Consider the following 62,628-nt stretch of genomic DNA (forward strand, 5'->3'; position numbering starts at 1 on the left):
CTTTAACTGACACATGCAGTCAAATGATAAGGGAGAAAAATGCAACAAGAATCATCACTCTTAATACATTTGAAAGCTCTGTATAAGATTGGATTGTTTTGTCAATAAAATATCTCTAATTTATATCTCCTTCATCTGAGCGGGTCTTAAAGATCGTTGGATAATCTTAAAATACACTTTCCATTTCCACGAGGCAAAGCCCTTACAAGCCATGATTTTGTAATTTGGCCTGTTAGCATTCAGAGCAGATTTGCTCACTCTTCTGCTTTTAAAAATGAATGCACTGATTTAAATATGCAGAGTCAGTCAGTGAGCAGGGGAAAGGTGAAATATTAATGCCTACATGCTGTTACAGTACGATGAGGGATAAATAAACAAACGACCAACAACTTGTACTAAAAGAATATAGTTTTATTAAGCATCATAGCCTTCACATACACCACACCACAATCCACCAGTGTTCAACCAAACCCCAACAGCAGTTCATTCTTTTACAATCCATGAGTTAAGAAACTGATCAACTTACATAGAAGGAAACCTATTTAGCTCTGGCGGGGGGAATACACCATTTCTCTGATCACTAATGAAACATGAAAAGGAGAATTAAGTCAAAAGGTTAGATGATGATACTGGTGTGGAAGTATGAGTGGAAAAAACAACACTAAAGTAAATCTCAAAATTGATTACTGGCTGACGGCTAAAGTCTTAATCGGGAGTGATTGAGGATGTTGCTTTCAGCTACAAAAGAAGTGACTTTCATCAAAGCTTTTTTATTTTTTCTCAGATATTTGACTAATGCAGAAAACAGCAACAGAGAACAATATTGTGTGAATACACTATTTCAGAGTGGGTAGATAACTTCCTGTTTTTTTGTCTTTTATTAAATGCAACAGAGGTCACAAAAGAATCAAGGTCAGAACAAACGTGTTACTAACAGTTAACACCTTTTATGGGCCATCACTGATATTAGCCATTCGTTAGTTTGCAAATGGGTACTTGTAAAGATGGAGGAAAAAGGACAACATGCATAATAATTACACACCTGTGAAACTGTGAACCATGCAGAAGGTTTTATTGAAGCGGTAATACTACAGCTCTACGTCTGATTCAAGAAACCCAGTCGAGTTGATTTTGAGAGCCATTTCTTGAAATGTTACTTACAGCTTAATGACTGAAATGACACGGAGCTCGTCTGAACTGATGAACAGAGTTGCTTCAATATGACCCGAACCCAAAGTGGTGACCTAGGCGGATGTGTTGCATTCTGTTTTTCTCGTTATACGTTTGGTTTTCATTAAGCAGTTACTGGACAACACAAACTTGATGACAGTACTGTGGCGACGTGGCGCCGAGTAGCGCATCAAACTATAAGAACTAAAATATTTCCAAATTAAAGCTTCTTTAGCTTTAATATTCTAACGAAAAGGAAAAGTATCATTGTCATTAACATGTAGAAATCTTGGTGATGAACAACTCCGTAAACTAGCAGTGTGTCGTGTATCTCATGTTTACTGAGAGGGATCCGAATTTCATCTCTTTTCTTTATCTGACAGGAAAAAGGTACATTGACTGTAGGCTTTCCAGATATCCTAACCCTGTTCCATCATTCATCCTTCACCCTCTCTAGAAAAATAGGCTTATTCTTCTTTTTTTAAGACAGCGGCCTCCAGACCTTCATCTCTATGGCAGCCGCTGTCTACATTTAGTGCATTTAAGTGAGGATTAGAATTGCACGTCTTGGAGTCACTGCTTAAGGCACTTTCAGGTTGGATGAGAGCCCTGCGTTCCTCTTTATCTCCATTCAGCTGGTCCGGCTCTTTGTCCTCCACGCCGTTCTCCGTGGCTGAGTCGTCGCACGGCGCCGCAAAGGATTTCCTCTCCTCTGGCTTGGCCTTCTTTCTCTCCTTCACTGCATCATGTCCAGATGTATGAGCAGGCTTATGAGCAGGCTTGCTCTGTTGCAAAGGACAGACAAAAAAGGATTTTAAACGCATGCCAATGACAGTTAGACTGTGAGTGGTTCTGCTTATAGACGTGTGCAACACGGAGGAAATACAGATGTGGGCTGAAACTCCTGTAACTAACAAAAAGACTGGAGAGTAATCGAGGAGTTAATTAGCAGTGAAATAAAAGGGTTTTAAACAGCACAAAGACGTGCTGAGGGGCTGTTTAGTTCCCACTCATCCAGTGCTGAATGCTCAAACAATGGTTATGTATTCTGTTGTTGCACTGTAATTAAACAGAGAAAGGAGCAACAGCTGTATTTGGATCTTTGTGAAGCACATACAGTCTATGTTGAGGCATAACCACCACTGATGTGATTATCCCACATTCCTAAAAAAGGGATATCAGAGGTTGTCTTTCCAGTTCTTGAGAAATTTACATTTCACCTATAGGTCCATAGGCCCTTTGACTAGATCCATTATAGAGGACCTGTTTGCTCATTTTAGGTTCATACTTGTATTTTGGGTTTCTACGAAAACATGTTTACATGCCTCATTGGTCAAAAAACACTATTTTCCTTACACTGCCTGTGCTTGTGCACCTGTATTTCCCCTCTGTCTGAGATGATGATGGATTTAACTCCCATCTCTTTAATCCCCTCCTGAAAAAGCCCAGTCTGCTTGGATTGGTCGGTGATTCAAGCTCTTCTACATCTTGCCAACTCTGTGTAGTCACTGCAGCCAAGGAACGACTGTAACAGAGAACAGCATCTCTTTCACTCTGAAAAATCACCAATAAAAGCCTCTAAACACAATCCCACATGTTCCAGCAGCAATATGATCCAAAATCCGGGGGAAATTATCAACATCAGCAACCAAGATTACAAGTTTCCCCTGATGTTAGCATGTAGCTACATGTATGCTAGCAATCCACTTGCAGCTGGAGTATGACTGTAATGAAAAACTTACTATTGTGAGAAATCACTAATAAAAGCTTCTAAACACAACTGGACATGTTCCAGCAGGAATACGATCTGAAATCAGTGAGAAATTTACAGCATCCTTGACGTTAACATGTAGCTTCATGTAGCAGTGTAGGCTTTGTAATGTAAGCACTTGCAGAAGCGTGCAAAGAGCACATGACGAAATCCAGCACACTATGATGTCATACTGTATAACCAGAATACTTTAGAAAAAACTGTTGTAAGTGGAGTGTTCAAAATGGTAGGATACTTGAGGTTTTTGCTCACACGGATGACTTTACATATCTCTACCTCATTATTTGAAACCTCTGATACCCTTAACATGACCATTCTTCGTTGTAACACTACATAAGACACAAATTATGGAGAACCATAATAGGTCCCCTTTAAATTTGAACATTCTAAGCTTAATATGATTAGGTGGTGAGATCATCTGCACACTACGCAATCCTCCAGGCCAGGAGGGCCTAAACATGTCTGCCCCTCAAACTCTTTTGCTTCAGCACAAAACTGTAGGTGAGACTGCTGTGAAATCTGAAATGGACATTGATGATTTACACAGGACCATTTCTTAACACCCTAACATCTCCTCTACAAATCCAACACCCAGATTCCCATGACATTTGCTGTGGATATTCCTGGTCTATAGTGCACCAGCTCCACATGTTTTCGCCAGGCCAACACTGAGAGGCTCAGAAGAGCTTCTACCCTCAGGCCAATACAATCCTGCCTCAGACTGCCTTCAAGTTACAAGGTGTTACTTTCATGTAAAACTGACCTGTGCACTCATTCAGACACATTAAACTGCCATCACATTTATGAATTAAATTGCCCGAAAGGAGCTTTATTTCAGGTGTATGGGAAATTCTGAAGGAAATGCTGCTGGTACACTGACACAAAGCTGAATCTGTCTTTGGAAATATGACATGCAACAAGAAGAGGACAACATTTTTAACCTTGGACCCAGCTCTCTGCTTAGCGAAAAAAATGATATGCATGAAGTAACAAGCTGCCAAACACTATTCTGCAATAGGGACACACAAACACAGAGGGTCAAAATGGAAAACGTACACTCCCAATCTGTCTGTAATTAACTGGAATTTAACGTAGATCATTATGAGTGCTTTGTGAAGGCCCATGTCTTCCATGTGAAGAGTGATGCATCACTCACTTACCAGGAATGCTACCTGACTCTTGAAGGCTCGAGGGTGGTACCTGCCTCCCCGACCAAACGTCCTGATGACGGGCGTGGAGATCACACCTCTGGGGCGACTACAGGAGAAATAAATAAGAAAAGGAATTAGGGATGCACAATAATATCAGCACATCATCTGTACTGGCAGATAAAGGCTTTAAAATGAAATACTGTAACTGTCCCGAAATGAACGTCTCTGCTGATATGACAGGCTGATAAGATGATGCTTTCCTTAGTTACTTCAAATTGGTGAAATCTGCCCTGCTTCTGGCTACTGTCAGGACTGTCTCAGGGAGAATATCATCCAAGCCTGTTAAAGTAGGATGACTATAACAGTTTCTTTGGAAAATGTTACATAAAAATAAATGTGGTATCTTTTACATGTAACCTAATCAGTTGTGGCACTTTTCTTACTTTGCCCAGTGAATGTGCACATTTCGAAAGCATTGTATCTTATGTCTGCATCTGCCAGTGGACCATCATGAGAAGAGTAGACATAATAATATGTTCCACTACAGGAAAGACTCAATGTTCTCTTAAGTTGTGTGGAAAAGATATGTGCATGTATCGTCGTTAGCCAAAATGAACCGGAAAAATCAGCATATCAGTAAAAATCCAATGTCATGCATCTTCTTTCTGTACTTACCCTCTATTAGGTCCCCCAACTGACACCACTTGAACAGGGAAGCCTCCTCTTCCTCTGCTGCGTCGAGTGCCAGCCCACTGACCCACCACAGTGCCGGCTATCTCCAGTTTCCCACCCTGTGACGAGATTCCTTGAAGGCAAAACAATGGTGTTAATCTGTGCAAGTGTATCCACAGTAATACACTTTTCTCTCATGAGTGGTGAACTGATGTAGCTCACATGTAGGTACCTGGTCTAGGACACAGCACAGGGAACACAAACTCTTCCACATGTGTCAGGTAGGGTTTAGTTTAAGAGCCGCTGCACTCACCAGCCATCCCTCTGTCTCTCCCCTGAGGTGGCATCATAGGGGGTGGGGGGTAGAAGGAGCCAGAGAGGGGGTAGAAAGGCATCCCGTGAGGAGGTGGAGGTGGTGGCGGGGGGAATGGAGGAGGATGAGGTGGCCGGGTGAAGTTGAGACCTTCCAGGATGCTCTGACGCATCTTCTCCACCTTAGCAACCAGCTCAGTCTGAAGAGAGAAATTGACTGTAAACAAACTGTTCACTCTGCTGGTTAACATTTCTACTTGTCAAAATTAACATTAACATTTGGATGACTTTACTTCTCAGATATTATGGCCATTCCTGGTGTCCACACCGAAAACCAAGTTGTATTTGTTTGTAAAATTAGAATCAACCTGCAGTGTTTCACTTTGGCAGGACAGGGCAGCATGTTTTATTTACTCTGAGACAGCTGTATTTAGCAAAATATCTTGCTTAGTGCAGCTTTAAGTTATTTTCATCTATAAATGCACAGCTGGCCATGTCAGGTATTGGTACTGTGGTATTGGTATTGTATTCCTGACTAAAATTCATGCTTATCTGTTAGACCGTGAGTGGACCGATAACTGTCCTTCACTTAAAAGCTGGAGTGTGGAACTTTTGTCTCCCCCCTCTGGCAACGAGAGTAATTACACAAACACTGTTGACTCGTGCTTACCATGTATAGCTGCAGGTGAACTCACCACATCTCCCCGCCCCCTGCAGCCCTCTTTTCACTTTAAACCTTTCTCTGAACTCAGACTCTCTTTTTTATCTGGGGTATCCACTCTAGAAAATTTCCTTGAATGCTTTTTAGGATTTATTGCCATGCTCTGAGCAGCTGCTCCTCACTAAGAAGGGGGTCTCTCCCCTGTTCCTGCCCAACCTTTGGGCAGGAACAGCTATGGCTGGTTGCCGTAAAATGCATCACCTCTCATGTGCCAGTGTGGGAAAGCCATCACAAGTCTGGTATACTGTGAAAGATGGAGAGATTTCCCTGACAGGAACAGGCTTTATCAGCATTGTTTGAACTTGTTTGGTAAGGGCTTGAATGTAGCAGACATTCATTTGAATGTAAATGTTCTGCACTCTAGCTTTACTATAGATTCAAATAAAGATTATATTTTCAGGTGAGTCAGTCACTTAGCAGCTACAGTGTTTAATTAAAGGAATACTTCACCCATAAAATGACCACTTGTAAATCTATTAGTCATGCCATTGTAACTTGAATTCCTGAAGAGCACTTATATTTTTCTAGCAAGCCTCAACAAAAAACTGCAGTTTGTTTTATTGATTGACTGCGAGACCAAGTTTAACAGCAAAACTATATCAAAACATCTGTTTACAAACCCTGACATAGCTCGTGCAGTAAAATCCATGTCTCATTTATTCAGCTTTATGCTGAAGTGCCCAAGTTCACTTTGGGTTCTGTTTTAAATACTAACGTGTTTAGAAAAATGCATGTGTTTGGGAAGTACTGAGCATACGACTGGATAAATGAGACTCGGATTAAACTGCACGAGTTGTGTGAGAGTTTGTAAACTGAACTTTGATATAGTTTTGCTGTTTTAATTGTGGTCTCCAATCAATCAATGCAACAATCAAATAATACGCCCGCAGATTTCCGTGGAGGCATGCGAGAAAAGCAAAGTTGTTTTTTTTTTTCACGAATTCAAGGTAACACGACATGACTAACTGATTTCCAAATATTTTGTGGGTAAAGTACCCCTTTAACGTTGGTCCAGTATCAGTAAAGTGTTTTTCCTATTTGGTTAAAAGCACTGGAAACTCAAACTCATGAATTTGTAAAAAGTACGAATGTATTTGTAATAAGTGTTAATTATGTATGTTGTTTTGCTATCAGCTCACAGACTGCTGTAAACTACTTCTACATGTTATTATCTTTTTTAAGTTTTAAGCCTGTTTGGTTACAGATGTGAAAAACTGCTCGTCTCCTCTGAAGTGTGACTGACAGGCATCAGTCTAATTAGAGATGACAGGAAGTGACTTCTCCACTTCTGTGAAGTGTGGACAGTGCACAGCTATTGAAGGTCAAATGTATGTTTGGAGGATTTTTCACAATAAAACTTCCACAAGTGACAAAATTTGTGTGTGGCATGAATTTCAAGCAGAACTGGATACAAAACAAACTTGTTGACCTTGTTGCTCTACATATGTTTGTTACATACGCTAACAGCTTGTTGCATCAGTAACTCAGCACTCTCTCTTGCTCTGGGTAATATAGATCTTGCTTTAGATTTTTTTTTGAGTTGTTAAGTGATCTGTTGGGATTACTGACAGGCAGTCAGTGCTCAGTACAAATAAACTTTTTTATTTAGTTTCTTGGGTTGAACTTGGCGAAGCTGCTCTGAAGCGGTCTCATTTATGGTTGATGAGGACTATCCCGGTCTAACATACAGCTGATGGCCATGTGTTGCCATAGCATATCATTGATTTTATCTGCATCTATCTGAAGCGTCCACACTCTCTTTGAGTCTAGACTTGTGACAAAAATCTGAATAGCTGGTTTTCTGTAACTTAAACTTCTTGGCACGTCACATCATTTATTCTTCATAAAGATAAAGATATGGAAGGAACGCACTTCTAAATCAAGTTTGCGGTCACTTTAACAGACTGCTGTGTTTTTACTGCGGGAGCGGCCCTGATGGACAAGGAAATGTTCTAGCACCATAATAGTTGTTTGATCAAATCAATATGGAATCAAGCCATTATTTACCTTGTGAAACTTCTCGTTGTTTTACTGGTCTAAGGAAGCTTCATGAGCTCTGAGACAACAGGAGTCCAGCAGAGAGAGTGAGGGGTAAACTAAATATATGTACAAGTACCGCTTGCTTCCAGTGCTGCAGTGTGTGTCCTCGAGGCCTAACTAATGTGCTGAATGTATTTCCTTCTTCAGAAAACATTTGGAATGTAATGAATTTGTAATGAATAATAACTGCATTATTTACATCATCAGCAGTCGTCTTCTTGCCCACCTGCTGGCACTTGTCTGTGTTTCTTGGCGCAGTACCTCCACTATTAAACAATCTGCAGGGATGTGTGTTGCCTCAAGTTCCATCTATTAAGTATCAATCAGCTGTAAAAAGTAATAATTTAAACAACAATTTCCAAGAGCCCAAGAGCTCTTTAACTCTTTAACCAACCAAGACATGAACTTTTACATTTGTCACTTTTCTGTCAACTGACGAGTCGATTAACCGGATATAAATCATGGACACATTTTAGGGTTAGGGGACTGAATAAATAAATTAAATCTCAGTACTGCAGTGTTAAATATCTCTGTGCAAACTAAAACTGCATATATGATTAGTGTGAAAACTAAGGGCTCATTTATGCTCAGTGTTAGGTAGGGAGACAGAGAAGGATGGAACCTTCCGTCTGTACTCTGCCTTCATATTGTCTGAATTTGTTTTCTGAAAGGTTACAGATACAGATGAATTACGGGGGCAGCGTAATGTAGTTTAAGCAAGATACGATAGTACGAGATGAAGAGGACATTTAAAAGATTGTGGAACAGAGCAAACAAGTAATAAAGTAGGTCACCGAGCCTCTACAACACTGCCTCTGTTTAAAGGTACAATATTACAACCTCCTCCAGCGTCGCCTTGTTTGTTGTTTTAAGAAACTTTTGACTCTGCCCTCTAGTGCCATCTATTGGCTGTATCTATACCATCATAAGTATGAAGGCAGTGATGTTTACAACGTTTGAAACAGATGTATCTATTTTTGAACATAAAGGGAGTTTAAATGAGCCTTAAGACGTGAAGGCCTCAGTTTGCTTCAGACAAACTACTTGTTGGATCGTCTGACAGCTTCGAAACCACCTCTGTGATGGTCGGGGTCCCATCACTGCACCCTTTGCTCAAGGTGTATGGCAATGCTTGAAATGCCCGTTTGTCTAGCCTGAGTATCAGACTGAAGCTCCCAGAACCTTCAGTCTGACATGGCTTCCACTGAAGGCGATTTACAAGGGGGAGGGAATTTGATTTTTCCCTAACCAATCAGTAGAGATCAACGACTCACCCAGAATCTGACGTCATTAGTATCCATGCCTCGGGGGTGCCGAAAACAAGCGAGCATTTCCTGTTTAAAATGTCTCCGTCATCGTGCACGCCCAGCTGCATCGCCGATAAATCCAGTTTAGCAGCTTCCTTAATTTGGTCCTCCACTAACTTGAGTAGTGGCGAAATACCTCGATAGCATTGTTAATGTGGTCTGTAGGATCTGTAGCGGTCGCCATTGTTGCTATCCTCACCAGTTTCCCACCGGTGTACAGCTTGACATCAGTGTGGCGCTGATTGGCTAATTGCTAGACCCCCGGCGATCATTGGTCCGTCCATCGTTTGGACGAGATAAATTGCAAATTCATTGAAGTATGCCAGACCAGAGATGCAAACCTACTCAGTTGAGTGAGCGGGGTCTATGGTCTGGAACCAGGCTACCGTTTGTCTATTCTTCACACAACTTCTGTCTCTTGTCACCCGCTCAAGTGCGAAAGTGACAGCAGGCTTTTTGAGCCATCTTTGAGTGCGTGTTCATTCAGAACAGGTAACCTTTTACCTGTAGACATGGCCAAAACCAGAGTGTCTACAGGTATGAGACACTTTAATATAATGCTTTTTAAGGCCCTTTCAACATCATTCTTAACCTAAGGTAAGAGTAATTTTTGGACTAATCATTTTTTCTAATTCAAGAAATGCAAGAAGGAGCAAAAGGTCTTGTGCAGGGGTAGATTTTATGTGGGAATATGGTTATTAGAGTGAGTCTTAGATCTACATTTTGCCAACAAGTAAGTGCAAATAAAATGGTTTAAAGATTTCTAACATTAGAAATGTGGACTTTGTCAGAGAAGAGCTTGACTCATTTTCACAAAAAGAAATTAAAAGATGGATAAATTAGATAAAATGTTTGTGGATATGAAGACCTCATAGGTTCAAAGTTAGGAAAGTTCAAAGCTAATATTTACAAAATTGAATTTAAGACATTTTGAGGACCTGCAGACTAACATGTTTTAAATCACACTGAGGCCTTGTAAGTGGAGCATGTTTTGCTGACTTGTGTGCGTGGTGTGGAAGAAGCTACCTGACCGTCACAGAGGTCAATGAGCTGGGCCTTCTCCCTGTTGGCCCTGATGAGTTTACTCTGAAGCAGCTTGCCATCAAAGTACATCCAGGGACAGCAGTGCTCCCAGGGAATAGGCTGTCCGCAAGCGTCGTTGGCAAACAGAGCCATGTCCACTCCGCTCATGAACAGAGCAGCAAGCTGGACTCCTCGAGGGTCCAGGTTGTCGATCTGTAGAAGAGAAACATCCAGACTCAGAAAATATCCAGACAAAAAGAAATAAAGACAGTATGTTCCCTCAACAGCCCCGCTGAGCATTCAGATTTATGGAGTGCAAAGCGACGCACAGAGCAAGCAAAAGCAGCCCATTCACTCCCGGCTGCCAAAATACAGCGGTACACAACCTAATCCAGCCAACACAAAAAGCCTGCACACACAACCTGCATGTTCTGGCACAGTGAGTAGCAGACAGGCCGACAGAGATACACACAGACAGACCACGAGGACCAAAGCTTGTGTGGATGGTTTACTGTAAGGCCAAATTAGAAGACAGCTCAGTCTGAGACATGGAGTCGAGAAACCATCCACACACTGACACAAGAACCCCTCTGAGTCACTCAAAGCTCTACAAAAATACATCTTTAGTGCAAAGCTACGGCTTCAAGAACAACATGCTCGTACAAAACAGTGTTTTGTCGAGGAGGTTGTTTAGTCTGCAGAATATGAGGAGTGTCGAGAGAAACACCACAACATGAATGCTTAAAGGATTCTCTCAATCAAAGTGACTTTTAGAGCTGTTAAACACATGAAGATCAAATAAGCGACTGACATGACAGCAGATTAAGATCAGGACATTGATGACGTGTGTGTGTGTTTCTAAGACACTCCTCATATCATAAACACTACACAATCACCTTCAGTTCCTGCAGCTGGTCAGGCTCATAAAGTTTAGGAGAAAGTGCTTGGGCTAGGAACGCGTCAAGTTCGTTACGACGCAAAATTCTTACTCCTGGCCAATGTAACATAAACCTGAAGCAAAACACAGAAGGTTAACAGTGTTACAAACACCAAGAACTGTCTGCAGAAATCCTCACTCCCTATCAGTTCACTTCACAGTGGACTTCTCACCTAAACAGTGAAACCTACAGACTTTATCTGTGTGGATTACAGCTGTGTACTCACCGCAGCACACAACAGAGCACCAAGAGGGGCGTGGGGACGCTGGCAGGGTTCAGCATGGCTGGAGTGTCAGAGCGCATGCAGGCCAGGAACGCTCTCATCCTCCGGTTCTTGTCCTCCACAGCCTTCCCCAGCCACAGCTTCTTCAGGTTGGGACAGGTCCACTCCCTGAAGGGCAGAGCCTCCACCAGCTCTGGAGTGTGGGGAGACTTGCCTTTGTAAGCGGCCCACTCTTTGACCATGACGTGTGTATCTGGGGGACAACATTTGGAAAAGATCAGGGTTTGTATTTATCAAGTGCCTAGAGACTGTGCTCAAAGTAGGGATGCCACAGTGATGAAATGTTCCTACTGGTTAGTTCTGACAACACCAGTGTTACCAGTTATACCAGAAATTTTACAAGAGAAGATCTTTGTCAATGATGCTTATTTTTATTGTTGGATCATTAGATTTTCCCCGTGCTTTAAACAAAATGGAGAAGGACCTACTGGTGTAGCATCACCTGGTTTTCTTTTTAATAAATTTGATGAAGCTTTTTTCATTTAGCTCAGCGGCGCCACGTTCCTCCTTTTCATCTAACTCTTCTCTCACAGGGTTCGCCTTCGGCCTGAGGATGACCACTTCTTCCACAATAATCCTCTTATTCTCCTCCGGGTCATGGGCCCTCAATTATCAATCTAACGTACAAACCAGCACAGATCCGAGCACAGAAATCATCTAACGAGTAACTAAGAGTTTGCGTTTGAGTCGTGAAACATTCTTACCTCGTCGATCACAGTGTAGGAACTATCAGATGTTTATAAGTGTGTCCACTTAAAATAATCGTCATTTAGTATCCCACCCCAACATATTCTCGGTTTAGCGGCCTTGCTCCAAGAGTTTACGACATAAATTAAAATACAAAATACAGTCGAGAAGAAAAATTTTCTCAGAGCTAGAGACGGAAACGCTGATGTTCCAGGTTCAGTTTAACCGACTGGCTCTATTTTGCAGTCTGAAAAGTGGCGTCAAAAGAAGGCAAGAAGAAACAGAAATCACTACTGCATTCAACAGCGTTGCAGTACACAGTCGAATTCCAGCTGAGGTTGGAATATTTAATCTATACATTCATGGTATGTACCGACCTATCACATACATTAGGAATATCATTTGGAATACTATAAGCCTATATTACATAATATTAATATTTTTATAATAGCCTATTCATACAAAAGCTAATAATTGACTCAGACCGAGGAGCATGTGGCCACGAATATCAGTCTGCTTCCATTTCGGGCCTAACAGGTGGCAGAGGAGACACAGACGCACCACCTGTGTCAAAGCCAGACACCAGAAAAAACAGAACCCATGGGCTACTTGCATTTATACAATTACACTTGGCAGAGTTTATGTGTTTCTTTTTGATCTAAACATGCTTTGGTTTTGTAAGTATTAAAAAAAAAAAAAGATAAATAAATAGATAAGAGCCGGACACCAGTTGTGTTCAGCCTTCGGTCAGCCTGAAGCCAGTCTAACAGAGCCTGGCAACTGGCAGCTGAGACAGAAAGCACGCGTCCATGTGGCAACTATACATTTTAAGTGACTAATATGTGGCTGCAAAAACTCAGATGTGAGTCAGAATATGGTCTGATAACAATTCTTCACCTCAGCCAGATTTACTAAGCTGCTCCACATGCTCACGCTGACTCAAACTTGCGTACACAAGCCGAAACCTGACATGAGATTTGATCATGACCTCCACTCACATCCACACTGATTAACGTCGTGCTTTGCGTGGAAGTGACTGTTTTCTGTCGTACATTTGTTTCATAGAAGAGGTCCTCAGTCACCCCAGCAGCACGGGTCCTTGAACGCTGCCTTGTCGAGGTCTAGGCTTGCTCCTGGCAGAGTTCTGTGCTGTGACTCTGCTGCTGTATGTGGCAGCCACTTTCAGTTAATAACTGTAGTGTCCATCATCCGACTAAACATTGATAACACGCTTAGTATTTTACAAATTCATTAATTTTTTCAATTTTAAGAACGTGGGTGCTGACACACAAAAATTAACTCAATGGGTTTTACTTCTATTAAAGAAAGCAAAATGATGATGGGGTTGGTGGACAAGTAATGCCCAAACACCCTGTAACACCAGTGACAATGACTACCACGACAAACCTAAAAGCGTTTCTACCTCTGAGTAGTGAAAGCTGTTTATTAAACTTCCTACATTTACTTTGAGTAAGAAGGATTTCTCTTCGCAAAGTGAGACGTGGATGTTTTGTGACACGCTCAGCTGCAAAGTTGAACTGATGATGATGTGCTTGGACTGTTAAACAGCGGTAACATTTAAAATGCAGAATATTAAAACGGCAACAAAATGCCCATTAATCAATCAGCTGATCAACATGAAATTAATTGGAAACTAGTGTGACAGTGAATTAATCATCATATTTTAAGCTAAGATAAAAACTTTCTCTGGCTCCAGCTTCACAAATGTGAGGGTATGCTGCTTGATGTTGGGTTACATCAGTGTAAACTGAATATCTTGGAGTTATGGACTGTTAGTCAGATAAAACAAGACATTTTTATTTGTCATTTTGGGCTCTTGGAAATTATAATGGACATTTTGCACTATTTTGTGGCATGTCATAGACAGAATGATTAATCACCTCATAAACAATAAAATTAGCAGAATAAGTGGTAATGAAAATAATCATTTAGTTGCAGACCTGATTTTAATGCATATGCTTTGTGTGCATGCTGTCAGTAAATAATCTAGGCAATCTTGTGAAAAAACATGATGCCAACAATAATAAATAGCTAAAATCTCATAATGCTATTTACTAATAAGCCACTGACATTAGGCTCTGAGTAAACTCTAAATGTTATGTATGTATCTTAAACAATACATGTACATGTATGTGTCGCTTTAGAAATAGCGATTTGACTTGGCTGGGTGACATATCCTCATCAGCCCTGGTTAATCAAGTTGTTTTACAATGTCTAACATGTATTAGCACTGCATCTTACAGGTCTTGTATAGTACTATTATATTGTGTGATTAAATATTGCTCATGTTAACTCATGACATTTTAAACATGGGGGAAAAAAACTTAATGTCACCCAGAGTTGAGACATTCAGTCTTAAATATAGCTCTGCAATGGATAATATTTTTCCATGATTGAATGATCAGCCAACCACATGGCTTGCTTATTTTACCTGATATCTTAAGTTAAGAAAGTTTATAAACTGGTCCTAAAAGTAGGACCCAAAATGCATCGCAGAGAATTTTTGGCTGGTAGGACTTTCTACTCTGAGACACTTGTTAAACACAGGTGTAAAAACCTCAGCACAGGATGTGATACAGTGACATAAAGGTGCTTTCTGACTCACATTCAGGGAGGCAGTTCTTCCTCATGGCGAGTCTCTCAGCCTTCTTCCTGGCCTCAGCCAGGCTGAAGAGCACTCCGTAAACATATTGACGGATAGGCCGAAACAGCTGCACTGCTGAAGGCAGGTCTTTGTTAGCTTCATCTTCAATGGTGACAGACAGCTTAATCTCTCCCTGCAAAGATACACTGTTACCTAAATGCTGCACAACGCCACAAATAGATACTTCAGATTCCACTCACTAATATGGTGTCTGTGTGAGCCGAGCATCACTTCTGGCTACACATGTGAGTACTTGTGCTTTCTGAAGGTGTATTTTTTCTTTAGCTTTGTGCAAACACAAATAAAAATAAAAGCTACGAGGATCTCTAATCCAAACATAATCAGGATGAGTCTGACCTTGGTGAGAGCATGGTAGATGTAGGGGTACATAAGGCCCTTCTTGTGTCTGTGCTCGGCCACCCGCAGGACCTCGGGGGCCACGGCAGGGAGGGGTGGGATGGTGATGTCCATGTGGTTCCTCGTCGGCATGGAGAGCAGGGAAGGGATTTGGACATTCAGACTCCCAGCAGGGGTCACACAGAGGTCAGCCTGAGGACAGACAGGGCACAGCGCTTTCACTTTAGTCACCTGGTGAGATTTCCAATCAGGTCTCAAGTGTTCCTCAAGCCTCACCCACTTTTGTTTGGTCCCCCAGGTCTCCCTCTGGTGTGTTTTCAGAATGTGGAGTCTCTCCGTTTCCGTCCCATCCTTCCTTATGGTCACTAACATGACTAAAGAAACAGCACATATGGGATTCAGTTGTAGCAGAGTGGAGCCAAACATTGATCACCTTTGACTGGCAGTGGTCCATATAATAAAAGGGAACTTAATGTGTTCATACAGGAAAATAAAAATGTTTACTGCTAGCACAGTGTCACTTTCTTGTATCAACAGGCAACAGCAGTTTGACAGCCTTTGAGAGCACGCCAACTCCTCTTTCATTTGATCATCACTGCCAGACCAGAAGCAGCATTCAGGCAGGTTTTCTGTATAAACCTACCTTTGTCTACAATCTAAAAAGACAAAGATGGACAGCAACACAAAACACATTCAATGTTTATGACATCTTAAAGTGACACCCATTGTCCCAAATTAAATTATGGTGGTCATATCTTCATCCACAGGAGGCAGGGAAATGAAACATGAGCAGAAACAATACTCTTAACAGAAACTGCTGGACATGCTCATCAGCATCCAACCCACCAAGCTGACAACAGTCTACGTTTAGCTCTAAGAGGAACAGCGTTATGATTTCTACACAAATATGTAAAATTCAAACAGCCTATTACACATTTAAAATATCATGTGGCGCAAAATTTCCCATAAGTTTCCTTCCACAGGTGGATACAAATACTAATGTCATGTAATGCACCCTGCTGTGACTGTCTGATTGTCTCAAGCTGTCTCAGACTGATTTGTACCCATGATAATACCAGTTAGCTGATCAGGCTCGTCTGCTCTACTCTCTCGCCAACTTGACCACAATATTGTACTCGGTCAGACAAGCTGGATCAAATCCTTTCCTACTGTGCTCCTCAGTGGTCCAGAGGCAGCGTCTGATGTTTGTAAATGAAGCTAGCCATAACTAGCATCTCTATGCTCAAACCATCTGTAAATGCATTGAAGTGGCCCAAGATACACCTATGACTGTGCCAAATGTTCAAAATAAGGTGATACGAGTGTAACTACATATATGGAAATAAGATCAATTGCATTATATTCACAGAAAATATAAAACCGGTACACGCTACACATTCGATTAAGAAATCTCACTTAAGTGTGAGGGAAATTAGATTATTCTTTGATGTTGGGTTGCTGAAAAACCAACTCCTGACAATGAATGTCACTGTTGGACACTGCAGTCATGTGGAAGAGGCCCTCTGAGACAGCTAAGTCATAAATTCAGGCTAAATTTAGAGCAGAGCAATATGCAGCTTAGATGTGAAACACTTTATTTTACAAAAGGATGGTGTGTTGTGTTGCTGTGGGAACTTTCGTTGATAAATACAGTGTAATGTTGTGTTATATTAAGTTAATTGATATTTAATTTTGAACATTTTCCTATTGCATTGTTGAAACTGTATTCATCCACTACATGTGACATGAAACCCTTTTAGATGAGGAAAAGTGCACAAAACACTGAATTCAGAAAAACTGAAAATGAGAACACAGTCTAAATAACTGGCAAAGACCTCTCAAAACTGACCATGAACACATCACTACTTCAGCTGCCTCTTCTTTGTTCATCTTGAACGATTTATTGGTCCTGAAATTGGTAGACTCTGCTGCGCAGCTCATAAAAACTTAATTTTAATTTGATTCTTGTGCTTTGGCAGGAAGCATCATCTTGTAGAAGGGGTGCATGAATCACTGCTGCTCCGTATGATCATCTTAACACTAGGGGGCTACAGGTCACAGAGACACTGCTGTGAGGGACAGCTAGGCAGGTTTGAACAGAGCTCTGGATAAAGATGTTCATTTTTGTGGATACAAGGTATAAACCCCTGTTACAGATGCTTGTGTTTCTGGCAAGACAAATCTCCATTTACAAGTATCAGGAGGTGTCATGTGTTCAATTTAACCAAATGAGAGTTGAACTCTCCATGACCTCACATTTCTGCCGTAAGCTTCACATTCTTCTACAGAGCAGCAAAGCTTTCCTCCTGCACAATCACTGATACTTGCAGCACAGACACAGTGCCATCAAACCCTGAGAGCTGCTACATGTGAGACTTCATGTCAGTGTTTGTTAAAATAACAAACTTTGCGCGTCATGTGGAGATGTGTGTTCACAGGAACAATGGCTAAAATCAAGAACACAGAACATGTTTGCCAATAGAGACTAGATACAACGCTGCAGTACAATCATTGTGTGCTGCAAAGTTATTTTACCAAATATTAGCTGAGGACATTTGCTGCAAGAAGTACCCATTACCTCACAAGCACTTTAACAAGTTAAAATCTTGCTGAGTGCACTTTTTATAAAAGTGTCAACATTTCTGGTAACAATGTCAGGAAAAATACTTACAGGAAATGAGAACACAAAACTACACCACAATGTATAGCCACTTCCCAAAAAACACTTGAGCAGTAAGCTAACTTTCAGGAAAAGCAGGGACTATACAGTGTGTTGTCACTGATAAGGATGGCGATTACAAACAGGGTGAACCCGCTGTAATAAAGCAGATATATGGAGTGAAAGGATGGTAAAAGATCTGCACTGGTGATAAAATTGTCCCTGTACTGACAGTGTTCCTGGAAAAGACAACATATGACCTGTGGGATGGTGACCATGACAGACTGATGATCTCCGACAGCTAAGGATGAATGGAGACAGTAACAGAGAGGAAGTGTTGTGTTGAACTCACTTGGCAGTTGTGCCTGAGCTGTCTTCATTCTCCGAGGAGGAGGATGTGGAGGAGGCGTTGAAGAAAGCGGCCTCTGTGTGGTTGGGGCTGCCAGGCTGGCCCGGATTGATGGGAGAGGACCTCTCATACAGCGGTGTGTGCTTCCCTTCATGAGGAATGTTGCTGAAGCTGTTCTGCTCTGGGAGGCCTTTCTCCACCGAGTCCAGAGCCAGGCTGCGCTCCATCAGAGGCACCGGGTACGAGTGCTGGACCTGGAGACAGTCAAGAAAAAAAAATAACCATGTCATTCTCACAGAGCTGAAGCACCTGTAGTATTTCACTGTGCAGCACAGGGGATTTCACAGTCTTACCCCAGGTTTTACAGGCAGCGGCACCTGTGGAATGTTGAGCATTTTTGGAAACGGCATTGCAGCAGGTACTCCCATTAGTTTTGGTCTGACTGTGAAACAGATACACAAAAAAATGTCAGCATACAGAACAAAGAGAGGCTGGACCTGCTGCACAAGTTTTATTTTGTAGGACTCGATATAAAGTAGGTTGGCTGAGGAGTAATTTACACATTTTGTAGGTATCACAAACAGGTGCTCTTTAGATCCAAGGAACTTTGTGAACAGGAAAGGAGGGAGAGGTTAGACTTGGAGTGCGTTTTGTCAGAAGGAAGTGTGCATCTACTCATGAATAAGAGGCTCGTGCTTGGAACAGCATGAGATGTAAACATTAATGGCGTCCTCCGCTGCTGAGCTGTAACTTTAGCTAGCAGCAGATGTACACTTCCGTCTGGGCGGTGATACATTAGTGTAGAAGCTGTCAAATGCATCCCGTCAAATGCAACCAAACTGAGACCACCTGAAATAGTGGGCCTTGGTCGGCAGTCAAACAGTTTCTGATGTTGTTCATTTGTGGTGTGACAGCAAACACACCAACAACAAGATTATATGATCTGAAATACATGATTTTAGTGCGATTTCAAAAGCCAAACTAATAATAAATCCATCTGCGCATCTTGAAATCTGTCTGTAATCTTATAATCGATCTGTATTATATGTATATAACCTATTCATAATAATGATTTGGTAACCATGGTAACATGAAACCTGATTAACAGGTCAAAAGCTGTTAAACTGCTGCGCTTGTATCCAACTCTGTGCTCTCAGTTCATGAAGTCCATTACAAAGTGTGTGACAGTGATTTTACATTAACAAGCCCCGAATCATTACCTTCTCTGCCTGTTAGTCATTATTTGCAGTCTATTAATACTAAAAATGTTTACAATCACTCACTTCTTTATGAGCTCCTTGTGACGCCAAAGAACAACACACATCAAAAGCATAAAAGTGTTTGTTTAAACTTTGTTCAGTCAGCGGCATTTGACTTCCCCACGTGGGTCCTAATGATGCAGTATGATTACCAAAGCTATCCAGTCAACGAGTTACCTGTGAGTCTGCATAAATTTATGTTTACTTCTTTTGTTTTGTTCGTAAAAAGCCAGTTTGAACAGAAACAGGACTAAAACTCAAACACAGCAATGTATAATTTGTTCCTCTTGGTCAGGACTAAAAATTCTGCATTATCAGTCTGCATATATTTAGGGGAGTCCAGACATTTTTGTCACATTCACACATTTCCCTTGTCACTGCAGGAAAAGCACAGGTGTTCCTAATAATGTTAACAAAGCATCTGGCACTTTTGACCCACAATGCAGCCATGATTAAATAACTTACATCTGTGTTGGACAAGTGGGAAAGCTATATTTGCCGTAGCCTATTTGTATTGGCATAACTGGCAGTCTAAAGGCACATTAAGGTACTTTTTTTGAAGGAAGTGGAGCATTCTTTTCTCAAAACGGTCAGTCTTTATTTCTTATCGCTAACATTTATGTAACACATATACCAGCCAGGTCAGTGAAGACAAATCTGAGACCCTCCAGCGCCTCTATATAAAAACCAAAGCTGCTGACAAACACTACCAACAATATTCAACCTTAAGACCTTTTAGCATCATTACACACGCACCCACCTAACTGTGGAGGGAAGTGAGGGGGTTTGCTGGCCACTGAGTAGTACTCTACTGCCTTCTTGAAGCGGATGACTTTGTCATCAGTGCACGTCTAAAAGAAAAACATGAAATATGATGAATATACACAGAGCAGACATAGGATAGCTTAATTACTTGTCCATAGAGGAATATATAATGCATGATTATACCCTGAACGGTGGGATCAGGCACATTATCAGTTTTTCCTCTTTTCAGAGGAGCACTTTGTAAAGTTGTGTGTGGAGTCTGTGGCAATACATTTCTCACTTCCACTATTCACTAAAATAGCTGAGGGAGCAAAAATGCAGCTACTAAAAAAATTGAAAATGTCCTGATGCCGATAGAGGACTGCTGAATTTGTATTTTATACCAAACTGTATACATTATGAACTGAGGCCACCAAAGAAGGTATGGGTCATGAGAGTTTTGAAGTGTAATTTCATAAATTCACCACCACCACCACCACCATCATCATTTCATCGATGTCTTTACAAGATTAAGTGTCATGGCAGTACTTCAAAAAACACGTAAAATTTTAAACCTAAATTTAAATCCAACCTCGTATCATTTTATCTTTCCTTTCTTTCCCACTATGTACAATTATTCTGCAGCGCTGTAAATGTATGTGTATATATATATATATATATATGTGTGTGTGTGTGTGTGTGTGTGTGTATGTATGTATGTATGTATACACATATTCAGAGTTCTATTACAGCTCATCTCAGATGTGATGGGGTTCACTCACCTTGTTGAATCTAATACTTCAGCTGGATTCTGCTCAGTGCTTTGCACTGCTACCAACATGGTTTGAATGTGAATTTCATTCAACAAGAAGTATGTGATCAATCTGCATTACATCCACTGTCTCTCAAGAAGACTACAATAAGTGTAAATGCCACCCTGGCCCATCAGCACTGCTCTACCTTACATACTTGTGAATGCTTGAAGATGTCCTTAGCGATGGCCTCCAGGTCGGTGATGTCTGGGATGTTGCGGACGTAGTCAGCCACAGCCTTGATTACAACATCACAAGGTGGAAGCACAAGCTGGTGGGCACGCACCTAAAGAAGGATAACACACAGAGTTCACGACAGGTCAACCACTCAACTTTGAGGGGACAAATTCAAATAAAACTCTTGATGTCAGTGTGTCTCGCAACATCACAGTTTGGCCCAGCACACACACTGGTACATCATAAGTAAGTGAACAGAAAATACAGTAAATCTCTAGAGCAGTTCTGTGTTGACCTGACAGTTACATGTCACTGCTAGTTGAACAACATGAAAATATGTCACAGCTTTGATCAAAGCTAATAATCACAAAAACACATTATCCATGCATCTGAAACTTTTAGCAGACAGTTTTAGACCTGCCAATATCATCTACATCACACATTTATGAGCCTCTGAATAGGCATTTAAAACTGCGTTTAGCAAATTGGTCTAAAAATACTACAACACCCATGAGCCTTGGCCGATACTGCCCTGAAGAAGAAGCCATTTTGAGGCACGAACTAGACGGTAGTGAAATCAAAAACCTTTGGCATGGCTACTGAATGAATCCAAAAATGATCCAGAATTCAAAAGTGTATTCACTTAAACTGCAGATTGTGAAATCAGCTCTTTCAACAGCTTCACCTTTAGCTTCCACCACACAGTTTTAAGCTGAGCGAGTGGATGTTTCATGCCGTAATGCACTTTGGGAGTGAGAGTTAACTTTGTGTACCTTTGCTTTTTATCAGAGAAACATATCTTCTAATGTACTTGTTAATCTTAAATACTGTTGATTAAACTGTGAGAATTTTATGTTTATCCAAGTGCAGTGTAAGTACTCTAAGAGTCAAAAAAAATTAATGGGACTGTCACTTTTACCAGAACCAGCCCAAAATATGTCTTAACACTTAACAACTTGTATGTACCCTGAATGTACACAAGAAAACTCCACAAGACAGTTTTAAAGTGTAAGTGAAGATGTCTTTATCTTCAGTAATGTGACGCATTTCTGAAATAGATTTAAATCAAATCCCGAACATTTGAATGGACCACTCAAAAGTGGGCGTGGCTCAGTGAATACAGTGTGATGCAGAGGTGTAACTAATCTCCAGCTTCGGCTGTGGCAACTCAAATTTAGTCAGCACAACCCTCAGCACCAGGGGTCACAGCAGTACTGGGTCTAACCTGTGTAACAGCAGCAACAGAAAGTTTGCTGATCCAACAGAGAGTTGGAACGGTCTAGATGAGACACCCAACACTGCAATTGCATTGGCTGAATTTAAGTGGCAGAAATGTTATATTGTGTGTTTAATGTTGCACAGGAAGTAAAAAGAAGGGATTTTTATATAATATATTTATAAATGATAGTTTTTACAAATGTTTGGCATTTAATAAGACAAAACTCCACAATTAATGCAGGGAGACAGAAAAAGAACTTTTAAATTGTATTTTTCATTTCTCACTGAGTCTTTAAGTGCCCAAACCACATTTCTGCCAGTGAGCCATGATTTCAAATAAACGGTTTCCTTTTCTCTGCAGCCCTCTGGTTACTCTCCAGATGTTGCAGAGTATCTAAAGCCACACTTGGCTTGGCAGGTGTGGTTGGCTAAACGACAGAAAATGAACAGCAATTAATTTATTGCCTTGGCCTTTACACACTGACGGAGATAAACAACTGCCCATGAGACAGCAGCTGCAGAACGAACATGATGTAAAGTGCAGCTTGGTTTCACAATATTTTCAGTGTAAATGGAATAAAAATTCATTTTTCTCTGTTAAAGATGAGACTGTATGTCCTAGATTGAATACTGACAAAGCAAAGTGAGATTTGCGTAATGTAAATGTGAATATGCATTTATTTAAATATCTTTTCAAATATTCTTGTTGTACATATACCAGCAGTCATTTTCACATTCCTTTGGTTATTTAGTTTTTTAATCCCATACCGTTTTAAAGTTAATATGCCAGTTACACTTGAGACTTAGGGAAACCTAAAAGCCCCCCTTTTTAATCTTTATTACTTTCTAACAGACTGACTGGGTGCCACTGATAGGTGCAAAGACATAACAGTAGAAACCAGTTAAGTCAGTCCTGCAGAGTGTAGTTTAGCAGTGGAATGTAATGTGTCAGTATGGTGGGTAGTTCAGCTTGAGTTGGGCTGCACATGTGAACCAGATGGCCTTCTGTTTAATCACAGCTAGTCATTTCAAAACTAACAGCTGAACCACTTACACACTGTGCCCTAAAACTGCCTGGCACTGTTGTCATGCAACTGTTTGACTTAACCATTCACTGATCCATGAATATCCTATTTCTGTATCACATTGGCCACGCATGCAAATCTAGCCAAATCACTAAGTGCTGCTTGGTGGCAACTTGTGGTTGAGCTCACAGCGTTCTCTTTATTTACAACTTTGGCAATACAGCAGCTTAAATTCAGTGCTTTTCTTGAAAGAGTTTCCATGAAAGCAAGTTTGTGTTCAAAGCTTAATTAATGGGGATCATTGAAGAAAACAAAAGATAACATGTCCATGCCCAAATAAGCCTCCTTAAAGATAAAATATGTACGCTTTTCCACATAAATGCCTTTAAACGACTAGATCAATGAAATTTTTTTTTGTTGATTTGTGTACCTACATTATCTCAAACATTTCCAACAATGTTCAGACCGAGAGAACTCTTGCCATTTTAATCAAGAACACAGACTGTGTCGCTGTCACCTGTCAGTGGCATCACATACATGCATCATGATTGTAGTTGTTTGCCAGAAGCTCTCAATAATTGACTTTTTATCCAGTTTTAAGACTCATTTTTATGACACTCCTCATAGATCTTGGTCATTTTTGACTATAAGTTGTAACTGAATGAAGTATTTTAGTCAACGGACATCTGACTCTTAAGTTACCTGAGAAACAAGCTGAGCAAACAATAGTGGCCGCTCAGCTCCAGCCCCTGCCATCCCAAACAGAGTCAGACAAGTCCTGATTTGTAACATGAAACTGCTTTGTTCAGTGTTTTTACCAGTTTAAATCACCCGTTCCGTTTGTTTTGGAGAGGAAGAGACCTCTCAGGATAATTTGGCTCCCAATAAAAAAAACTCCTGAACATCTGGATCTTAAATTATCAGAGAAAAAAACGTGAGCACACATTAGCTTGGTGCTTGGTTAGCGGCCCCTTCGCAACGAGCTGAACAACAAACACAGATTTTTAACGTGAAACTGCTTTATTCGGCGTTTATACCGGTTTTAATCATGTGGTCCAACAGTTTTGGAGAGGAAGTGACCGCTGCGAATAATTCAGCCCCCGTATAAACTTCCTGAATGTTGACCACTGAAGGAACCCTAACAACTGGAAATTGACTGCAATGACAGCATTGCTCCATTTTTTGTTATTGCTTTGACTAAAAGGCCCGTAGAGGCAAAAAATTACACATTGTATGTTCAACTGATGTAATGAAATCGAGTTTTTACTATTTTTTGAAGACCCAAACAGGCTTTTTTGTCACTAACTTTTTACTTTGAGTGATGGGCTGTTATGCGAACACAGACATTTCTGCCAAAGCTAAAACTGTTTTGGTTGCAGGGATTGAAGCGAAAACAAATGTTCCAACTAAAAAATCTTTTCAGGCCGAGTCATATTCCACAAGGAGACCTTCACATTAACCATCGATGCCTGCTATTGCAGCACCACAAGCATAACCATAGCTGCTGTTCTCTAATGCAGACATTAAGTTGTAAAAAGTATGAAGGCCTTGAGAGCTCAACACAATGCGAACAGAGAAAACAACAGAGGAAATAGAATAGAGAAAAAAAACTGAATCTTATAGTGTGAGAAATACTGCTTTGTGGGTGTGTAAAATTAGTTTTCGTTTTTAACACTTTTGTACTTTCTTTTTTACTTTTCTGAGAAATCCATTCATTAAGGAGGCAAACTGCAGGAGCAACGCACTCACCTGTCACAAAAATATTCGAGCACAGTATGTGCTGAACCGAATGTTCCTCTCCAACTGTCATTCACTTAAAAATCTCACAGTACACTTCTATCAGACTGGATTACCAGCCGTGTGATTATAAAGAAATCCTTTAGATCTTTACCTTCAAAGATGCTAATGGATGCTCTGGACCAAGTAAGCTCCAGTGAAAGGCAGCCAAGTCTTCATCAGGCAGTATGTGATTTCCTATCAAACACACAAGAACCGAGTCGGGTTAGTCAGCGTTGTTTAGACTATCACTTCCAACTACATTCTGCCACATAGTATCACACCAACCTAAAAGTGATGCAAAAATGACAAAACGATTTGGGTTGAGATCGAGCTGCCGAGCCACTTCGTGCATCAGGTACTGGCTGGTGGTGAGGCTTTTGCCGTTACGGCTCAGTTTGAGGGCGTGGGCACTGAAGTAGTATGGGATGTTGCACAGAGCGTAGTCCGAGTCGTAGGCCACCAGGCCGTGGAAGCCATTCTCCCTGCATAAGGATATCACTTCCAGGTGGTGGTCTTCGATGCTCTGGACAACCTGAGGATTGGCGAAGACAAGTTAGGCTTTAGATGGTTAAGCCTCAAAATAAACCTCTTACATAGACATGGTGTATTAGGTACTTGAGAAAAGGCTACAGAAAAAGGATTACGAACAGGTGCAGTTTTGTTTGAGCTGCTCTTAGTGGATAAGCCTTACACAGCTGATGAGATACTCAAAGAAGGAGAGGCAAATAATAGGCTACACTTCTAAAATGTCATCAAGAGTATACGAGAGAATAAACTGATCTTAAAACAGCATTATATGAATACTGACACCATATATAGAAGTGACCATATAACACGTCACTGCATTGTCACGATAATATTTGCAAGGATCCAATTTTTTTCACAATACCTCCACTAAGATAATCACAAATACAAAATATGTATACCACACTGCATGGAACTTACTGGGATCATTTTTATGTGAGGAAACAACACGACATTTAAAAGGTCCAGTGTGCAGGATTTAGGGAGATACAATGGCAGGAATGGAATGTTATAGAAAGTATGTTTTCTTTGGTGTATAATCACCTGAAAATAAAGCTGTTGTGTTTTCATCACTTTAGACTGAGCCGTTTATATCTACGAAGATCGCCATGTTGCACCACCATGTTTCTACAGTAGCTCAGAACAGACAAACGAAAGACTGGCTCCAGATAGGGCCATTCACATTTTTACATCTCATTGTTAGCAGCACATCCGCAGCAAGCGATGTTGGAAAAATACCGATTTTTGTTAACTTGAAACTGCTTTATGTAGTGCTTTTTACAGGTTTGAATCACCTGGTCTGTTTGTTTTGGAGAGAAAGTGACCTCTGCGGGTAATTAGGCTCACAGTGAAAACCTCCTGAACACACACCACACCGAGGGAAGTTTAACCGGGTGAAGTTTCGACTGCTTGCAATCTGCAATCCTCACCGCTAGATGCCACTAAATCCCCCTAAATCTTACACACTGGACCTTTAAATAATATTGATTTTAAAAATTGTATTTAGTGAGGATCGGTCGGTAACCGTTTGTGGATCAGGCATCTGCCCGATATCCAATCCACTGAATAAGGTCAGTATTACCTCTATACTAATATGACATATCAGAGCATCCTTAATTTTTACATGCAAACAAATCTTTGCCCTGTAAACCATTTCATATGTGTGATAACAGTTCTACATTGCTGCATGCAGAGTGAGGTGTAGCTTTTAGTTTTTTGTTTTTTTTTTACATGCTTTAGTATATTAGATACTTCACTCAAATATGTGAGCGTTTCTGCACTTTGTAGTGTTCCTGCATTAGTAACATATAAAGGGGCTGTAACTCACTATTTGTAATATCAATTAATCTGTTGGTTGCATTCTCCACTCATCATTTAGGTCTGTAAAATGTCAGAAAATAGTGAAAGATGTCCGTCACAATTTCTCAAAGCTAAAGGGGAAGTTTTAAAGTGTTTCGCCGACCAGCCCAGAGATACAGAAGTCAATTCAATTTGATAGCCATGAATGGATTACTGAACAGGCCTACTGGGCACAGGATAAGTGTCAGGGGGCTCCCTGGCCTTCCCCTGCAAAAGGTCATTTAAATTATCATGTACAGACCAGGAGGAGACTCAAAATGGCCACGAAGACATGCAAAGGAACTACAAAGAGATACGAAGTTAAAGGGGAATAACAACCACAAAGAGGCACAAATCGACTACAAGGAGACACAAAACCACCAAAAGATGCATAACAACTATAAAAAAGAGGCAAAATCATAACAAAATATGTTTGCCTTGCTCCTAGGTATGATAGGTGGTGGAGCCTCTCACATATGTGTGCCCAGGGGCCCATTGTTCCATAATCTAGTCATTATCTTAGGAGGCTAAGACAAAAATATTGATAAGGTTTGGAGCAGTGAATTTGGGGCATTTCTGTTTAAAACAATTACTTAAATGTTTAATAATGATAGATATGGTTGACAATCAATATGATTTCAGCATTATTAGTACTGTTGTATGTTCCAGAGGGGGCTGGTTTCTTCTCATAGCTTCTCTTTCTGGCCCTCCAAGAGTGGGACAGCTCAGTAAGTCTGTTGTTTTTGTTCTGCTGGGACTTAAAGCAAACACCTGACCTTTGATTAATGATCAAACCCTTTCACAATGTTGATCACATTAATTCATAGTCTGAGGTAATGTCACAAAATCACAATGAGTATTAAGTATTAAAAAGCAGGCCACGGACTCCTCTGCCAGCACTATAGAGGCACACTTGGCCGAGGGTGCACACAGCTTCTATCATGGGTGAAGTTGGCAGAGATGACATGGTGGGCAGCTAGCAGGCTAACCACACAGCCTGCTAATGTGTGCCCGCCGGTAGTCCTCAGTGGCTCTGCTCAACAGGCATCGCCAGGCCGAGTTTCAACTCACCCCGACGCGGAACCTGAGGAGCGCCAGACGGATGCAGTGGGCCATGCACACGGGAGGAAGGAACCAGACTTTAGGCGGAGGGGTCCCCTTGTTCTGGACGTGGCTGATGATCTGCTGGGCGGTCTGCCTCTCGTTCACCTGCCGCTTGACCCACTCGTGAAGACGGCCTTTCTCCAGGGCGCCATTGAAGCACACCAGGAGCTCAATGTTACCGTTGAAGCAGGCCTTGGAGAGGGCAGCCAGGTAGCCCAGCATGTGGTTCCACTGGCCCCCGCTGACCCAGTCGGTGTAGAAGCCTCCGTAGAGCCGGTGGAGGCAGTTCTCCGCGTCCACCAGCAGTCTCAGCGGACTTTGAGGTGGTCTCTGCCGGCCACCTCCAACCATACTCCCCCGGGCAAGTTTCTGGAGCTCCACCGGCACCACGGCACTGGGGCAATGCTTTTCAATGTACTCTTGGAAACCCTGAACCCCCATGTTGAGCTTCTGATAGAGGAGACGGAAACTTCAAAGCGAGATGTCGGAGGAAATTAAACCGAAGGGGGTGCTGTGCTCCTCTCCCCCCGACAGTGACTGACAGCCGGCCGGTGGCTGTGGATATTGCAGGAGTTGGAATAATTTCGAAAAAACGAATTAAGGCTGCTATTTAAGCATCGTCAGTTTTTGGTGAGTTATTTTTTGGTTCATGGCTGCAGGCTGCCATGTGTTGGTTCACGGAGCCATGGCTGAGGTTGTGAATCTGTCCGGAGTGAGAGGGAGAGAGAGCGGGGTACGTGACGACATGACGCACAGGGCACGTACAGAGGCACGCGAGGAAACCAAGAGAATTCGCTGCTGCTTATTTCCGCTGTTGATTTCACTCAGATAAAGCTAAAACCTTTGCAGAAACACGGCCTTGCCATGTCAGAGACAACACTTTACTTTTCTATACAAAAAGAAAGATTATTGCTTTGTCGATTAGGTTCAGCTGGTTCAACTTGGGGTCTAGGGACCTCCTGAGGTCCTTGAGGGAGTTCCACAGGGTCCCCAGGAAAATGGGGAAAAGTTTATTTTCACTTTTTAATTCTCTATAGAATTGAGTCCCATGTGAGAATCACATTCATTCAAAGATTTTAAACTGTTTTTAAAAACAGCAGTTTCCTGTTGTGGGCCGACTCATACTTCCGCCACTCAGGCCACTGTGATGCCTTTCGCCAGGACTCACAACGTAAAGTAAAATGTCCCTTAACCTCTGGCGCTGTGGCTCTTGCTAACTAAATACAATTATTGAATTATTACAATTGCTGAATATAAAGCCTGTTCAACTGCAGACACTTACTGACTGTTAAATGTATTCATTTACATTATTCATTTGCATTAGTTAAAGGTATACTACGTACGATTTCCTAAAAAAAACAAACAATATGGAGTCATAAAGGGCAGCATGGTGGTGCATTGGTTAGCACTGTGTCCCTACAGCAAAAGGGTTTGAATTCGCTGGCCGGCTGGTGCCCTTCTGTGTGGAGTTTGCATGTTCTTCCTGTAACAGCATGGGTTTTCTCAGGGTACTCCAGCTTCCTCCTACAGTCCAAAAGCATGCAGGTTAGGTTAACTGAGGACTCTAAACTCTAATTGCCCGAAGGTGTGAGTGTGAGCCCCTCGGCCCATGTTCCAGGATAAGCAGTTAAAAATGAATAATAAATGAGAAATGAATGAGTCATACAAAAGTAATCCCTCTCGATCATCACTTATGACCCACTAGAAGTGTATGGCAGTGTATTTATCTGCACAGACCCTGGCCTCTGCCTGTATTTTCTTATTTTTTAACTTTTCAAGATGTCTCGGGGCGTCAACCATTGGGCTGCTGCTGGTTACTGGTGGTTAGCTTCGATATCTTGCTTGAGTATCAGCTTTTCCATTATAACAACATTACTACAATGGCAGTTTGCAGTGTACGCACAAGCGGTGCACAGACGCTTCTGGTGGCATTGAACCAGGGAGGAGGGGCCAAGTTTGAATGTTGTGTCTCAAGCAAGCAATTGAACTTATAGCTAGCTAGCTTACTGGAATTTTTACAACCTCCCGAGATGACGTGTTTAATGGAGCATCATAGCTGAGTTATTTCTAGCCAACAATACATTAAACAAAGCCAATAAAGCTGATCCTGATTCTGCTTCCATACTGTCTTAGAAATGGAAAGAAACATGGGTGCCTGGGCTCTTGGTAGCCTCAAGTGCTTTTCATCTTTAGGAGGTGGGTGCAGGTTGTAAAATGTCCCACAACATTCTGACCTCCTCACTTTATTGCCATGACATGGTTGCTGCAATTGCTCTCTCCTCTGTATCCAATTATCATGAAACCTCCCCCTCTAATCATAAAGTATTAAACTTGACATCGTAGCTTTCCTTGATTGTTTGTGGCTAACTAGCTTAGGTCCTCTTAGCGGGATGTGGGAGGACAAATTGAACATGATGGTGTCACCCTCGTTGTTGTGGAAAATAAGGTTAATAGGCTAAGTCTTTAACAATGCTTCATAAGCTATACAATGTTACAGCCAGCAGAACTGGGGTTTCCAAAGGTTGGATGTTAACTATCTTGACATGTTTGGAGCTTTGGGCTTGAGGGTTTTGTTTCCTGATTTGTGGAGAGGTCACAGGTTTATCCCAAGATCTTCCAATGTGGACCAACCAATCAATCACAAAGGTGGTAGTTTCCTCACCTGTTGTAGCAAGAGTTTCAGGTGTATTACATCATCAAACCTAAAAGTGACTGACATTTTGCATATTCAAAAGTTTGTAGGAGTAGAGTCGGCCAATCAGGGCCTCCTCAGCAGACCCGGAGGCTCCTCTACTCTTTATGAATAAAGTAATATGTCTGCTGTTACCTCAGAATGTTTTTTATTACAGGTAAGTATGACAGATTTTTCTACTGACATTTATTAAAGCACTCATGGACCAGTTGTTTAGACCAGAATAGTTTCCTGGAATTTTTCTCTCATCACATGTTAGTCCAGAACATTTAGATTTTTGTTTTAGAACTACAGCTACCTTCATAATATTTGAAATTACGAGAAGCAGATACCTAAATAATGTGATGTAAAAATAGACTAACAATTCATGAAATGATTAGTCATGAAGTAACTGTTGTGTAGATATTCAAAATTTCCTCCAGCCTGAAAAAGCAGCAAAAACATGGGAATAAAGTCATGTGCACACAGTACTGCTAGAGGGCAGCATACAGTTAGAAATTGCTTGTGTGTGCAGCAGTCTGTCAGTGACTGACTTCTCCTTTTCTTTTTTTTTTTGCAAACTTTGTTTTCTCAACATCACAGCTAGTAAAGTGATCAAACGGAGACACAGAGCTACTTACCTTTAATTAAGGAAGCACACTCAAGCCTCAATGAAGAGCCCAACCTACTGAAGTGTGTATCCTGCTTACTCACATCTAACAAAACCTTTTCTGACTCTCATACTCATTGTTTGTCACCCCTTCCCTTCAAATACTCAATCACATGTCTATGACTTTTAGGATGAGGTAATGGGGGCCAGACATCAACACATAAAGTGCACAGCAGAGGGCATACACTCACATCCTCTGCTTAAGATACATTTACAGAGTGACTGACCTTTGCCCCTGTATATCTTATTGATATAAATCTCCAATAAAATGCTTTTTACAGCACCTTACTATCGCAGGCTGTTAAGTTTTAGGATCCTTTCATTAATCTTTAAGGGGGCATTGGGGCAAAATGAGCTGCTGGGCCTGTATTTGACCGCTTGTTCCTCCCCTTCTCTGTGCATTGTGTTCCGTATTCCTATGCTGGAATATTGCATGCCTTCAGGATTATTTTTTATGACGAGACTTAATTTTTGAAGAGTGCAATCTGTCGATATATCACAACTTCATACTACTAGCAGTCTAAAGGTAAATGGCCACATAGTGCTGGTATGCCATGACTGATGTAAAAAGGTGAACTGTAGACAAAACTGTATAGGCTACAGTAGAGCAGTAATACTCAACTAGTGGCCTGTGGGCCAAATCTGGCCAGGGACAGGGTGCCATGTGGCCCTCCAGCCATTTTCTAATTCACAATAAAAATAGGTTGATGCACAATTAGAATTTTCTTTGCACTTTTAATACGAATAAGGTGCCAGATTGCATAAAAAGCATCAAAATAGAGCTTGTTGGCTCCCCCTGACCCATAACAGAGGTCCGGGCTAAGCCCTGAATGTCCCCAAAATCTAGAAACGCCCTTACGTAAACCTGACCTGCACGGGCCTTCTGCAACAGGCCCTTTGCCGCCTGTCATTTTGCAGAAGTGGCCCCTGGGCAAAGCAATTTGAGTATCTCTGCAGTAGAGGGTTAAGCAAGACACTGAAGCTCCACAAATCAATGGGTTCCTGTTCTGTAATGACACTGACCTCTGACCTTCCCTGAGAGGTGGTACAGTGGAAAAGATTATTTCTGCTGCGATTAGTATTAATGTATCACACATTTAAATTTCAGTTATTTGCACTTTCATAAAATTGAGGAACTCCCAAGAGACAAAAAAAAAAAAAAGAACAGACAAAATTGAAGCAGCAGAGGCCAAGATATCCTGACCTTGAGTCCCTAGTATGGGTTAAGATACAAAAAACACACACTGAAAACGGGTCCTACATTTCCCATAATGCAGCTAACAGCATCTTTTAAACCCTCAGTGCCTCAATGCCACATCTTTCCAACTTTAGACATCCAATTTGTGATGCAGGCTTTCTATTATTCTAACTTTGTAGACTCCAGGCTCAAGCTGAGATAACCATGATAGCATAATCAGATGAACTGAGCAGTATTCTCCAGTACTCTAGTTAGGTGACCTTTCTGTGTGAAATGCTCTTTAATGAAATGGCTACGTAAATATCCTTTCTACAGAGGTCACTAAAATTTATGTATGCTTCAGACAGACATCAACATAATCTGAGTTTTCAGTTTTTAATTGCTGTTTGGGAATGCATTACACATTTTTTAGAATATTTACATAGATATTCATAAAAAGTAGACTATCAAACTACTACCCTGGAGAGTATATCTCTTACATAATAAAGTAATAAAATACATAAAACATCCACTTACCAAACAATATTAGGAGAATATAACATTGTTGTAAATTATATAAAACAAATTATTTTATACTTCATATTTTAATTGCATTTTAATATTAACTTGAGTATCCTAAATGTGCAATTTACCTTGGAACTCCACAATGGTGAAGTTTATTATTCTAGTACAAATAAGACTTCAATCGTTCTGCTCATCCAAGCAACTTTTTCTAACATTATTAACATTTAAACCAGTACCTGCATTCATTATGATAACAACATTCAGCAGAAAGCAATGATCTTTTTGGCAAGTGAAGCTTGAATGAAGCTGAATATGACATTAATGAAAAAGGAATCTGATGATGAATACACCCACATCTTGCTGTACAAATAAATCAATATGCTTTATATGTGAGTGCTCAGAGGTCAAGTGATTTCCGAAAGTGCTGTGCTCTTTGGGCCAGTTCCACTGCAAACTCCTCAGCCTCTTGCAGAGCTTGCCTATCTGGGAAGTGCAGCGCTGCCTTCTTGGTGGCCACAGCCAGCTGCTTCAGGAGAGCACACAGGTGGTTGCTCATAGACAGAAGGCTTTGGGTGGACCCTCCAGAGTGGGCCTCCTTGCACAGGGTGTCCACCAGTCTCTGGCCCACCATGATCACCAGCTTGCTTTGTGAGATGAATCTCTCTGGTGGCTGGCCAGCCTGGAGGCTGCCCACAAATCCCCCAATGGCCTTCTGGAGGGCGCCAAAGTAAAGCCGGCAGTGCTCTGACAGGGAGGGTGGGAGATGTTCTTCTGTGCCACTGCTGGACTCAGAGGAGTGACGCTTGTTATCCACCTAAACAGTGGAGAAATAGAACAAAGAAAGGTGAAGATGGACACATAATATGTCTTCCAGACCACAGTGTTTCCTGTCTTTTTCTGACTACGTGGAAAGTCTTGGATGGCAACTTTGTAGATGGATATATAAAAACCAAATTTTCTTAGAGGCAAAGGTGTGCTCATTAAGTAGGAACAAATCCCTTATGTTAATGGGAGATACTTACATGTGCCTTCTTAGAGACTGATGTGACATTTTCTTTTGGCTCCTTTTGCACTTCCATCTGCTGCCTTTCAAAATCGTTCTTAGTCTGAGGAAAAGTAAAAAGCAGATGAATTAATATGCAAGGTACATTATTACATATGCTTTGGGCATTCAGTTACCATAGTGCAAAGCTTTCACCTGTAGCTCTACATAGTCGTTGTCATCCTCCACTAAGTCCTCTCCTTGCTCACTAACATCAAGACCTCTCTTTGTCTCTGTAAGACCTTTCAGATGGGCTTTGAACAGAAGCTTGCCATTGGCATTGATGATGGACACCAGGCGCTTGATGTCCTCTGGAACAGTTCGTGCCACCATAACAAAGCGCTCAAGTTGGTCAGGTGTCTGGGCCTGCCCAGGGTCCTGAGAGAGTGTGCTGAGGGGCCAGCCAGCCATGTTCAGAGCGCTTACTGTTTGTTGTAGGATTACACCTGAGTCTTCTATGATGGACAGCTGTTTATAGAGCCTCGTCTGAAGGTTGGCATCAGTCAAACGGCGGGCATTGCCCTTAACGTCCAGGGCAAAGTTTAGGAAGCACGTCAGAGAACATGCAATCCCGTCAGCTGCTTCTTTGATCTCCTTCAGGTGTTTCTCTAGATGTTCTTTGCTCCTCCAGTGACTGCTGACAAACTCCATGAGACGGGGCACGGCCTTGCAAACAGACTCCTGCAGGTCCAGAAGTTTGCGGCAAGCCTCATCCTGGCTGAGTGTCACTTCTCGCAAAGGCTCAGGAGAGGATGAGCTCAGAGCCAGAGAGTCACAGGAGCTTGTGGAAGAGCTGGAGGCCGTGCTGATTCTTTGACTGTCTGCTGCAGACAAGCGCAGAGTTTTACCTCGTTCCTCGTCATCATGCACCAGTGGCTCCCCGCTTCCAGGAAGGTCCTGGAAAGACGTACAGGCCAGGAAGTTCCTCATTCGCTGCAGACGCACTCTTTTGAGTTCATGAGCTTTGCTCGAGTCGCCTCTGCACTCTAGGGGTATATGATCACTGGAGGGACCACTGAGAACTTGAGAGAGGGGTTCCTCCTTGGGAGGAACCGCATATACCAACTCCTCTGTGTGCCTCTGAGTTGGGGGCTTGTCATAAAGTGGGACCCTTGGCAGCACTTTGGGTGGACTCGGCGTTTCAAGAGAACTAGGCTTTGGTATATCATAAAGCGAGGGACATGGACTGCCTTTTTGAACGGGCCAAGCACGTGCTGGAAGAGTGTCATAGAGTTCTCTGCAAATGGCTTTTGAGGGCATGGTATCATAGGAGCCTTTGGATGGACTTTGTTTCTCAGGACCCACTGGCACATCATAAATCCACTCAGGCTTGCGGGGGTGAGGGAGAGTGCTGTATCCACCCGCCACTTTCTGTTGGGCTTCTAAGGTCGAGGGAACAGGGATGTCATAGTTTGGGTCCTGAGGCAAAGGTGGTGGAACTGCATACACCTGTGCACAAGAACAGAGTTGTTAATATCAGAGTTATGCAAAAGCCTTTAGACTACATTTAAAAGTGAACACATCAAAGGTTCCTTGCTTTTTAAATCCCTCTAAATGTCTGAAACTTACGTAAGTGTCTCCTGGACTGCTACACCTTAAACCGTCCGGAGAGTCAAATCTTTTTTCCAGCTCGGAAATTGGAATCAGCGAGTTTTTTCGTGGCACTTGTCTTGGAGTCGTTGATGCCTGCAAATTGAACATCACAGTAACAGCAAAGACATCAGATGAGTACCTACTGAAGTGGCAGGATATCTACAAATACCCCACTCACTACATTTAGTATACTTCGTGTATATTTTCAGGAGCTTACAGTGTAAAGAGAACCTCGTCTTGCTTGGATCGGGACATCGTAAACTTCCTTTTTTGGACTGGACACCGTGCTGAATGAAGGCTGCAGACAAGATAAATAGACTGTAATATCAGGGTTGGCTAGTTAACACTTGCATTGCTTTGATCAAAGCTGCATCTACCTCATTGACCTCTGCATCAACACATTTATGGGGACAGTGTTTGCTCTGAAGCCTGTTGAGGTTGCTGAAGAACCCCATTATGCAAGCACTCTGCCAATTAACGCAGCTCTCTAATAGAAACCATGCTACTCAGTGAATGTTAGGTGGCTACTGCATAGGGGAACAGGACGCCCCTGGAGCAGGAGAGGAAATGGTGAACATGTGGGTTTATTTCACCCCACCTTCTGCCGCACAGGCACCCGTACAGACACTTCTATCTTTCTGGGGTCCCTGGCGGCATTAGCTGCTGTTTGCAGTTAAAAAGTGTCTGAAGTCTGTGTCTGTTGGTCTTTTATAGGCCCATAAAGACCCCGGTGCTGCATGCCTGTCCCATGGAGAGGCCCCTGGTCCCCATCTGTAAGCTCTTTTGCCAGCAGGGGTTTCACAGCATTGCATTTCTGCAGCAGTCTACCTCTCTAATCACGAGGGTGAACACTTCCCAAGGAAAAGGACCAACTTTGACCCCAGAGAAATAGACAGACTAACAACTACATTTAGGTTGTTGCTCTTCTCTCCATACATCCAGTACTTGTTGAAAAAACACTATGTACCTTGTTTCCCTCGGGTCCTTCTGTGCTGTGCCTTTGTGCTGGCGGGACTGGAATTTTTGAAGCTGATAAAGGAGTATGCGGGACCTTGTAAATCATGTCCATGCGTTCATAAGCCGGGCTGCTGGAGGGTCGGGGCACACTCGGGATCTGGTAGATATTTTGTGCACTGTCATCGGTTACAGAATTAGTTAATTTGGGTTTTTCTGTGTCATGGCTTAATGAGCCCACAGTGGTTCCAGTTTGTGGTAGAAGTTGCAGTCTGTTTGCAGGGGCCAGACCATGCCGCCCATAAAGAGAACACATCCACCATCCGCTGGTGCCGGCCACATTCTGATTAATCACCATGACGATGTCCCCTTTTCTGAAAGCCAGCTCATCTGCACACTCCGCAGTGTTGTCATACAGAGCCTTCGCAAGTTTGTTCTAAAAAAAAATGACAGAGAAAATGGAAATAAGGATTAGGAGGTTAAACATGCCTGTGGGTGGCACATTTTAAATGACAAAAATAAGATACTAGACACAAAGACAACCTCCATTTGCAGCAGTTCCTTGGTAATTTTCTTTGTGGTAATTTGCAAAGTAAAAATCTACATTTAGATGGACGTTTTTACTTGAAACTGAATGTAATGTATTTCTCCTTTTGCTGTCGCAGGCCTATTACACCATTTCCTTTTGCAAAATGTTGCTGCAAGTTGCAAGTCTGGGCAGTCATCAGATTCAAAAAGGAACAACTGAACAGTAATTTTCTTAATCACAATTAACATGAATAGTTGTTGCAACGTCATTTTTTCCTGTCTCGTTACAGGAATTGTGAAACAACAACAAAACTAAGTAGTGCTATTTTTGTTCTGAATGTGACATATTTCTTCGCTCTGTATTTTCACTTCCTATTTGGGCTTTCTGCATTGAGGTATATGAAAAACAAATTTCTTCTTCCTCTTGCAGGCTTGCAAGCATCCTATCTCATCTCATTACTAAATGAAACTGAATTTTCCTTGACATATTTCAAATCTGATTGGTACTTAGCAACTCAAAGAATGATCAGTGATTATTATGCGTAGATACCCTTTGCATGTTTCCCTATGAAGTCACTGCCACGTGTGAGTGCATTCTTCATTATCATTTGTGCAGCACATAGAAACTGCCCTTCTCTTTTCTCTATGTGCAAATCTAAATCAGACTGGGCTACATGCAATGACCACAAACACCGATGTGTGACAACTATATCCCTTGACCACAAACACTGACATGTGGCAGCTTCCTTTGTTTCAATGTCATGAGAAACAAGCTGTTAATGATAAAACCTGTCAAACCAAAACCCCTCGGCAGAGCTGCGTTCACACAGCCAGCAGCATGTGGTTTGACAGATTGTGTAGCTACACAGAGGAAAATTGATCTTTTCAGTTCTCTTGAGAAATATGTGTGTTTAGATGAATGACAAGTGAAAATGCTGTGTTGAAAGTGTGTAATTATGTTGACCTTTTCATGTTTCGTAAAATCTACCCGCGTCCTGTCAGTCTACAAAATGGTGACTAACAGAGGTGCAACATTAAAGCCATCTAACAGTTTAATGCGATGCACAACACAGGTTTCAACCCTGGTAAACTCAAGATATTTGTATTAAAACTGGAATGCAAACAAACTGTGACTGTGGAATTTGGGTCATTGAGAGGATGTGCTGTCTCGGTAATTCTTTGTGGTGCTGAACTAAAATTCATATAGTTCCAACATTTCATACCCAAAGGTGAAAAGGTAGCACACATTCAAATCCTCAGGACTAATCTAATAATTTCCAATTCATTCAAACAATTTATATCAAACAAACATGCTCAGGTTTCGGCCTCAGCTGTACTTTATGTTTAGGGATAGCTAGGAAATGTTAGGATGCTAACATAGTGAACATCAGTAGTACTTTCTTCCACTTGAGTAAAATTAGCAGTGCCAATGATGTAAAAACACTCCATTACAAGCAAAAGTCCTGCATTCAATAGTATTATCAGTGAAATGTACTTAAGAATAAAATAAAATTAAATAAAATTACCCATTTTGCTCAATGGCCTGTTATATATTGTATTATTTGATTATTATTAGTGATACAGTAACAAATACAATGTTATTGCTGTAGGCCTATGTGTAGTGGAGCTAATTTGACCTACTTTATATACACTTTGGAAGCTTATTGTTAAAGTTACTAATATTGATAACTGTAAAATATATGTAGTGGAGTAAAGCCACAATATGTCCCTCTTAAACATAGTGCAAGCATGCAGAAGCAAGAAAAGGGAAATACTCAATTATAGTTCAGGAACCTTGAAATTGTATTTAAGCTCACGGGTAGAGGGACTCGATTACTTTGCAACACAGTGACATGTCTAAAGTGAGATGCAAGTGCAAGACACTGTAGGAATCATGGCAGAGACGGACCTTCGACAAAACAAACACACCCGCACACACACAACACCCTCAGCTGATAAGTGTGTCAGTGTCAGTATGCGTGTGTGTGTGTGTGTGTGTGTGTGTGTGTGTGTGTATGTGTGTATATGTGTGTGTGTGTCTGCTAGCTCTGGCCTCTCTCTGAGGGTGAATCCTCTGCAACAAAGAGCCCATTCACCATCAGAGCCCAACAAGCTCAGCACCTGTTGGGATGCAGGCCTGTGGAGCACACTGACCGCAGCAGACTATACCACCCCCCAGCACACACACACACACACACACACACACACACACACACACACAAACAAGAAGCCTCAGCAAACTCCCTGCCTAATCCTCTGGGTCATGCTACAGACATGCAAGTGAAATACGCAGGGTCAAATGACAATCAGCAACCGTACCACCAAGATTTACGTAGTTTTACTTTCTCTTGGATCAGTGTACACTATCCTACAATGACGTAGCAGCTCACTGGTTTTATGAACATCACTATGAACTCCACCTGTGTAACACTACACTACAATACTTTTTTTTTCCATCCGTAACACAATCATGTGATCAGGTCATGTGACCTGATTATTGATGACACTTTGTCCAGATTTTATACCTATTGAAATCAGGTCACTTGTCCCCTGCCTTGTACTGTGTTTACTCGTCTGTCCCTGGTTCTGTGTCTGCGTGTTGATCACTGTGTACAGTAACAAAGTCAGATTCAGCTGTGACTCTTTTGGATTCCTGCACACGCCTGCTTGTGCAGATCAGCCCCTCTGACAGCTGGCCTTCAGCACTTTAACAGCACAGCTGTCACTGCCTCTCCCGTCTCTCCGCTCCATCCTGTTCACAAATTAACATCGGCCTGCCAGACACAATGCAAGAAATGCTTTTAAAAGTCCAGGATGGAAGCTTCTGTCCAGGCAATCAGTCATCTCAGGCCAAAAAATTACGCTACTTCAGTACAATGCTGGATGTGGAGTGGATCATTGTTTTCATCCCAGTTCTATTTTTAAATTATAGTTATATAATGTCAAAGTGTTTTTACACCAAACACTCAAATAGGGCTGCAACTGCTGATTATTTCCATTATTGATTAATCTGCTCGATCAGTTGTTTAGTCTGAAAAACAAAATGAAAATGTAGAAAATGCTTATATCAGCTTTCCCGATCCCCATGGGGATATCTTCAAATTACTTTTTTTCCAACCAGCACTCCAAAACCCAACGATATTCAATTTACATGATACAACACAGAGAAAATGCACATTTGAAATGCTAGACAATGTCTGCCTGATAAATGAATTAAAGCAGGACTATTTAACTCCATGTATGCTAAATTGTACTGTGACAGTAGCACAGGTAGAGAACAGTTATAAAGTGAGTTAACTGGCTCAGTAACGTCTGTAATACAGTAGTATTTACCTAAAGATAGTTAACATTAGCTAACATAAGCTACTGCAAAGACAAGACTGGGTAAAGCTGTAGCGACAAAATGCTTGAGTGTATCAAACTGAGCACAGTTGTGTTTTACTGCTCATGAATTCAACTTTTCATCTGTAAAAGAAACAATATGTTATTTCTACTTTGAGATTCTACTTTCATCCTTGCACTTAAATCAATTGTTGATTATCAAAACTGTGTTTAAGAGACTCGCTTAAAGGCATTTTGTCCTCAGTGCATTTATCTTCAAGCTGATAATTTTGTGGTGTTTAAAGGGACAGTCAGTCTAGATTGTTTTGTTTTGTGTTTTGTTTTGGTGTGAGTTACCAAGTGTTGGCTCTACAGATATCTGCCTTCTCTCCAGTTTAACGGAAGTAGATGGTACTCAGCTTGTAGTGCTCAAAGCGCCAAATTTTTTTTTTTGAAAACTCAGCAACAATGTGAAATCATGACCCAGTTACTCAAGATAATCCACAGACCTTGTTGTGAGCAATTTTATGTAGGAACTATTTTCTTTCAACCGAACCACACGAGACAAGCTAGCTGTCATTATACTTCATCTTGCACTATCGTGAGTAAGAGCCTCTTGTCCATGAGTAGATGCCTGTTTCCTTCTCCGCTTCTTCATAAACTGCATAATTCCTCTAATTAGGTAATATTTCTGTAGCCATTGACGTGCATTAATAAGGTATTTTGTAATTTCACAACAGAATGGAAATCCCAGCAACGCTATTGGCTAATTGCAAACTTTTTCCATACAATCAGAGAGCACCTGTAGTGACAGTCAACATAATAGGTGCGTCCAGTCCCAGAGAACCACTGTCATAGGAACCAGTCCAGGAAGAGGTTCCCAGTGTGGGAACGACACCCTCTTGGTTCACTCTAACCTTTTGCCCTTTGATGACTTGGTCACGACCCCGGGGTCAGGTCAGCACCTCATCCATTATACATTCAGACACATGCCAGGCCCAGCACAACACCCACGGTGGCGGTGAAAAAATCGACTAAAAGTTCACTCAAATTTAGTAGAATGTTCATTTTCCCAGACAGAATGGTGGGAGCAGGGTGTTCAAGATGAGGCAGAGCACATAGTTGAGATAATTCCTTTTCTTGAATTTGGACAGGAAGTCAGCCTGTAAATATGACATATTAGACTTTCCCACAGTATCTTAGATCCAGAGACGGGGTCAGGGGGAGAGATGAGGAGGAGAGACTGGGACAGACAGACAAACAGAAGGAGAAACACTGGGAGACAGATCTGCTATCCCTGTAAATTATTTTCTGACATGTTGGGAATTCGTTCCTGGTCGATCAATTTTATCATCTCAAATGATCCTCAGATGTGCTCCATGGAAAATCACCTCTATCATCTCACTCTCCAACCCAGACAAATCCAAGAGGAGGCTGTGGAGACTGATTCAGGCTCCGTGGCAGTGACATTGACTCGCTACAGCTGCCCTGGTATTTCCTGTATGGGAACTGGTGAGAACTATGTCAAAATCTCATAAACAAACGCACACACACACTTGATGAAAACTTCCTAGGACCATTTAGTGGACATTCCACGTAAACAGCTAATCTTCTTATGACAATATAAGACTAAACAAACCGTAACTAGGTTTAATATGTTTCAAAAGTAAGCAAAAAGGTCTATTAGGGATAGGTAAATTGATATAATCTCCAATAGATTATTTAGTTCTTTTTTTTGGAAGCAGAGATTCTCAAGATTTACTTTATTCCCATCAGTTTATGGACTGTTAATGTTAAAATTAGTAAGTCAGTTTGACTTAAAGCAACAAAACACTATTTGTTTCTTTTAAACACTCTATGGTTTATCTGCTACAGCTTCACATAGTCTGGTATGACCTGTAGCTTATAGTAGCTAATGTTAGCTAATGTTAGCAAACTTTAATGGTCCAGTGTGTAGGATTTAAGGGCATTTGTTTGCACAGATAGTGTGTAATATTCATTCCTATGTTTTCATTAGTTTATAATTACCTGAAAACAAGAACTGTTGTGTTTTCGTTACCTTAGAATGAGCACTTTATATATACATACAGTGTGGGTCCTCTCCAATAGAGTCGGCCATATTGTTTCTACAGTAACCTATCCACCTTATTTTTCACGGAAACACGGAGGCAAAACAGAACGCAGCCAGCTTCCGTTTTTTTGTGCGACACTTCAGCACTCTTACCACTGTGTAAATGGGAATCGCCTTGTTGTTTGCCTTGCTGAGTTTAGCTATATATATGTATATATCACATTTTTCACGTCACTATATCACTGTTGAGACTGATCTGATGTTTGTAAAGGCTATAAACACAATGACTGAACAAACATTAGTATTTTCTCTGTGTAATTAATAACATGGTTATCGTAGATTAGCTGGGCTAACCGTTAGCTGTTAGCCGTTAGCCGTGTCTGTAATAACTCACTAAATTCACAAAGTGGCCCGTGAAAAAAATATTTTCTCCAGCGGATGTCTTAGTTACAACATGATTGAGCTAACTGGAGTAGTTTCATGTCGTATCCGACAACGGGAGGCTTTTAACGGATGACGATCCTGATGTTAGCTTTGCTGCTAGTGTTAACGTTAGCTGTCCCTGTCAGCTGCAGCCACTGATGCTTTCTAGACATTGTGATTTCCCAAAACTGAATAAATACCACACATAGCAACACAAAACTGCTTTGCTAGCTCAATCATGTTGTAACGGCTGGATGGTTGATGCATACATGCTGATTCAGGTGCTATCAGAGCTGATCCGTGCATCACTATGGCTTAATGATCAACTCAGTCAATTAAAACAACCCGTCCTGTGTTAGGAATGTATGTCGCTGACAGAAAGAAAGAAAGAAAAGGGGAAAAAAAGATAGAAAAGCAGCGTACACCTCACATATTTATTTCTCACAGTTGCGCATACGTTTGGCTGGCATGCAGAAGCACCGTCTGTGTGTCGAGGGTGCAAGCCACAGCTTCAGTTGCTCAGGTAGAGAGGCTTAGCCCGGTGTGTTTTTTCGCTGATTCAGTTCTGCAGGTTCTCTGCTGGTACACGGGGATCAAGCAGTTTGTCTCACCCGGGATAGATTGTGCTTTTTTGGTTCATAGTTTATGATTGACGTGCGATTTATTCGTGTTTAGAGGGAATAAATTTCCGTTATAACGGAAACGTGGGCACAGTTATCCATACAAAATACACAGACTAACTAACTAACTAACTGATTGACTAACATCAACAACTGAAAATTGAAAAAAAAAAAAAATAGCTTGCACCGTTAGCTCCGGTAAGGGAAAGCATGAGGGAAAGCGGCTGACCGGAAGTCACGCACAAAAAAACGGAAGTTGATCACTATTTACTTCCGTGTTTGAAAATAAGGTGGATAAGAGAAAAAAATGGCTTTACATAGGGACATTTCCATTTTTGTATCGGCCACCATAGTTCTCCAACACGCTTGGCATGCAGAAGAAGTTTCAGTTCTACAACCTCACCACTAGATGCCACTATATTCTACACACTGGACCTTTAATTTATAGCTGAACAAATGAAATTCATAACTTGTTTCTCCCTTATGGTGCAGTTTTACTCTATTTAATATGTGAGAGATAAACATTTTAATGCTCTTTTGGAAAAGTAAAACAAGAATTTAACAATTTAACACTTGCTTTAACATATGAACAAATGAAGACAGTGAGATGTTTTTTAAATCTTCCGAAGCTAATATGTGAACCTTTGAACTTTTGCATGCTAGCATTTAAGTTTTAGCTATACTGCATTATTTGAGTGACTCATAATTACAGCTGCAGAGTTCAGCAATAGTGATAATGAAAACAATGGAAAACAGAAATGTAACTACTTTCAACAAACAGCGTAGGAGATTACTGGTTCAGTTTTTTATAAGATTTTAGAGAAGTATGAAAAATGGCGAACAAATAGATCATTCATTTCAGTGTTTGGTTACAAGTACAGGTTTGAGTCCTATCTTGTCAAACTCTATCTAACACCAAACAGAATAAGAAGAAACACTGTAGGATGGACTGTAGTGAGCAGGAAGTTCTTGCTCTGTGGCAGGAACTTATCTCACCGCTCACATTCTGGTTTTATTTATACTCACACTTCCTCAGTCTCATCTTCTGCCTTGTGTCACAGTGAATATGTTTACTGTGTGGTCACTTTGATGCTTTACTTGTAGCTTATACTGTTACAGGCTTAAGGAGCATGTTGGGTGGTTGACTTTTAACCAATGCTTTGTTAGAGTGCAGATCATTGTTGGATCTTTCTCCCTGCACAGACACAAACGGTATCTTTACCTACTGGGAATTTAACGGGGCTTGAGTAAACATTTGAAGATGAATCTCTCTCTTTGAGACAATACTACAAAACATTAAACATATTGGGGAAATGTGGCATTTCCTTCATGCATTTACACTGCTTTTAACATTGTGTGTAGCATGGTCGGGGTTGCAGGAAATCTGATGGATCACTTAAAGTTACACTGTGGAATTTTTGACCAACATTAGTGCTATGGAGCAATGACATCTCTGCAAACAGTGAACAAAAAACGTAGTTTCCAACCCTAAAAATAGAGATTGTTTTATAGCAACTAACACCATGTTTTAAGTGGCAGCACTACTTTTGCAACATAAAGCAATAGGCTATGTATGGCATATTTGGTGTGTGGATCACTGGCACCAACGATACACCACCAGGTACACACAAACTGCCATGCTTTAGTTTGCCGCTTGTGACTCATTTGGAGTTATGTTTTTGGCCACCTGAAAAATTCAATGCATCTTTCACACACAGTTCCCATAAATTACTGGGATAACAATTCAGGCACTGCCAGGGATTTTCACTATTCAGACATGCTCTACATTTAGGAACATTTCCATCTTGCACCATTTCATACGTGCCATGGCGATGCTGGAATAGATGGGGCAAGGGGCAGTCTAGCACATGGTGGTAATGCACGTCTGTTATTACTTTCAGGAACATGGTGGACAAGGAGCCATTTTTGTCCCGTGCTAATGTTCTTGTAATGTATTTAATATCCCACGAAAGCACTGGCGTAAATGGTAAACAGTTAACAATTTGCGAATTCAAATACGTCATCAGCGGAGTCTGGTGATTGGTTCGCTTGCTTCGTCTGACAGCATTTTTCGTCAGTCGGACATCATCCTTTACATGCTTGTCCCTGCAATGTTACTGCTTTCATTCACAAAACAGCCATACCGACGTTTTTTCCTGAAATGTAACTGAATCTTGAGGTGGGAAACTGGTGGTATAGATTTCCCTGCATATCGTTCTCTGCTTCTATTCATTCGTGACCCCATGCAGGAAATGTTCCTGAACATGTCGGGGATAGACTTCGTGTGTGAAAAGGGCTGTTCACTCTTCGTTTAGCTCTGTTTTTGGTCTCCACCAACTCCTGAGAAAGGTTTCAGGCCTGTTTTTTTATCTAACCTCCCACTAAAACCAAACATGACATTCAGAGAAATGGTTGTGGAAAGCCCCAGTTGTTTTGCAAGCCATTATTGTGCAATATTTATTCATCCATATATTATTTCCCTAGAAATCCAAGTCTTTCTTGACGTGCTTAATTTTGTTTTCATACTCTGGCAAGTGTATTCAGGAGCCTATAGCCCAGTTGGCACGTATCCTCACAGAATGGACGATGGGGGCCTCTCATGTCTGAGGTAGCTGAATAATCCCCAGCAGCTCAACACACAGACAGCGGCTGGATAACATACAGCACAGATGGAGAATTAAACTTATTTGAACTTCCCTGAGTGGGATACGAAGAGGATGCTGCCACTTTTCCATGCCAGCCTCCCGCTGCTTAAGCCCTCATGACTGACTCCTGCTCTCAGATGACAAAAACAGACAGACAGCTACGCAGCACACGAGGCATCCCAAAATAGCTCTCAGTGAACTAAAACAAAAATAAATTCCAGCACCAAATACCCTTATAGAACGGAAACGAGATTGCTTAAACTGACTCTTAGTCACTGGCCGAACCAGTCATTGTTGCATATTTGCTTTGTATGGGAAAATGTCAGGATGATGCATATCCTCTCCCTCGACTGCGAGCTACAGATAGGACCTGAGAAGATTATGCTTCGCCTTTACATCAATCACGTGGAGGCTTTTTAAACATTTACAACCTAAAGACCCCCAAACCAAATAATAACTGGGCTGGTAGGCCCCAGTCAAGTGTAACTGCTGCTGTGCAGAGTTATTCTCTACTTGTAGCCAGCAAATAAATTCAAAACTAGTCTAAGCAAAGATGTGGATAAATTGTAGGAGAGGAGGCAGACATTATCTGATTCTCTTGAGCTAAATGTAATGTTTTCTCCATCTGCTGCTGGCTACCTTGCAGTCCCATTTAGTTGCTCTGGGGGTCCTTTAATAAACAATGACATGTGGAGACAAAGTGCTGCAAATGCATGCACTGATCATTTCTTGGTCAAGCTGCAAAGAGCATCAGAAAACAAGTCCACCAATGATAAGCAGTCAAACTTAAAGGTCCAGTGTGTAGAATTTAGGGGGTTATATTGCCAGAAAATGAATATAATAAGTATGTTTTCTTGGTGTATTATCGACGGAAAATAAGAAATACTGTGTTTTTGTCACCTTGGAGTGAGCTGTTTATTTCGGAGCGGGTCCTTGTCTGCGGAGATCGCCATGGTTCACCACCATGTTTTTACAGCAATCGAGAACAGGCAAACGAAACACTGGTTCTGGATGTCGCATTTTTGCGTCAGAAAAAGATAGATTTTTTTTTTAACATGAAACAGCTTCATTCCATGTTTTTATCAATTTTAATAACCTGGTCCATTTGTTTTTGAGAGGAAAAAAACCTCTGCGGATGATTCAGCTCCTGGTAAAAACCTCCTGAACAATGAACACTGACATAATTCTAACCAGGAGAAGTTTCAGCTGGTTGCAATCTGCTGTCCTCACCGCTTGATACCACTAAATCCCTCTAAATCCTACACACTGGCCCTTTAAAACCCGACACCAATTTTGGCAACATCCAGGCAAATAAGTGAGAGTCCAGCTGAGTTAAAGAGGCATCAAGCTGGACGGAGAATGTGAGGTTTCAACGACAGACAATTAAGGGAACCAAACCAGCCACAAAAGGTTCACTCAACAGATCCCTCAAACAAAAAGTACACGCAGAGCACAGCAACACGTGTACAAGGTTTAGAAGCTCAGAAACTAACATGCAGGCAGTTTGATCAGCTGTTGTAAGGATGTAACAGTGACACATTTATTAGGTTTTATCATTTATAAATGATGCACAGATTCACATGTAACGCCCCAATTATCTATTTCTGAGCAGCCTGAGTTGATCATCTCACTTCTAAAGGCTTGTGTGTTAATGAGGCTCATAAAGTTTCACTCTCAGCTCTGTCAGGATCTCTCAGGTTTCAGCCTACAGTGGAGCAGGTCAGTGAGGCTGTGTGTAGAAATAGGCGGTAGCTGACACCGCAAGTTTAAGTGAAATCCAAGCAGGTGGTCTACAGGGACATTCCTTTGGACGGGCAACAGTACACAACAGAGCGGATACATCACAGTATACATCCAAAACTGAGATTATAAATCATTCAGGAATAAACATTAAATTGAGACTAAAGTGTAACTATGTCAAAGGCAGCTGTAGCACTCACCATGTTTGTTAAAGCAGTTGTGTCCACACAGAGAAATAAGTCCGTCCACAGAGAGTCAGTTTTTCAGTGAACCATCTCATCCATGAGTGTGTGTGTAAACTGTTGGGGATTTACTCCTGTCTGCGTCTCAAGCATATTGTCTGAGCTGTCACTGAGAGCCACACTGTTGTACACTCTGGGCGGAGTAACAGAGTACCATGTCATTGACAAAGCTGCTTTCCTGCAGCCCCATTGGCTGGAGACACCTCCTCTGTGCAGCTGCTCCAGCCCACCACTTTTTTCTTTTTGTTTTTTTCACTCAGCTTCATGTCACTCTATGCTTTTACCCCCCCCCCCCGATCTTACCAATAAAGCAGAAGTGCATCACTTGTCACTGGTTTACTTTTCCAGCTAACTGAGGGAATTTTTGTTGTCTCAAATTATTTTTGCTTCCTCTTTTCTTATAAGTCTGACAAATTCCTCCATATGCGTAACAGATTTATAAGGCAGGTTGGGGGGTTGAGGGGGGCGTCAGTTTGTTTGAAGCAGAAATTCTTGTGGCCTTACTCGTTGTTGTCGGGACAACACAGACAGCAGCGTCTGGGAGAGCTGGGTAGGGGGTTGGGGAATGCAGACGAGTGATGGGGGCACGGTGACCTTCTGCTGTCAGGGTGCAGGCTGAAGTAGAGGAGGAAATCAGGAGCTTTGATATGTTTTCTGTTGTTTTTCTTTCATTGTTCTGATTCTTTAAGGGTGTCACTAAATGCAACAAAGTATTTTAAAGGGCAACACCACCTAAAATAAGAATTCCAATATATCGTTTTCATGGCCGAGGAAACTTGAGTCAATATTTGTGAAGATGAGCTTCACATGAGCTTCAGATGAGATGTCATCAAGCATTCATGTATTTCTGTTGTCAAATTCAGCCATATCTGTAACGTTTAGATGTGCTTATTATATGTACAGTTGCTTTGCGAGCACCTTTAAAAACTAAATCTACTGACACATAAGCTGAACAATGTACTGCAGTGATAAAATGTATTTTAGCCACCTAAATAAAAATTTAAGTGTACGCTGTATTTTCTCTGCTTTACATTACACACTTACCAATCAAGGCAGCACCTGACCAGCAACTCCAGTATTCTGCAAAGTGAAATGACTGTTTTTGCCAGTTGTGGCTGGTGGCTTTGAGATAGCGACTTTAATTCCCTGTCAGAAAGGGCTGTCTGATACCAAGGTAAAACATCATCTAAAATCTTCTGAAAATAGTGTACACTTAGACCATTTATGTTTATGCACGGGATGCTGGGGTTTTCTACACTACAAGTATTGAAAACAAACACTGTGATTCGATCTATACTTAGGACGTTCCCCTGGACACTCTGTGTCATCTATAACATCTTTCAGTTTAATTCAGTTCATCAATGTTGCATGTTAGACCATAGGAATAGCATGTATGTATTTTGAAAATAGCTGTAGTTCCCTTTTAAAACATTTAAAGTTTGGGCTTCTTCTATGTTAATGAATTAAGCCACAGACAGAACTAAGTAAATGTATTTCTACAATGACTGTTGCGTCTGTGTGTGTGTGTGTGTGTTGTTGCATATCATTGCCCATTTGTGCTCCCTGCAGATTGCTAACTTTCTGCAGCAACAACTGTGGTCTTAAAATATCAACAGGATATTACCATAACTGTGGTTATGAGTTCTGAAGGGGACTTTTAGCCAACAAATTCACAGAAGACACTTGTTTAACTTTTTAATAAAAATCTGAATTACAACAAAGGACGTAGACAAAATATAAAAGTGGAAAATCCAACAAAACAACTCTGTTGTTATTAATGACATAACTGAGGAATATGAGGCATGAGAAGAGTTGAGGTTTCCAAACAGTAAAAGGATTTTTAAGTCAGACTTTAATTAAAACAAGTTGTTGTCAAACGGAGAAAACATCTACGGAAATACTGCTTTACTCTGAAGATGGTGCAATGACAACTCCTTTTCGTAAGTACTGTCCCATCAGTTCCATTGCAGGTTCAACGAAATAAAAATGACGGACACCACAGATCACAAAACAGCGATGAGTTCACTGAAAACAACTGAGCCCAGCATCCTGTGTATTCTCAGAAAGAGGAGATGAAGTGAAGCTGGAGAGTAGAAACATGGTGGCTGGATGTGTTTCAGTCTGTGGTGGTGCGGCGGTACCAGAAGCGGGCCCTGAAGTCGTCGCTGCAGGTCATGAAGCCGGGGTTGGTGGGTGAGTGGACGATGCAGCGGACGATGTTGTTGTGTCCCAGAGACAGCAGGTTTTTCCTCTCGGCCGTGCGCGAGTCCCAGCAGCACAGGCTGATGGTGCGCTCGTCTGGCAGCAGCACGTAGTCCTCCGTGTGGTTGAACACGCCCTGTGTGCGGTGCATCTGACGGCCGCTCAGCCCTGCACCTGTAACAGACAGGACGGACGTGTCACTAGGAGGGTTTGCTTGACCACCACCACACTATTAAATCAGACATTTTAGTGGATGACTGTTTTTGTTGCCTGTGTTCTAAGCATGTCGGGTCAAAGACAACTCAAGACTTAATTGCTACCAAAGGTATTGGTACAAGGTACTTGTTTCTGTGTGATATGTCACCTTGTAATACATTTGCAAACAATTCTAAAATTCTTTTTTAGTGTTGTCATTTGTCATATTGAGTGTAGATTAATGAGGGGGAAAATGAAGCACAAGACTGCAACATGACCAAATGTAAAAAAAAATAAATAAATAAAAAATAAATAAATAAATAAATAAAAAAGTGTAGGGTCTGAATACTTCCTTAAAGCACCATAGATACAGATAAAAGGTTGCAGAATGCTAAAACTCAACGGAGCCAAACCCAAAGTGACTACTCCGGCTGGGTGATGTGGAGAAATTTAAATATGACAATATTTTTAACTAAATACCTCGACACTGAGAAGATATTGTGGGGTTGACCATTGGTGCGTTCACAAATATTTACACAGTGAGTTTTTGGATAAATAATCATCAGTAATGTGGATACAGTAACTAAGTGCATAAAGGCAAATAAAAGAACAGCTAGAATAGTCTGGTAAATTACATCACTTTACTGTAGTGCAGCCTGTAAAACCAGGAAAAGACAACATTTGCGATTAGTCCAAAATCTAAGACAATACCTAGTCTCATATCACAATATTAATATATTATCAATATACTGCCCAGACCTAGTGTGGGTTCATTTGTTTCACTGCTCAGCTTTAAATTATGTAATTACTGGAACAGATAAAAGGACTGTTGAGGAAATGCCAGCTGGGGTGTGAGTACAGATGAGGAAGTGCTCACAGACAAACAAGATGCCATGTCTGTTGTGTGGGCTCACTTTGGCTACACTACAGAATAAAAAGAAACTAAATGTTAATGGTGTCTGAAAATAGCTCTGGCTTCAAAGGAAACATCATATGAAACAAAACTGTGTTCATACAGCATGATGAGTGGCCAAGAAATAATACTAATGGAAAACTGCACCTGCACTGCACTTGATCAGTTCACTTTTCAGACGCAGCAGCTCATCGCACAAGCTGCAAATGAGTTTCAATACATGCAAGAAAATATCCCACAGATTGAATGAGATATCAGAGCCAATACAATTGTTATTTAAATGTACATTGCATATTTTTAAAAGTTTGAAGGGATGTAAAATAGGTGAAACAGATGTTTTTCAGACTCATAATATTACTATAATAAAAGATGTCTACTGTGAAGATGGAGAGAGAAAAATGCTTAGTCATATTTTGCCTTTTTTTGCATTTGTGCAGGAAAAAAGTAAAACACCCATTAGATGTTTATACTAATCACAGTGTTATTTTTAAAGGTCAGAAACCACGGATATTTATGACCTACACCACCTCATGTGCATGAAGCGATCCAACAACAAATTTAACACCTCAGCCAACACCTACGATAGCTGCTGACTACAGTAAAACAGAAGCGTATACATCTGGCTGAGGGTTACTAACCAACACACACTGCAGCCGTTAAGTATTAAGACACTGACTTGTCTTTCATTGTTTCCTTGCTCTTTACCTCAGAACAATGAATTGAACTCAACAAGTACAACAAGGTTTAGTGCTTGCTTTCAGCTTTAAAGAGATACTTCACCCCCAAATGACCATTATCAATTACTCACCCCATGTTACACTGAATTCACGAAGATAACTTTGTTTTTGAATGAGAAATCCAAAACTAAAGAAAATTCTTTCTGAATTGAAGCCATAGGGGGCCATGTTTAACAACAGAAAAACTATATAACACCTGCTCATGTGCTCACATAACTTGTTCCCAAACAGACAGCTCTTTCTGACAGGGAGCTGAACTAAAAGTTAAACCTACCTATGCTCTCTTTAAAGCCAGACTACACTGACAAAAACAGAAATTTTACCTCACTATCAAATTCATCAAGAATTTTCTGTTTTTGGACTCTTCGTTCACTGTGGAGGCATTTTCTCCATGAATTCAGCATAACACAGGGTGAGTGACTGATATACAAATGGTTACTTGAGGGGTAAAGTGCTTCTTTATGGGTAGTAGGTGTTCACATCCATATTGGATGAACAGTGTAGGATCACATCCATTTTGAAAATAAACTCTGACTGCAAAGCAGCAGGACAAAAATCCCTGATATACTGCCCAAGTGTATCACAGTCTTGACTCTTCAAGTCAAATACCTGACTTGTGTTTTTCCGATCATGACTTTCAATTGCTGAAGACCAGACAAAATAAAAGTACAAGAGGCCATACGAGACAGAGCATCACCACGGAAGATACCTAATGTCTGTGGGAAACAGGTCCCATGGTGAGGAAACAAAACTCACAATAGTTCTAAAGAACCTTCCATCGATCTTGTAACACATTAACAAGGTCACGGTTACATCACTCTGACCTCACTACCATTACATCAAGAGTGTTGCTGCTGGGGCGTCGGTGGCTTAGTGGTAGAGCAGGCGCCCCATGTACAAGGCTGTTGCCGCAGCGGCCCGGGTTCGACTCCAGCCTGTGGCCCTTTGCTGCATGTCCCTCTCTCTCTCTCTCTCCTCCTTTCATGCTCATCTGTCCTATCGATTAAAGGCTTAAAAATGCCCCCCAAAAATATCTTAAAAAAAAAAAAAAGTGTTGCTGCTTCTGTCATTTCTCTTGTAATTATAATTATAAGAAAGCTTACAGAGCTCGACATACAATGACATAATTGTCTTCTTACCTAAATATTGAGAAAGACACATCCACGCTGTCTTAATTTGCGCAAAGATGTACAGACATGTCATTCCCCATTGCAACAGATATCTGCAAGCACTCAGGTGACGCCATTGGTCACTGAGTTTGGAGGGACTCACAACAATTATGAGATGAGCAACAGCTGAGGCTGCAACACTCTGCATGTTCCTGATGATGTGGTCAGTGTGACGTAACAGTGTTAGAAGATTTATAGTCACGTCCCATTTGAAAATGTCGACACTTTTCCTGCTCCATAAATTATATTCCTGTTCAGCCTGGTTTATGTTAAAAGTGGTGAGAGACTTTAACAGTATTACTGAAAGCAAATGTGGGTGACAATGAACCAGTTAATATACTTAATAATATTTATCTATAATATCAATACATAAAATAATGAAAAAAATAAAAGCTACAGTACTAATCACTAAAGTCTTCACTGCTTAACTTTTAAAAGTCAAAATTAAAGCACTTCTTCATAACTTGCCTAGGGGGCACTGCTGTCCCTTATAGACTTCACCTGCCAGTGAACACCACAAACATCAACCATTAAACACCTTCACTCCCCTTATTTCTAATTATTCTTGACTCGGCACACTTTGTAGTTACACTAAAACATATTTAAACACTACAAGTGTTTGAATATATTTTTCTGTTTATATTTCATTCTACTCTGTGTGCATATCTATCATTTATTTTGACTAATATGTACACAGTGTTTTGTTTATGTTGTCTGTTTGGGTTTTATTGTGTATATTGAGCATCGTGGCCACAAATTGTTCTTTTGTGATGAATAAAGCGATTTCTTACCTTAACAGAGACTGTAAAACATTTTTCATAGTCCTTGTACTATGAGCCAATTTTTCAATGTCAAACACCAAATTTAGATGGGTGACATTGACCCTGGAACTGAAGTAAACAATAACCAAGTGCAATTTACTATCGTTTGTTGTCCTTTGGAACTGCCCAAAAAGTTACCCTATGTATCTGCTTGTTTTAGGGATGCACGATCCGATATCTGAATCAAATATCGGCCCCGATATCGTCAAAGTAGAAGGATCAGGTACTGGAAAATGCAACCGATACCTGAGGAGACCCTTTCCCTTTAAATCTATTGCGACGCCAGCTATGTCATATGTCATGGAGCAAAGGAGAGAATCTGCTGTGTGGAGGTATTTCACACTATTTCAACTGCTGTTGCACAATTGTTTATCTTTGTTAAAAATAGATAGTTCATCATTGCATTAATCTGTTTCATCTTGTTTCATTTTATCTTAAGAACTGTGTAGTCATCAAGATGTCTCTAGTCTTTTCTGTTCTACATGTAAAGGAATATAGCTTTTTAGGTCAACCATGGTATTGGATCGGTATCAGTTTATCGGCTGATACTCAAAGCAACAGCATCGAGATCGGTATCGAAACTGAAAAAGCTGAATCGGTACATCTCGAGCTTGTTTATGTTGTTTGTGTGACAACAGAGTTGAGTATTTGGAAAAATACTTTGAAAAAAAACCCACAGTTTTTAACTTGATTACTTACAGTCAATCAGTCTTTTTTCAGCATTCGCAGTATAAAAACAAAATCGGGGAGTGCAGCAAAATGCAGCCTACTTACTTTTTGTTCATACAGAATGCGCCTTTTTCAGGGCAATGGGTGGTGTGAGCAAGTAACAAAACGTGTAGCTCAGCATGTGACGTAAACAGTGACGTGGGAAGGAAGCTGCGGCTGGTCAGTCCTGGTCAGCAATTCTCTCGTAAGTTGGCCATTCTTCACCGTCTCCGTCATCTGACGGCTAATGGCCTCTTCGCTTGCGAGGGCAAGGAGGGTGTGCAATTCTTTGTCTTCCCAGTTGCTCATCTTTACAGTGTCTGTCAGGTTTGCGTTTCCCTCTTGCTACTAGCTGCTAGGGTTGTCAAAAGTATTGATACTCTGAAAAGTATCGGTACTCAAACGCTGTATCTGGATACAATACTAATTTACAAAAGTATTGATACTAACAGTGCACGCCACCTCAGCGCCTGTCGGGTGCGTGCGACGGGTCCGACGGACACGCGATGTGCAGGCAGCGTCTGGCAGGCACAGAGCCCTCGCTGCAACCTGGCTTGCTGTCGTCGCTGTGCATGCATGCACACATTTCTGTTGCTGTAATATGGCTAGCACGGCTGCAGGAGGATCAGAGCAGCCAGTTTTGGTAAAAAATGATAAAGGAAAAGGCGCTCTTTGGAAATATTTAGTGAAGTGAACACAGCACGCTGCAGACGGCAGGTACAGCACCTCCCCTCACTAGCAGCCGAGCAGCTGGTGTTGCCAGCATCAAACTAAAATATAACTTCTTATGTTAATGTGGGAGCTAAGCAAAAAACTTTATCAGTCATGCCCGTCTGTAACATTAATAGACAATGTTAGTTTAACAGGACAACACAATTATGTGTGTCTGAAAAGTTATGTTAACTGCAAAGTCACAGATTGAAGCTGAAAAAATGTTTGGTTTCTCCCGTAACCCCTGGTTCTCTGATCACATAGTGAGGTAGAAACAGGAGCATCCTGAGCCTAAACTACCAGCGCTATTTGATCAGCAACGAAAATATGGTGCCAATTCACCAGAAGCACAGAAAATAAACAGGGCTGTAGATAAATACATTTGTATGGACAGATCTTGTTTCTGGTTGTTATTTATTTTGGGGGGACTTTTTGTTGTTATCATTGATGTTACTGTTCTGATCTTTATTTAAAAAATGACATGCCTCTTAATTTTTTGCTGCTGTATCAAAAATGGTATCGAGTATTGAACATTTTCCTGGGTATCGATATCGAGTTTGAAATTTTAGTATCGTGACAACACTACTAGCTGCTCGCTAATTCCTGCTATCAGCTGTTTCTTCTTTATCCACCGCCAGTGGGTCGCATGTGCAGCATCATCAACAGCTCCTCCCACAAGTCTTCAACAGCCCCTCCCGAGGCAGAAGGCCATCTTGTTCTCTTTAAACCAAAAAGGTTCCGCCAATATGTCTACCCTACGAGGCGGAAAATTGGGCACCTCAGATCAACTTGCCAATCTGGCTCTGTGTGTCTAAACGCTCGCAGCTTGCCGGCAAAACGGCCCAACATTCACGGAAAATCTGGCAGTGTAAAAGGGGCTAATGACTGAAGCCTGGAGAAACCAGCCTAAGCTCAACCTAAAATAAATTTTACCAACATAAAAATAGAATAACATCAAAATTTAACTGTGCATACATGACTTGGTTGAGAATATATTTTGGGATAAAAGAATCTGTTGAATAACATCTAAATGGAAACATTTAACTTTGCAGACATGCTTTATCTGTCTTAGCAAAACAAACCAAGTTAGCTTGCCTTGTCAGTAAATTGTTAAAATAATGATGTGGCCGCTGGGATGGTACCTAATCAGGTGATGGAAAAGATTAGTTGTATTTCCTGTTTTGGCTGGCACAGATAAATGTCTTATTTTGCAGACCATCTTAATCTGCACTTTTTCCTTTTCAGATATCAAAACCATCTTCATATATATAGCTTCATCTTATCTTTATGTCAACAATTTCCTCAGCGTTGGAGGATAATGCGAGTTCACTTCCAGCACATAAGCATAATGAGCTCTGTGGCTATGTAAAACAGAGCAGGTGTAGACTGAACGGACACAACAGGTTACTGTGAGCAGAATGGCTGATTACATCACATTTCTGCAAGTTTGTGTTCTGCTTGTTCAGCAGGTGGTTTCATAAATTGATCATTTATCCCTCCCTTTCATTACATTAATGAATAATAAGCATTATTGTTATTGATTATAGTAAAATACACCCATCAGCCAAAACATTAAAACCACTGACAGGTGAAGTGAATATCTTTGATTATTTTGTTCCAGTGCATTGTTCTGCTGGGAAACCTTTGGTTCAGGCATTCATGTGGATACCACCTGACATGCTCCACCCACTCAAACACCGTTGCAGACCAAGTACGCCCCCTCATGGCAACAGTATTCCCCAATGGCAGTGGCCCCCCAGCAGAAAAGGGCAGCATGCCACACTACAAAAACTGTTTCGAAATGGCCTGTGGAGTGTGACAAAAAGCTCAAGGTGTTGACGTGGCTTCTGCAACGGTACTTGGTCTGCAACAGTGTTTGGGTGGGTGGAGCATGTCAGGTGGTATCCACATGAATGCCAGAACCAAAGGTTTCCCAGCAGGACAATGCACTGGAACAAAATAATCAAAGATATTCACTTCACCTATCAGTAGTTTTAATGTTTTGGCTGATGGGTATACACACCAGAGTCTGTTTCATTTTCTGTGTGCTGGGCACAGCCCTGCCCTCCTGCAAACAGCAGCAGAGAAGAGAGGCAGCAGGCTGACTTGCTGTTGTCACTTTTACTTCTGTTAGATCAATTCATGTTGAGTAAGAATATCCATGGCTTATCATCATTAACAACATAAATGTTATCAAAATTATCTGTGCGAGATTGTTTTAACCCTATGGGCCCTAGGTGTTTCTGGGGTATTTTTACTGCCTTTACTTTTAAGCTCATATCACAGTCATTATAAAGGCTACATACACATGCTATATCTTGTTTTTTTCAAGACATATTCTGCCATATATGAAGGGGAGGGGAGACTCTCTGGAATCTGGCAATATAAGAACCATGATGCTGGGACATTCTGTCACTTTACAGCTGTCCAAAACATGTGGTTTGTGCCAGGTGGACATGATTGCCAGTATTTTTTCATTATTGCAAGACATTCCATTGACTCATTCACAAGTCAAAAATGTGTTTTATCTGAAAGAAACATGCAATATTTACATCTAAGATAATAGAAAATAGTCAACCAAGTGCAATGATGTTCTCCAAGATAATATTTGTTTTTCAGTTTCAGTTATATACTGGGGGAACATTTTGGGCATTGGTGGGGGGGCACAGGTCCCCCTCAATGTATATGGTGACTACGGCCCTGTCAGCATGCATAATTAGGCTACTGTTGTCTGGGTGCGCAAAGGTGAAGTGCGCTGGTCTTGTCATACGAAGTTTGATGGAATGTCAACTGGACAATATGGAGATATTTGCATCTTGAAAGCCGGACTACAAATGTGGACAGACAGGGAGAAACACACACAAGCCTAAGACGTGGTAAGATACGATATTCCTCACTATATGAAGTGACTGATAACAAAATCTGTATAATGGGTTGTAAAGAAATTTGTCAGGTTTTTATTTTGTAGACAATCAATCTGTATTTATAGCGTGATGGGATGACAGCACAGTGATGTGTGTGGTATCACTGGAAAGCTCTGCTCCTGCACTTTCATGTGATATGCGTGGCATTTCTGTGCGAGCCTGCGTTTGCGAGTAATCCATCCAAGAGTAATGTGTGTGCAAAGCTGTATGAAAGCTATGTTATACATAATTTTAGTGTAACTTTATCATTTTTTTCGCTGTGAAAACATTGGACTACCGACAAGTGCTTGGCCTTTTCGGAAAGCTACAGTTCCGCTATTTCACGTGATATGCATGGCTTCTCACTATGGCGCACGGTCGCGGAGAAAATCCACAGAGAACAACGGGTGTGAATTTGGACGCACTATGCGTCGTTCAGGCCCATAGGGTTAATGTCCAGCATGTCTAGCATGTTAAAAATAAACCATTCTAACATATAACACTTCTGAACCTGCACTGTGGCTCTAGCTCAACACATCCTCCTTACCTGTGTACTTGACCAGTGTCCGGCCTGTAGAGATCTCCCATAGTTTGACCACAGAGTCTTTGCCACTGGACAGGATGTACTTGGAGTTTTTGGAGAAGATGGCGGAGCAGACCTCGGCTCCATCGTGGGCCTTCTCGAAGGTGGTCACGCAACGGTTGGAGACGCCATCCCACAGCTTGATGCTGCCGTCCTTGCTGCAGGTGACATAGCTGTTGGCGGAGGGGTTGTAGCTGACGCCGCTGATGGTGTCTGTGTGCTGATCCAGCGGGTTGCAGGACACAAAGCACTGGAAGGTGTTGACATCGTAGAGGCGGAGGGTGGGGTGCTGTGTTCCCACTAGCAGGAAGTCACCTGATGGGTGAAAGGAGATTGAACGCAGCATTTCTGCTTCCTATTCGGGAGAGATAAAGACAGGATTGAATTACAACTGAATACAGTAGTCAGCATGGATTAACAAATTAAAATGTTGCAGTTTTCTAGCCTTGTGTGCGTTACCTATGTCAGTTTATATGTAACTTGGCATCTCCACTTTCAATGGAACAATTTTCCCACACCTATGACAAACAATATATTGTGTGAGGTTCTGTGTGCAAAATCTGACCTGTATATATTTAAATGCCCTTTTTGCAGAGGGCTTTGAGTAGTCAAACAGTTTGAGGGTGTAATCTCTTGAGCCGGAAGCTAGAATCTGCTCAGTCGGATGGAAGGCGAGGCAGGTGACTTCATCTACGTGGTCGTACAGTGTTCGAATCACAGGGTGATTCTCCATGTTTTGCTGCGCCGTCTCATTCATCATCACCTGAAATATAAAGACACACACGCAAAAAGAAAAACAGTAAAAACAAGCCCACTGGATTAAGAAAGTGCAGTGTACTGTGGTAAAAAATCTGCCTCACCTCAATAGGCATGGCACTTTTTGCCAGCATGCGTTCAGTATCCAGGATCTTGATGGAAGCGTCAGCAGAGCCAGTGGCAATCAGCTGGCCATCCCGACTGTATGATGCAACGCGGCATGGACCCTTATGGGATGTTACGTAGCAGGTCTCATACTCTGATGCCTCTGGAGACATGGTCTGGACATCGGCATCAAATTCCAGATCAATACCCACACCAGGTGCCACTGTGTCTGAGCGCCCAATGGCATACTGAACTGCACTGTCATCATTCTCCATCCCTGAAAAAGTTTGGACATTGTACAATTAGGGCCTATTGAACCCTCATGCTGAAAACACACAGGTGGCTGCACGTCAAGTGGTGCCCCTAGCACACACCTGAGGCATTGCACTGCAGCTCCTTAACATATGACCACACAAAGTTACTGCTTTTACTGAAAGATCTGTACCTCTTCACCTCTAACTAAACTTGACTTCTCACCCAAAGAGTCAACTGCTAGAGCTATGAGTCGCCAGGCCATCTTTTTGGCCACTGTCTTTATACTGACAGGATTGTAGGTCATTTAGCTTGGGATATTTCTCTGTCTCAACAACTAGTCTCTCATCATCCAGTCTTTGTCACACACGAGACAGCAACAGACTATGTACAAGCAGAGAGCGAGTGGGGGAGCTTATCTATGTTTCCCGGGTTCTATGTTCCCCACTTAACCCTGCAAAAAAGCTTCTATGTTCCCCGCTTACACAAAAAAGGTTCTATGTTTCCCGCTCAACCAAGCAGTGTAAGCGGGGAGCGTAGCTTTTTTTGCAGGGTTAAGTGGGGAACATAGAACCCGGGAAACATAGAACCCTGGGAACATAGGGATGACCCCGCGAGTGGGGGGGCGATGCATTTAATTAGGGATGGAAATAGGTGTGTTTTGGCCTTCACACATGCAGCCAGGACATGGAGGAAACAAGTCTTACCTATCTTTGCCAGCTGCATCAGCTGCTCAGAGGGCGACACTACATTCTGTGGTTTCACCTCGTTGATGAGGCTGTTGGCGATGCTTGTGTATCCGTCATAGAGCAGCTGGCTTATGATGAGCTTATACAGTTGCTGTCGGTCCTTCAGAGTTGGCTTGGGGCGATACATGATGGGTCAGTGTGTGACCGAGACAACTTCGCTCACTGAAACAAAAGACACCATGACAACAAGTCATTATTTGGACTACGCTGTTAACATTAATTGTTTCACAAGACGACAGAGTTACCTAACACGGTATTACAGCAAACTAACGTCTGCTGTTTGCTACCATATATATATACCGTAAGTTACAAACACAGCGTTAGCTGGGACTGCACTAACGTAATGGCCAGGTACAGCAAATGAATGGAACTTAGTTAGCAGTGCCACTAGCCGAAGCAAAAAATAAAAATAAAATAAATAAATAAATAAATAAATAAAAGTAGCAGTGAAGCGCAGGTTTGCAACCCGAACTCACTGGGCGAGGGCATTATCTGCCGCTTAAAGCCATGAGCTGAATATTTGAATTTAAAGAAATACACAATACCTTAGCCGCTTATCTCCCCTAAAGTTTCAATGGCGGACCTGAGCAACACGCGCTGCGTCATTTCGTATGAAGTATTTGCGTGCTACGTCACAGCACTGTAAGGCCGTGCACGTTGTTCACTTCTGTTTTTACTGGGGAAATTTTTCAGTTAAATTTAACTCAGTGTTAAACTCTCTTGCTCATACGAACAGATTTTTAGAATATTACAAAAAATATTTGATGAAACCCCTGATGTGAAATTAGTTTGTGTTTTTTGTTGGTTTGTTTGTTGTTGTTGTTGTTGTTGTTGTTATTTTCTAATGTCTATCATTACTTTATTATAAGCATTCTAAACGTATTTGTGGTGATATTATAATTATTTACTTTCATTCTTTTGTAGAATGACATTCATCTGTCATTGTAATTTGTTTTCAGCTGTCATGTATTGTGTTATTGTTTTATAACTGACATTTTTGTACATTGTATTGTTGAATAAAGTATTTTCAAAAAGTTGCTGTCATGGTAAACAGAATTTTTCCATATCGTAGGCCCAACTTTAATAATCAAATACAATTGTGTTTGTTTTTTAATTTAATTTTTATTTTATTTAATTTTTTACCCAGCTAAACTATAAAATAAGAGGTCTGAGGTTAGAAAATGGTGGTACAAGGTACGTAAAGGCAACACACCTAAGGTAGGTGACTTCACCTGCATGGTCATACAGTGTTCGAATCAAAGGGTGATTCTTCAAGGTTTGCTGTGCTGTGTCATTTATCATCACCTGAAATATAAAGACACACACATAAAGAAAAACAGTTAAAATAAGCCCACTGGATTAAAAACGTGCAGGGTATGACAAATGAATCTATTTGGAGTTTGGGAGTGTTGCAAAAAAAAATCTGTGAAACTGTGATGAGAGGGTCCCTCTTGTTTCTAACATTTTTATATAAATGATTTTATTGGGAAAAGCAACAACAAGAGATTAATGGGTG

General features: G+C 41.3%; 3 protein-coding genes across 4 annotated transcripts; all 3 read right to left on the bottom strand.

Annotated features, from left to right (window-relative positions):
- Positions 1-390: 390 nt before the first annotated feature.
- Positions 391-28,828, bottom strand: LOC125890310 (constitutive coactivator of PPAR-gamma-like protein 1 homolog). The gene is made up of 17 exons (XM_049578886.1): positions 28,054-28,828; positions 25,405-25,651; positions 25,232-25,314; positions 21,078-21,206; positions 20,125-20,215; positions 18,459-18,547; positions 18,109-18,359; positions 15,378-15,471; positions 15,098-15,289; positions 14,702-14,873; positions 11,332-11,581; positions 11,064-11,178; positions 10,171-10,380; positions 5,078-5,276; positions 4,768-4,897; positions 4,102-4,198; positions 391-1,955 (listed from the first exon to the last, which is right to left on the bottom strand). Exons 1-17 carry the CDS (start codon positions 28,525-28,527, stop codon positions 1,638-1,640), a joined length of 3,141 nt encoding a protein of 1,046 aa, XP_049434843.1. The 5' UTR covers positions 28,528-28,828; the 3' UTR covers positions 391-1,637.
- Positions 28,829-32,976: 4,148 nt separating this feature from the next.
- On the bottom strand, positions 32,977-48,396 carry cass4 (Cas scaffold protein family member 4). Its single transcript, XM_049588338.1, has 7 exons — positions 48,267-48,396; positions 36,732-37,154; positions 35,982-36,062; positions 35,741-35,857; positions 34,328-35,620; positions 34,152-34,235; positions 32,977-33,943 (listed from the first exon to the last, which is right to left on the bottom strand). Exons 1-7 carry the CDS (start codon positions 48,267-48,269, stop codon positions 33,527-33,529), a joined length of 2,418 nt encoding a protein of 805 aa, XP_049444295.1. The 5' UTR covers positions 48,270-48,396; the 3' UTR covers positions 32,977-33,526.
- A 1,595-nt stretch (positions 48,397-49,991) lies between these two features.
- cstf1 (cleavage stimulation factor, 3' pre-RNA, subunit 1) lies at positions 49,992-62,422 on the bottom strand. 2 transcript variants are annotated; one of them, XM_049575758.1, is made up of 6 exons: positions 62,326-62,422; positions 61,071-61,274; positions 60,111-60,388; positions 59,816-60,013; positions 59,215-59,605; positions 49,992-50,684 (listed from the first exon to the last, which is right to left on the bottom strand). In XM_049575758.1, exons 2-6 carry the CDS (start codon positions 61,237-61,239, stop codon positions 50,425-50,427), a joined length of 1,296 nt encoding a protein of 431 aa, XP_049431715.1. In that variant the 5' UTR covers positions 61,240-61,274; positions 62,326-62,422; the 3' UTR covers positions 49,992-50,424. The 2 variants fall into 2 exon arrangements, with proteins under 2 accessions (XP_049431715.1, XP_049431724.1); XM_049575767.1 differs by lacking the exon at positions 62,326-62,422 and adding an exon at positions 61,658-61,729.
- Positions 62,423-62,628: the final 206 nt, after the last annotated feature.

Source organism: Epinephelus fuscoguttatus, linkage group LG1 (assembly GCF_011397635.1).
Source record: "Epinephelus fuscoguttatus linkage group LG1, E.fuscoguttatus.final_Chr_v1".
NCBI lineage: Eukaryota > Metazoa > Chordata > Actinopteri > Perciformes > Serranidae > Epinephelus > Epinephelus fuscoguttatus.

Bases quoted from the DNA above. Each gene is read 5' to 3' on its own strand.
- cass4 (XM_049588338.1), bottom strand. The intron at 35,858-35,981 runs GTAAGCTCCTGA...TTCAATTTGCAG, and splicing joins GACGAGGTTCTCTTTACACT to GCATCAACGACTCCAAGACA. The intron at 34,236-34,327 runs GTGAAAGCTTTG...ACTTTTCCTCAG, and splicing joins ACGACTATGTAGAGCTACAG to ACTAAGAACGATTTTGAAAG.
- LOC125890310 (XM_049578886.1), bottom strand. From the start codon at position 28,527: ATGGGGGTTCAGGGTTTCCAAGAGTACATTGAAAAGCATTGCCCCAGT. The intron at 15,290-15,377 runs GTGGGTGAGGCT...GTCTGTCCTCAG, and splicing joins ACCTGGGGGACCAAACAAAA to GCTGACCTCTGTGTGACCCC. The intron at 11,582-14,701 runs GTGAGTCAGAAA...GTTGTCCCCCAG, and splicing joins GAAGAACTGCCTCCCTGAAT to ATACACACGTCATGGTCAAA.
- cstf1 (XM_049575758.1), bottom strand. From the start codon at position 61,239: ATGTATCGCCCCAAGCCAACTCTGAAGGACCGACAGCAACTGTATAAG. The intron at 60,389-61,070 runs GTAAGACTTGTT...AAACTTTTTCAG, and splicing joins GATGCAGCTGGCAAAGATAG to GGATGGAGAATGATGACAGT. The intron at 50,685-59,214 runs GTAAGGAGGATG...TGTCTGTTACAG, and splicing joins GACACTGGTCAAGTACACAG to GTGCAGGGCTGAGCGGCCGT.